The sequence below is a fragment of the Capsicum annuum genome, chromosome 9, assembly GCF_002878395.1.
Source record: "Capsicum annuum cultivar UCD-10X-F1 chromosome 9, UCD10Xv1.1, whole genome shotgun sequence".
Lineage (NCBI taxonomy): Eukaryota > Viridiplantae > Streptophyta > Magnoliopsida > Solanales > Solanaceae > Capsicum > Capsicum annuum.
Window position 1 is genome coordinate 163,871,689 of NC_061119.1, and position 62,111 is coordinate 163,933,799.

Below are 62,111 nucleotides of genomic sequence, written 5' to 3' on the forward strand. Positions count from 1 at the left end.
TGCTTGTTGGCCAAGCTATTCTCTGTGGGATCGATACCCAACCCAGGTTGGGTTCTATATTTGCTAACGACCGCTTTACACTCCCACGAGAGCTGTAGATTGAGCGTTATCAGTGCTTTTATTTTGGTTTCCCAAACACACCCCTACACTCATTTAAAAATTCTAAAACTCACTTGAGACACACTTTAACCAACCCCAATCATGAATCAACTCAAAAATCAATGTCTCGAGGTTGGAAAGACCAAAATAAAAATTATCGAAGTTTAGGGTCTTGAAAATGACTAAGTCCTCTTAGTGAAATTTTCTACCTCCATATTTTAGTCCCCGTATCTCATCTTATCACTTGATCCTACCCCGACAAGTGTAACTGAAGTTGTAGCAAGAGGGAATAATACAACACCTTGAGACTTACTCGGTAAAGGGTTAAATTTATCTTTGAGCTTACCTGGCAGTTTATAAGACTTATCTTGTAGGCCTTGAATATAGAACAACACTACATTGGGTTGATCATGAGAAATTTATGGAGTTAAGAATCCAGGGGGAACACAATCCTAGTGTTCATCTCATATTGATTACAACTCAAAAGCACTCAAGACTTGGTTGCTATTTGAGATTGATAACAAAATTCCCCTAATTACTTATAATACCCCATGATAATCTAAGCTTATTTCATCTCTTAGTGTATGCTAAAGGGTCCAAAGCCTTGAAATTTCACTAAGTGTTAAAGGCTTAGCCATTTCAAGACCCCTAATCTTTGAGGATTTTAGTTTGGCCTTTCTGATCTCAAAATATTGATGTCTAAGTTGATTCATGTTTAGGGAGGTCAAATATATTTCTCAGGGAGGTTTTGAAAGTTTTAGATAAGGTTTGGACCATGTTTGGATGTCCACAACATCAAGGCATCGCGAAAGAGCCACGCCGCGATGGGTAGTTGACCCAGACTTGGGCTCATGCTGCTTTGGCTACTTGACCCAGCCAGGGGTCACGCCGAATTGGTTTCTTGACCTATCCAAGGGTCGCTCCACGTTGGGTGTTCTCCTTCAGCTTTTTAAACCCTCGTCATTAAGGGTATTTTGGTTAATTTCTCTCACCCAAACTCGCCTATAACACAAAATTTAGGGTCCATGGGAGCATTATTTGCCCCTTTATTCACAAATCCTCTCAAAGAAAGTCATCTCTCTCTCAAGAAAAAACCCTAAACCCTCTAATAAAATCAAGGAACTCAAGCTCAAGCCTTAAGAAAATGTTCAAAACTCTTCACAAAATCATCAAGTGATGTATGTGTGATGTTCATCCATGGTTTCCTTTCACCATGGAGTCCAAGAATCCTCTTTTAAATGTTATATTATGAGTTTTTCCATGCTTTAAATGACTTATATCCATGAATTACTTGTTATTTTTTTCTTTAAGTTAAGACTTCAATTATTTTCAAGTGGAATAGATTGTAGTATGTTTTGGATGTTGAAGTTCACATGTCATGTTCATACAATTCAAGGTAAACCCTCAATTTATGGTTTTTGTCATGTAATCATTCTTTCTCATCATGTTTAAAAGCATCCCCATGTTAAAGTCTTAATCTCTAAAGTGTTTGATGAAATTCCAAAGAGAATGATGTTGTAGAATGATTCCCCATTATGGTTTTTTGAAGCTTTTACATGCCTTTATTGATATTTCCATTTAGTGTTGGAGGGTTATAAACACCCAATACTTATCTATTAATATAATTTTAGTATCTTCAAAATAAATGCAGATATACCATGAGCATTATCATCCAATTAATGGTTTGATCAGTTGTTTGTTAGGTTAAGCTTAGTTTAGTTCAGTAATTAATCTCAGTTTAGTTGGGGGTAGGATTTAGCACAGAGAGAATGCAGGGATGGCGTCTTCCCTGTTATTTAGGTAGAGTTGTTAGTAGCAGTTCCTGTATTCCAGAACTACATAGCCAACATAAGATATAAGGAGTCACCCGTCAGTTGGGCTTGACTTTCTGTCAGGGGTCACTCGTTAGTTAGGCTTAATACCTTGGTATTTTAGGACATCAGTTTAGTGGATCCACATAGCCAATGTTAGTACCCATGGTACAGTACTGATACTCTTCTAATTAGGTCGCGTGTTGGACCCTAAATTATCTTATATCAGGGCATGTCAGTTAAATGATACTCCCTACAGTCTCAGTTCAGTATTCAGTCCAGAATTCAGTTTAGGTTTGTTTGACCACAGTATATAGTTTATCAGTTATTTAGATACCAGATTTCAATATTTTAGTTTACATTACTTCAGTATCATGTTATATGCTTGGTCATGCATTCTCAGATTTTACAGCTTTAATATGTATTATGCATCTGTTATCTCATGTTATTCAGTCAGTCAGTATTTCATGCACTTGAACCTATGTATTTTAGCCTAACCTCATCTCATATACCAGTACATTCAAAGTACTGACCACATCTTCACGCTATGATATCTTATATCATAGGTTCGTACACTCAGTTTCTCGACCGTATGTAGACAGTTCAGGTTATCAGCAGTAGCAGTGTGGTGAGTCCTCATATGTCGAGGACCTATTATACTATTACAGCATTTTCGTATTTCCTTTTAGTTAGTTTAGTTTAGAGTTAGTTAGGGCATGTCCTATCAACTCTTTTCACTCAGTGTAGAGGCTTTCATACATATAGTCAGCTAGTTAGATAGTCAATTAGTTTTTATCAGATGTTTTTAGTTATTCAGACATATTTTGATACGTATTTCAGTTTTCAATTTTACATTAACTTATCAGTATGTAAACCATATGGCATTTCCAGTTTACTTCTGCATATGTGTATTTTATTACTTTATTTAGTGCTCACAACAGGTACCTGCTCATGGGTTAGCTTATGGTCACTTATGATCGTAAGCTTTGTTGATGCGATAAGGGGTAGACTTATCTCGTGACATTACTTTCCTATAATATTTGTGGATTATATCAAGGCAAGAAATTATTCACCTTTTCCCTGTGAGATCGACCCCAACCAAGTCGGGTTATTATATTTGCAATCAATTGCATTATACTTCTAATTGAGGTGTAATTTTGGGCGATTGATGCCGTTATCGGGGAAGATGATTGAGTAGTGAATTGAATTGGTGAAGTTCATGGCTAATAATTTTTTCTTTGGCATACCCCGATGTGTGACAAGTACTAGGAGTAGAGGTAATCTCTTGCTCTCATTTCATCCAGAACCAGAGAGAATCTCTCAAACTCTGAGAAAGAAGTTAGGACAAATTTGTGAAGAGGTTGAAGATCCCCACCAACAGATCCAAATGCGGCACTCCCTCGTTCTCTATTAGATCTGGAGAATATTGTAGACTTATAGAAGTAACAACTATTGTACCAAGAACGTAAAGAAGCAGAAGAAGCCAAACTTGCTGCAGAGGCAGCAGTATCTTAGTAACATGGGCTAGCAAGGCCGAGATAGATTGTTGATCATCGATTTCAGAGAGGCAGGGATCCATCTATTCTGGTAAATAAAAACTTAGACCCTTATGAGGAAGATGATGAAGATCTGGGTTATGTTGAGCCTATTGAGTCTGGAGCCATTGTTCCTCCCGCATTATCCCCTAATGTGAAGTTTGATATCACTGGTACTATGATCCAACTGTAGAATCTAAAGGGTGTATTTTCAAGTGCAGCTAAGGTTGATGCAAACATACACCTTACAAATTTTCTCAATATCTGCATAAATTATAATATTCCAGGGGTTAATCAGGAAGCATTGAGGTTGAGATTGTTCCCATTTTCCTTAATAAGTGAAGCTTCACTATGGCTAAGGAAACTTCTAAGAGGATCTATCACTACTTGGCATGAGTTGAAGACACAGTTTCCAAGCAGATTCCTCCCTCCTGCACAGATGTTACAGTTGAAGGATAAAATATACAATTTCAGATAGCTACCTACAGAGTCTATGTATGAGGCTTGGTTTTGATTCAAGAAGAAGCTGAGAATGGTACCAAATGACAAAATTAGAGTATCTAACTTGTCTGAGATCTTCTATTGATCATTGAATGATAGTTTAAGAGATATGATAGATACTATTTTAGGATGAGCGTTTATGTTTCTTCGCTAGGAAGCTACATAGAAAATGCTAGATAATATCATGGTTACCAACAGAGGATGACATACTCGAGATTTGGAATATGGTGATGATACATATGCTATTAGAGAAACAAATACTTATGGAGAAGAAAATAAAATGGTAGCACAAGAGGTGGCACTACTTCGTACAGATATTGGGTTGCTTACAAAATAATTTGCATCAATGAGTGCTAAAAAGGTGAATGTAGTTGTGGCACAGGGGTCTACTTCCAAACCATTCAAGATCAAATTTGAAAAAGAGGTAAAGTATCTTGATCATCGATTGGTAGCTTTCAGAGCCCAGGGGTAAGGGAATCAAGGTTAGAACTATTATAATGATAGATACAAAAATTAGAGTAAAGACAGAGATGGTGATTGGCGGTGTAAGGATGACTATACGGAGAAGAGTGACAAATATATTCCACCAGGTAGAGTCTAGAATGGAGGCACTTTTGGCAAAGATGGAAAAAGGGGAAGAAATTTAAGAGAACTTCTTAAAGGATATCAAAGATAATCTGTCAGGATTAAGCCATAAAGTTGAGTCACATGTTATAGCAAACAAGCAGTTGGAGCAGTAGTTTGGTCAGATATTAGCCATAGTGAATTAGAGAAAACCTGGCACACTTCTAAGAAATACAGTGGTAAATCCCAGAAATGATAGTCAATGCCAAGCTATTACCACTCAGAGTGGTAAAGTTACTTCAGACCCATCTGTACCCACAGTTGATAAGCAGAAGAGTGAGGATGAGCCAATTGATATAGGGAGAAGAAGCAAGAAAAATGGAGGAGAAGAGAAAGTTACGGAGCCTGTACTGAAACCCATTCCAAGACCTTTTTCTCTCTATCCACAAAGATTGAGAAAGAAACAAGAAGAAGGTAAGTATCAGAAATTTTTGTCTATGTTAAGAAAGTTAACTGTCAACATACCACATGTGTAGGTATTGGAGCAGATATTAGGATATGAAAATTTCATGAAGGATTCGATAACTAAGAAAAGGTCAGTCAGTTATAAGCCAGTCAATAATATTCATTATTGCAGTGCTGCAATTACTAGATTTTTGATAGAGAAGAAGGAGGACCCTGGCGCTTTCACAATACCTTGAACTATTGGGTTTTTTAACTTCACTCAAGCATTATGTGACTTGGGGGCTACCATCAACCTCATTTCCTTTTTCATATTCAAACAGTTGGGGTTGGGAGCTCCCAAATCAACAACCATGATCGGACAGTGAAAAAGCTTGTTGGTATCCTTTATGATGTTTTGGTAAAACTGTCTTCTTTTATATTTTCTGCTGATTTTGTTATATTAGATTGTGAAGTGGATTTTTAGGTCTCGATTATTTTGGAAAGACCATTTTTGGCTACAGATAGGATGCTGATTAATCTGGAGAAAGAACATCTGATGTTATGACTCATTGATGAATAGGTAACATTCAACGTATGCAAATCTATGAAGTAGCCTAATGAATTGAGAGTGGTATCTATGATTGGTGTATATGATAAGGAGATAGATTCATTCTATGATGTTTATGCAATTACTCTGTAGGATGATGGTTCTAATATGGTTGTTCGTGTTAAAGAAATGCTAGGTGTCGAAGTTCTTGCAGCTGTGACCACAAATTTTGACTCGGATGGCATCAAAGATTATGAGAAGTTAGCTGATGCATTGCATGGGAATATTTATAATTATGCGCCAAAGAAGCTTCATCAAGATTTAAAGAATTGAACCAATCCACATGCTCGCCTATCCATTGAGGAACTATCGGTGTTAGAGTTGAAGGCTCTCTCATCTCACTTGTGGTATGTATTTTGGGGGCTAACAACACTTTGTTGGTTATTATTGCAGCTGATATAAGATAGGCAAAAGTTGTAGCATTATTTATAGGCAAAAGTTGTAGCATTATTTTCAATATTGCATAGATTCAAGAGGGCCATTAGATGGTCCATTGCAAATATTATGGGTATTCCGCCTAGTTTGTGTACTCACAAAATACAACTTGAACCAGATTGTGTTCCATCTATTAAACATCAGCATCAACTTAATCCCCCTCTATAGGAGGTGGTGAAGAAATAAATAATCACGTGGTTAGATACTGGTGTAGTGTACCCCATTGTTGATAGCAAGTGGGTCAGTCCAGTATAATGCGTTCCGAAGAAATGTGAAATTATTGTGGTACCTAATGAGAAGAATGAGCTAGTGTCTATGAGGCCAATCACTGGATGAAGAGTGTTCATGGATTATATAAAATTGAATGCATTGACTAAGAAGGACCATTTTCTTATGCCATCCATGGATCAGATGTTAGATAAGTTAGCAGGCAGAGGATGGTATTATTTTCCCGATGGGTACTCAGGCTATAATCATATCACTATTGCACCTGAGGACCAAGAGAAGACTACTTTGACATGTCCTTATAAGACCTTTGTATTCAAGAATATGCCATTTGGCTATACAACACTCCAGCCATATTTTAGAGATGTATGATGTCTATTTTCTCTGATATGGTCAAAGATACTATTAAAGTTTTTAGGGATGATTGTTCAGTTGTTGGTGATTCTTTTGATGACTATCTTATTCACTTGGAAAAGGATATACAAAGGTGTGAAGAATGCAACTTGGTGCTTAATTAGGAAAAGTGACATTTAACTGTCAAAGAAGGAATTACGCTTGGGCACAAGATTTCAAAGAGAGGCATCGAGGTTGATCGAGGAAAGATTGACGTGATTGAAAAATTACCTTACCCAATTTCTATGAAGGGAATATGGAGTTTTCTTAGGCATGCAAGTTTTTATAGGCGATTTATCAAGGACTTCTCAAAAATTGCTAGTCCTCTTTGCAAGCTTCTTAAGAAGGAGGTAAAATTTAATTTTGATGATGCATGTAAGAAGGCTTTTGAAAGCCTAAAAGAGAAGTTGGTGTCTGATCGAATCATTGTGTCTCCTGATTGGTTCTCTTCTTTTGATATCATATGTGATTCTAGTGGATTAGCCTTAGGGGTTTTACTAGGCCAACGAAAAAAAAAAATCCTTCATCCCATTTACTATGCTAGTAAGGTACTAAATCCTACTCAAAATAACTACACTGTGATGTAGAAAGAGTTATTGATAGTGGTTTTTGCTATTGAAAATTTTAGATTTTATTTGATTCAGGCAAAGGTGAGATAGTACACACAGATCATGCAGCCCACCGGTACTAAATGGCTAAAAGAGATGCGAAGTCGAGACTTATTTGGTGGGTGTTGTTGTTGCAAGAATTCAACTTTGAATTAAAGGACAGAAAAGGCACATAAAATCAAGCTGCAGATCACTTGTCTAGACTAGAGGAGAAAGCTATGCAGAAGGTTGCTAAGGGATTAGAGAATGATGACAATTTTCCAGATGAACAGATATTGGCAATTTCCTAACATTTAATTCCATGGTTTGCAGATTATCAAAATTACTTAGCAAGTGATCTAGTCCCAATAGATCACAATTCGAGGGGCACCACTTCTCATAATTCAGCATATAAAATCAGCAAATGAAAAAGCTCATGCACTAGGTAAGAAATTTTTTCTAGGATGAACCTTACTTATTTAAGATTTGTGCAGATGAAACATTCGCAAATGCATACCTAAAGTAGAGATGATGAGCATACTTGAAGCTTGTCATTCATCACCAGTTGGAGATCATCGTGGAGGAGCCTGCACATCTCATAAGATCCTACAATGCAGCTACTATTGGCCAACCATATACAAAGATACTCATGACTATGATGCTGCTTGGGATCTAAGTCAGCAACAAGGTACTATTTCTAAAAGACATGAATTATCTATGACCTCTATTTTAGAATTGGAAGTGTTTGATGTCTGGGGAATAGATTTCATAGGACCTTTCGTGAGTTTATGTGGAATGAAGTACATACTTGTGGCTATTGACTATGTTTCAAAATGGGTGGAAACAATTGGCTTCCTAACAATGAAGCAAGTAGAGTCAGCACATTTTTTAGAAAGAACATATTTTCTTGATTTGATATGCCATGTGCTATTATTAGTAATGGAGGGTCACATTTTTGTAATCATCTATTCAAGAGTCTGCTTGAGAAATATGTTGTAAACCACAAGGTGGAAACACCCTATCATCCACAGACTAATGGACAAGTTGAAGTGTCTAATAGAGAAATAAAGTCCATATTGGCAAAGACTGTGGATGCTAACAGGATTGATTGGGCAAGAAAGTTAGATGATGCACTATGGGCTTACCGCACAGCTTACAAGACACTCATAGGTGGTTCACCTTATCAGTTGATGTATGGAAAAGCTTGCCATTTACCAATTGAGCTTGAGCATAAGGCATTATCGGTGTTAAAGAAGCTGAATTTAGAGTGAAAGGATGCAGCAAAATCAAGGTTGAATAACACCAATGAGTTTGATGAATTCCAGCTCTAGGCATATGAAATTTCAATGCTTTACAAGGAGAAGATGAAGTTGCATCATGACTGAAAGATCGATAAAAGATTATTTGAAAAGAGTGACCATACTTTACAATTCAAGATTACATTTGTTTCCAGGTAAGCTAAGGATGAGGTGGCATGGTCCATTCACAATAACAAGAGTTTTTCCCTATGGTGCTTTAGAACTACAGAGAAATAGTGATCGCCTATTAAAGGTAAACAGACAAAGAGTAAAGCACTATATGGAAAATATAGAAGAGGTGAAAGAAGTAGCTGATATTGACCTTGATGAGGTCTGAGTAATCAAGGCAACAATATAGTGCGGCGACATTAAATCAAGCGCTGTTTTGGAGGTAACCCATAGTTTTGTACTTATTTTATTTATAGGGTAATGTGTTTGTTCAATGTGCAGGACTAAGGAATGCAGACAAAATCCAGAGAAGCTGAAAACATACTCATACGGACTTTTTATGAGTTGTACCTATACGGTACGCCTCGTGAGTAGGAGTCGTATTGACCTGGCAGAAAAATTAGAACCGTAATAAATTTTTTGGAATGGATACGATTCTCAGAACAAGTTGTACCCACAAGGTACGATTCGTCACCTTGAGTCGTACCCACTCCAGAAACCCAAGTAAGTTCAAGACTATACGAGTCAAAGAAATAACCCATAAGCCTGGGTACGAGTCGTATCCAAAACTTGTACCCAATCTTACAAGGTCAATTCTCGGGATGAACCAGCCCAAAATGAAATATAAAATAAAAGAAAAGGGCACAATCGGGCACCCGATTAGAAACACTCGCACTCGACATTTTTTTCACCCAAATTCCAAACTCCAATCCACGAAATCAAAGTATTTGCAACTCACTCTAACTACCAATAACCTCGAATCTTTCATTTTCTTTGATTCAAACTCAAATTTGGGGTGAAAAAGAATCTGAAATCAAGAACTCATTTCTTTACCCATCAAGTAAGTTCCCAAACTCATTTGCTTTACTTTACAAGTTGAAAGAAAGTAGACTTGATATTAATAACTTGGATTGAGTAGGATTTATATGATAATTGATTTGTTGTTACCCTAATTTAGGCATTTTTGTTGAAAATGGGAATGTGGGGAAGAACTTGGGTTGGGAAATGGATTTTGATATGTCTATGTATGTTAAATTGCTAGATATAGCTGAAAATTAGTTATGGGTATTTTAGGAAATTGCATTGAAGTCAAACTTTATAGTTGGACTTCTATGTTGCAGTGGATATAAGACTTCTTACGACTCATACCTACCGGTACAAGAGTCGTAATCAGACTCATAACCACTGACAACATAGAAGTTTAACAAGTTCAAAGTTCTAGAATGGATACGACTCAACCATACGAGTCGTATCCAGACCATACAACTCGTACACTTGTTAGTCATACCCATCTAGGAAGAATTAAAATAGAATAAAAGTTTTTGACCATCACAACTATTGTTCACGAGTCATACCCATTCGGTACAACTAGTAAGGCATAGTCGTAAGATGTCCAGTGAACAAAGGTCATGTAATGTCTAAGATACGACTTGGTTATACGAGTCATACCCGGTGGTTATGACCAGTACCCATCACTCATACCCAATCCAGAGAAGGGTAAATTGAACTTTAGTTTTAAATTTTTTCTTTCCTTTTCTTTTCATAGTTACAAATAATAGTGCATTTGTAGGAATCATGCCTCCAAAGAACACGTCCTCATCCAAAACAGTTGCAAAAAAAAGGAACAAACAAGCACCAATTGAAAGTGAGGAAACTAGTGTTTTCAAGTATGAATATCTATCCAAGAGCAATGGAGAAGAGTATGATGGATCCTCAGTAAAGAAAGTTGCTAAAAATGGGAAAGCACCTGCCAAAGCTAAGGGGAAGAAAGTGATTCCCCAAGAGTCAGATTCACCACCACCAAAAAGGCTGGGGAGGAAGAATGCTACTATTTCTTCTCCACATTCACCACAGCCGGCTGATGACGACGATGATAATAAAAAGGAATCTAACTCAGGAGAGGATACATCTAAAGAAGATTAGGGTCTCGAGGTTGATGCTACCCCGATAGACAGACAAAACCTCCCTACTCGTATTGACCACTGCTTCAGTGCCCATCGTTAAATGATGGGGGTACCCCAGCATGAATGAGATGTTTAACATGGGGTTGTTTCATCTACCATAAGATAGAGAGGGTGCTATACTCGGAGAGGAGAATGACTACTATAGGGATGGATGAATTACCTGAGTTTGAAGAATTCTTCAGGAATTATGGATTTGGGTGGATAATGAAAGCACCTGGAAGATACAGTGAAGTTCTAGTTTGTGAGTTATATGCAGCCTACAATGGTGAGCTGCAAAGGCAATACCTACAGGGCCAACTATGGAAGGGTGGTGAGCCTATTACCTCACTTATGATTTGAGGTGTGCAAGTTGATATCTCTCCCCAAACTATTAGGAGATTTTTGTATGGGATAAATTATCAAGATCCGTCTAGAACAACTGATATGGACTATAGGATGGCTGAGATTAGAAAGATCACAAAATAGATGTGGGGCTTCGAAGATAAAATGATGATTTTTAGATAGATTATGGAGCAGATAGCTTTGAATTGTGTCCATACTACTTGGGTTGAAGGAGTTATCGAAGACTCACAGCAGATAAAGAAGGGTACCCTTAACTTTGAGGGTAAAGCTTGGTAGGAACTAGCCCATCATAGGTTGTTTCCAATGATAGAAGATGATGTGCTGAGCCCGATTCGGGCGGCTATGATAGTCGATTTTACAGCTGGTTATGCATTTGATGGTGTTGAGCTCCTGGCTCGAGATAAGAGAGATAGGGCATTTAGGGGACAGAAGGAATTGCTGGCCTAACCTAGCATGATCACTCAGATTTGCCTTACTGTGGGAGTGTTAAAACTACCTACGATTGATAAGATAATTGAGGCTCGAAAGACGTTCAACATCGATTTAACTAGAGATGCGGCCAACCCCTTGGCCTAACTTATGAGAAAGGCAGAAGATTTTAAGGTGGGACTGTTCTCGTAAGATGATTAGATGAATGTTTCTGCTACAGCTGAGGCTATCGAGGTAGGTACACAAATAGAGGGCGCTCACACAGATATAGCGGGTACTTCTAGTGCCCCACCACCCATCCAGTCTGTGCCACCTAGGCCACGAGGTATGCCTTCAAATGTTATGTTAATTTCCCAGGCTTTATGGACCGAGGTAGTGACCCAGGTAGCAACACTTACTGTGAAGGTAAGTCATATAAAAAGTGGAGTAAGAACTTAGATGGACCGACAGTTTGAGACACAGGATAGGTGAGTCCAAGGGTGCCTAGATGCGTTTGAGTCGATAATTACTCGACAGTTGGGTAGTGGGAAGACGCCCAATATAGATGATGTCAGATCCAAAATTACTAAAATCAAAAAAATGGTCACTGAACTGTATAAGTGGTCAGTGATTGTTGATCCAGTTGTAGAGACTGTGATTCCTACGGTCGAGGTACCAAATATTAAGGCAGAACCAGTGGACGTTTAGGTTAAGAAGACCAAAGAAGAAAGAAGAGAGAAGAAGATAAATATGAAAAAAGAGCATGATACTAAGAAGAAAGACAGAGCGGATAGCATGCAGGACGAGCGGGATAGCGAGGCAAGGGTCTGTGAGATGGTTGCTAGAGCTGGTGGATCGAGAGCTCTGATTGTTGTTGTTGAGGGGGCTGATGTTATGCCTCTGTATGCTGATTTAGTCCCAGTTGTTGGGTCAGTAGCTGATGAGAGTGGGACCCAACCTGAGGTCCTACATCCTAATATTGATGTGACGGCGCCTTGAGCGCTAAGGTATGACCCTTATCCTTACTTTATTTATTTATTGCAGTACTGGGGATAGTGTGATGATTTTTAGTTGGGGTGGGGGTTATTCAAAAAAATTTAGGAGTAGTTGACAGATATAGCTAAAACTGAAAGTCTGTTATGGCTTGTAGGTTTGATGCAACCAACTAAGATAGGGATAAGATCAGCGTTCCTATGGCAGCGGATATTTTTTATTTGATTATGATTTTGAGGATTTTGAAAAATTTCAAGTTGTATTGAAAGATTTTTTATTTTGATTGAATATTAAGTTGTGATTGTTGAAACAACACTGATTTTATATGCCGAATTGTGAAAAATAGTGCCCCCTGAAAAATTTTGTTTAAATAATTGCGTAATTTATATGCTTGTGTGAGACTGTTGTGTCTATGATAATGGAATAATGATTAGTGATAGAGCAGTTTGGTACAAAATAGTTGCATAATTGGATAACTAGTACTTAGTAATATAGCACTGTGCAAGTGCATATAAGGTTTACGGAGTTCCCGATTGTGTTGGAATCTAGAACTTACCCAGTTGCTTTTACCTAGGTCTAGGATAGTTAGGTAGAAAATGATCATAGTCCTTGTTGTATGAGTACACTTAAGCCCAAAATGCCCTAACCAAATAAATAAATCCTTTGGATCTAAATATTTGAATGTCTATAGACCATTTTTTCTTGTTACACCTATCACCTTCCCGTTTAACTTACAATGAACCTCTTTTGGTCCTGGTCCTTCTGTGGACACTGTGCACCTCAACTCAGGCAAATCGCCCAAGATGAGGGTGACTATTATAGGTGTGCGTAGGAGGAAAACGAGTATGAAGATAATGGGTAGAATAAAATTAGTTAAAACATGGGCAAGTGTGATGAAAAGAAAAGTGAAATGCATAGAAAAAGGAGAAAAATAAGGAAAATAAGTGATAAAAAAACATACCTGACCTAATTAGAATGTGCTTAAGAAAAAAAGGGAGACATAAGGGTGGAAACAAAGAAAAAGAAAAAGTATATGGACCCCAAGAAAGGTATAGTATTCAGGACGTTTAGTCAGTAAATAAATCTTAAAAAGATATCATACCAGCCCCAAGCCTAGGTTACAAACAAAATAAATTCCATAGTGATCCTTCAATGACTATCTGACAATTTAAGAAAGAGCATAAGGGCAAGCCTATGGTATTCTGTGCACGTCGGTGATACTTCTTTGTGAGTGAGAGAGTCATTAGTTGTATCCCTTAATAGATTGGTTTATCTATATGAAGTGTGAGTGGGATTTCTTTGACTGTGAGCGCACATGAGTTATGCTGCTAGGTTGCTAGATTATGTGACGAATGTAAACTATATATATGCCCAAGTATCTATTGCTACGGTAATGCCATCATCAGATTCTCTCATGTTTCCATGCGTAATAAATTGTCATACGCATCTGAGTTTATAAAAGTAGAGTTAAGAGGGGAACAACAAGATTGAAATTTAATTCAAAATCACTGCTAAGGGTTGCTTGAGATCTTCTTGTTTAAGCATCGGCTCTGTACAAGAACATAGTTACTTGGTTTTATTTGCCTGAGGACATGCAAAAGTCTAAGTTGAGGGTGTTGATGTGGCATGGAAACATGACACTTTCGATGCTTAAAACTGTGAATTTATGCGTGAACTTAGGATATTTTATTGGATATGACGCACTTTGGTGTAAATTGCAGGTAAAACAGGTCTACAACAGTATTTGAACAAAAAGACCTGAAAAAGACCAACTATGATTAGTATATGAGTCAAATCATGAGTCGTAACCAGTCGATACTACTTGTATGTTGAATTGTATGAGTAACAAAACCACAAGTTAAATGAAGAAGCCAAGTATGAGGAAGGTACGACCCAAGTATCTCAGTCAGAAGTAAGGATACGAGTTGTATATGGAAGTCGTAAGCATAACAGAACTTAAGCTACCATCCAAGAGTTTAAGTGTCAAAATTATACGAGTTGGAAGTCTGAGTACGACTCGTTGAGGTATGTCGTATACAAACCACTGTTCAAAGCTGGGAAAAACTAAAGTCCCGGGTAAATACGAGTTGAGGACATAAGTCGTATACTCAGGTACGACACATACAGAGATGTAGTATGCTAAACAGAAAGTTGAAGTTGTGGAAAGACCAGACACTGGAACGGATACAATAAGGCAGGGTATGACTCATATTGAGCCGATATGAGTGAAAATCGAGTTATACCGACTACCGACTTAACTTTACCTTTTCTGTTTTTAATAGGATTTTTATGTTATTTTTAGATACTATAAATACCCTAGGGTTTATATTTTATTAGGTTACACTCTGGAACGTTCTTTTATATGCTTTTACATATTATTACAATACTTTTACAATTGTTCTTGAGATTTTAGGATTTATTCAATTAGAGAATTTTGAGTTTATTCATCTTATTCTTGTGCAATTGATCTTATGTGTTCTTCATTGATAATCATGGTTTCTTACGCAAACATGAGCGGCTAAACTCCTTAGCTAGGGTTGTGGGAACCCGAGTAGATTAGCTACGTAGAGAAAGTGTGAAACCCAATTGTTCTAGGGTTTCTTTATGTATCTTAATTCTTCTTCAAAATAATTAATCTCATAGCAGCTGCAGATGCTTGAGATAGCCTATATTCATATCCATTCAATAACAAAGAAGTTTACGATTAGGAAAAGAAGATTAAGACAGTGATTTGGGATTTATATCTCCATCTTTTAGTCCCCACATCTCATCTTATCACTTGATCCTACCCCGACAAGTGTAACTGAGGCCGTAGTAAGGGGCAACAAGGCAACACCCTGAGACTTACTCGGTAAAGGGTAAAATTTATCTTCGAGCTTACCTGGCAGTTAATAAGACTTACCTTGTAGGCCTTGCATGCCGAACAATAGCACAGATGGGTTAATCACAAGAAATTTATGAAGTTAAGAAGCTAGGAAGAACACAAGCCTAGTGTTCGTCTCATATTGATTACAACTCAAAACCAATCAAGACTTGGTTACTATTTGTGATTGATAATAAAATCCCCCCATTTACTTTCCTGTATTGCTCGTGGATTGCATCAAGGCAAGCAATTGTTCACGTTTTCCCTGTGGGATCGACCCCAACCTAGTTGGGTTATTATATTTGCAATTGACCGCATTATACTTCTAATTGAGGTGTAGTTTTGAGTGACATAAATAGTATTTCATCAACTCACTTTCCCTCGCAGGTATTCTCCTATGGCTTTTTCTGGCGTATAATCATCTTCTCGAATATCTCATCCATATAAATTTGGGCCAGGGGAATTTCTATTGATTTTCCATTCTTGTTTGTTGTGGTGGGAGACTTCAAAGGCCTTCTCAAATTCCAGTGCACCTTTAAAGTCAGTCCAACCGCTATGGGATCTCTGCAATGACACCAAATATTGATCCCTTCTCAAAACTTAACACACATAAACATGAGCAACAACCGTCATTAAATCATAACAGGGTATCGTCACCATCTTCATGGTCCCTCGGCCTTATTAATTCGAACATATCAAATTTAACTGTACAATGTAGGATCTTGTTTGAATGATCAATGTCAAATCGATTAAAAACTGCATTCACAAATTCATTGTACTTTGTGTGTGTTGTCACGATGACCTTATCAGTATACGTGGATCCATCCATCTGCATGCACCTTATTCTTCCTAGCTCATCTACGGATTAATTAGAATAAATAGATGACCAACCTTTTGCAATAAATAACGCATATGTTAAAATCATCAAACAATTATAGACATTTATTACAACAGATAATAAATATGTTGCAACAGATGATTTATCTGTTGGAAATAATCAAACAGATATATATACATTTGTTGCAACAGATTGATAATATGTTGTAAATTATCAAATAGATTAAATATATTTTGCAACATATTACCCATTTGTTGGATTTATTTTAAACGAATTTTCTTTCCGAAATAAAATAAAGATAAAATGTTTTATTTAGATTCATTTTTTTAATTTATATAATTAAAAATTCACCAGTTTTATTTAATTAAGGAATGTAATTATACATAACTTCACTTTTAAATATGGCTGATCTGGATTTGGACAAGGTGATTCTGTGCGACTCCTCGCAGGAACTTCAAAGGCAAATTCATGAACTCCGGTGGGAGTTGGGCGCCATGAGAGCAAGGCTAATGAGGGTCCTGCCGCTGCCGGATGACGATTGGCAGGTTGTCAATAATAATAATAATAATAAAAATTAGGCTATGTTTTTTCTTTTAGAGTATGTATTTTCTTTTATTATATCGGATCTACCTAAGGTAGGCACCTAATGTATGTTTTATTTTTTATTGTATATTTGTATATAATGGATTCAAAAATCTATGTTTGGTCGACTTTGGTTTTTTAATTCTTATTTAATTTTCATTCTGTCTGTTCCTTATTCTCAACATGTCGACGGTTGGAGGTAGGGATTGAGCGTTTGTGGAAACGAATGGTTAATCTATGGCGACAGATGGATCATATGTTGCAACAAACGATTATTAATTAAAAAATAATTATTGTTATTGAAAGGGTAAAAATTCAGGACTTTTCGATTGTTTAATAAAAAAAATAGTTCGTAAATAAATAATAAAAAATAAATAATAAACACAATTTATAAAAGTAAAAAATATTTATTTAATTTTAATAATTGATGTTAATATTAAATAGGCGACAAGTCATGATTTTTCACCATTTTTGTTATAAATTTATTTTCTTAACTTATATAATAAAAAATTCATCAATTTGGATTAATTAAGGTATTTGATGATTATGAAAAAAGAGGTGAACAGTCGTGACTTTTTCCCTAACACATTCAAAACACTTGATGAATTGAATTCTCTATCTGTTGCGACTGATGAATCAGTATTAGAAGAAATCAAAAAAGCTCCTTCAATAGATGGTCCTTCTGTCGTAACACATATTTCATATATTGCACCAGATGGTAAATCTATTATGATAAATAGGTTATATATTGCAACAGATGTACCATCTGTTGCAACAGGTAAATAAAATGGTTATTCTGAAAAATAACGATTATTTAAAAGGTGAGAAGTCTTCGATTATTTAGTTGAGATAAACGATTATTTAATTTTAAGAACTAATTAATATTAAGAAGCTGAAAAGTCATGACTTGTCACAATAATCAAAAAGTCACCAGCTTAATTTAATCAAGTCATTTCTTTTCACAAAAAATAAAAAGTCAGCAGTTTGAATGTAATTAATAAAATGGAGGCGAACAGTCATGCTTTTTTGCATACCACATTCGAATTCAATCCTCTATAAATAGGTCTCTTCTTGCTCTTCACTCTACTCCACTTTATTTATTTCTTGCATTTTGTCTTTCATATTACGTGGGTGTTTGGGTTAGCTTTTAAGTTGGTCAAATAGCTTATAAGTTATTTTTTGCTTAAAAAAGTGTTTGACAAATTTTATAAGTGCTTAAAAAAAGTTAATTTTAACTTTTTTTAAGCCAAAAATAAGAAGCTAGCATTCCTAGCTTTTTTTTAAAAGATTATAAGCTATTAGAGTTGATCAAGTAAATTACATTTATGTCCCTTATAATTATTCCTTATTTCAAATTTACCCTTATAGCCTTTCACCTCCTTGTTGAAGATCATCTTTTGATATCATTATTTGATTAATTTTGGTATCTAGGGTTCTCAATGCCCATTTTCTCTTAAGAAATTTAGACGCATGCTCCTCCTTAGGGAAATCGGATTTCAACATTTCCTGAAACACAATCAAAATATTAATATTTTCAAGATTTACTCTAATATGGCAAACTTAACTCTAGCCATATTAGTACTTCTTTTACATGAAACTATTTATGTATTAATGTAATTATAATGATTAGTAACATATATATTTTTCTTAATGATAAGCTCGGCATATATATTAATACTATCCTCGAAGGTTAAAAGCAACAAGCCCTGTTTAATAAGAAAATGAAGTGTCGTCACAAATTGTACCTTAATAATACGAAATCTTAACATAACCATGAAAAAATAAATAATCTTTTAATATATAACTATTTTTCTCAAACACAAACATTCAACACTTAAACTCTTAAAAAAATAGTTTTTTAGCGCACAAATTAATAGTCATTCATGAAAATATTTTTAATATATATATTAAAATATATATTAATTTTAATTTGAATTATTTTAGTAATAAAAATTAATAATAATCAACTCTATATATTATTAACAGCTATAAGGGTATTTCAGACATTTTAATCAAAAAAAGTGCTTAAAAGCATTATTTACCAAACACATCAATAACTTTTTTCAATTTCAACACTTTTAACCAAACACTTAACTGCTTATTTTTAAAATAAGTTCAGCACTTTTAAAGAACATTTTTTGCAGCCACTTTTTTTCAGCCTATCCAAACGGGCTCTACATCTTCAACTACTTCTCTTCAAAGAGCATATTTCTTTCTCGTTGAGGTAAGTTTTTTGTGTGTGTGTAAATCTTCCAGTTGGTAGTATACGTTGTATTACATTCGGACTCTTTTCTTTACTTTTATATTTATATTTTTTGTCAAATCATACATATTCTAGATATGGCTAATATTGTTTGAGACATTGCTATTCTGCACGACATAGTGCGAGAACTTCACAGGCAGGTTAATGACCTGCAATGAGAGTTGGGCGTCGCAAGAGATTCGCAGACTGGGGAGGGCCCTGCTGCTGTCGGTTGATGGTTGACCGACTGACAATAATAATAATAATAATAATAATAATAATAATAATTAGGTGATATTTTTTGTTTTAGCGTATGTATTTTTATTTTTCTATATCGAATCTACCTACCTAATGTATTTTGTTTTTGTTTAATAAAAAATTTATGTTTGGTCGACTTTGACTTTCTAATTTTCATTTTGTCTATTTCTTATTCTCAACAAACATATCAACGGTTGAACGTAAGGAAAATTTTGAATCCAGTAGAAATAGCAAGATTTTTGAGTTCTTTCAACAGATGGACCATCTGTTGAAATAGATTGGTTATCTGTTGGGTTTATGGCAGGGACTGTATTGTGTTGTTCCAAACAGGTTATCTATATGTTGCAACAGGTGACTAATATAGTTCAAAAGGTGACTCCTCCGTTGCAGCAAATCACTCATTTGTTCGATTCATGTTACGGGCACTATAGAATCATAAACATGAATCCAATATATGAGTCTTCTATTGCAACAGATGACTCAACTATCTCAACAGATGAGTGATCTATTTAAACAGATGACTCTTATGTTAGATTCATGTTCGAGTTCTTTCCATTCTTGAAAAAAACAGTAGTAGCAGTGTACTCAGATGACAAATTCACCTAAAAATTATAATTTTACTTACCAAAGTCACCTATGAAGTAATGCCAAAGTGATGTACAAAACAAAATTTGACCTAAAAAATTGGTCAAGTGGCACCAATTGCGGTAAAAACAACAACAATGGTCAACAAATAGAAAATGAAGATGGTAATTAAGAATAAGATGATGATAATGAAGTAGAAGATGATGAATAAAGCAGTAGCAACAATGAACAACAAAAATCTTGAAGAGAGAGAAAACAACAATGGATGAGAGGAGAGAGAAACACATCTTTTTGTTTCTCTATTTCCTGTTATATTAGGTTAACTTTTTAATCAAAGTATAAATTTAAAAACTTGTGGGCTATTACCAAACTTTTCCAATTTTCTTAATCCATAATAAAGTAATTATCACCTACACTCAATTATTAAAATTTGAGTCACCTACACCTCATTTTGAAACACTTTTTTCACTTAAATAAGTTAACTATATTGTATAAATAAGCTAACCACATTGTGTGTGTATGTGTATATATATATATATATATATATATGGGTAACTTACATAAATGCTAAACATTAAGATGCTAATAACTTTTTATTATATTTTTTAATTACTTAATATATTATTTTTTATTTTTTTTATACATATATTTGGTCTTGATACATATGCATTTTGATACATTTGAAAAAAAAATTGTTAGCTAAATAAGAAAATCACAAAATCTCCTTAAATTGGGGAGTAAATCACGTTTCATCAGTTTTGGAAGCACAATAAACCTAAAAATTAATTAAAAAAATTAAAATATTCATCTCTTCAAATAATACTGAATTGAAAACTGCAATTTTAACACAAATTCTTCATCATTTTTTTCTTCTTCATCTCAATTGCACCTCGAACATGGTAACAAAACTTCAAAATTTTCAATTGATACATATGATAGTTTTCTAAGTTCTAAACACTTTTGATACTTTTATTAGCTGATACTTTTGATACATTGTTGTCCCTAGTTAAGTATTTTTGATAATCTATATTTCATATTGATATTTGTTGCATTTGTTAGATTTGATACATTTCAAGTCTGATATGTGAATTTGATACATTTGTTTGCAGAATTTGATACATTTAGAGCATTATGATAGCATGGTTTCACTGTTATGTGTTTACACAACATAATTTTTTTATACATTTTGATATATGTATTTGATTTATCTGTTTTGTGTTAGTGCATTTTGCCTTGATATATATAATATGTTGTGTCAGTGTATTTGCCCTTGATATATACAGTGTTTTTCCTTGAAACACATCAGAGTATAGTATAATGTTATGTGTCAGGAATAAAATCCACCACTTCACCAATTGAAGAACCAACAATATTCTTATCAATTTGGGTAACACCAAACTAAATAATGGTAAATCATTGGAATCCATAAGAATAGAAAAAAATCAAAAAAAATACACAAAAAGTGTGTTTTGAAACTACGATAAAGTAATCGTTCTTAAAATCAAGTTCAACATCCCACTTACTTCTCGAAAAAATGAAAAAAAGACTTGAGTGTCATTTGCAGTAGATGGATGATGAAGATAAGTGATTAAAACTCAAATTTAGAGAGAAGTTATTGATTTTTATGGGATGAAATATTTAGAAAATGGAAAGGAGAGATTTGAGTTTATGTGATTTTGGGAGTAATAATAAGGGTAAAAATTCAAAAAGTGGTATATTATGAAATATTTTAAAAGTTGTGGGATTTTTAGAAATAATGGTGCTTAAGTTTGATTATTTGTGAAGTTGAACTTTAAAACACGTTTACCCATAAAATTTTGAAAGCAACTTGAAACTAGATTTTGAAATTTGAAAATAACAAAAATGTTATGAAATATAAAACAGAGAAGAAGAAGAATAGAGAGAGAAGAGAGAGCAATTCTTATTTATCTTGAAGAATGAATAACAATAAAGGAAATCCCATTATTTATAGGGAAAAACTAACCTTGGGGTTTATAAATTTTCCATAAATAGACATTCACAATATATGGTAAAGTAGGTATTCACTATGGTAAAGTGAACATTCATTATATATGGTAATACATTTATAACACTCTCCCTTGAATGTCTAATTGATAGACAATACGCATATAGGTTGCCTCATTAAAAACCTTACAAGAAAAATTCAGTGGGATAAAACCTCGTAAGGAAAAAAGAGTACAACGCGCATTAACTCTCCCCTACTGAGAACATCCTTGAACTTTTGCATTCCGATCTTGTGCACCATCTTCTTGAAAGTTTCAGTTCTAAGAGACTTGGTGAATAAATAAGCCACATTGTCACTTGAACGAATCTGTTGCATGTTAATATCACCATTTTTTTGGAGCTTATGTGTATAGAAAAACTTTGGGGAAATGTGCTCCGTTTTATCTCCTTTTGTGGATCCCCTCTTAAGTTGTGCTATGCATGCTGCATTATCTTCATATAAATTCGTGGGTACCTTGTCACATTTCAAACTACATTTTTCTCAAATGATATGTATTGTGGATCACAGCCACACATACTCTCGGCTTGCTTTATGACTAGTTATAATCTCAGCATGGTTCGATGAGGTCGCTACGATAGAATGCTTTGTAGATCTCCAAGATATGGTAGTACCCCCACATATGAACACATAGCATGTTTGAGACCGAATTCTATGCGGGTCAGATAAGTACCCAACATCAGCATAACCAACAAAATCGGGACTGCAATCTTTAGAATAAAATAAACTCATATCGATAGTCCCTTTTAGATATAGTAATATGTGTTTGATTCCATTCCAATATCTTCTAATAGGAGAAGAACTATACCTTTCTAGAAAATTAACCAAAAGGGATAAATTAGGCCTTATAGTATTTGCAAGATACATTAGTGCACCAATTACACTAAGATATGGTAATTCGGGACCAAAGAGTTCCTCATTCTTTTCTTGAGGTTGGAATGAATCCTTATTCACATCAAGTGATCGAACAACCATCGGAGAAGTTAATAGATATGCTCCATCCATTTAAAATATTTTCAAAACCTTTTCTGTGTAAGCACTTGATGGACAAAGATATCATTTTTCAAATGCTCAGTTTGCAAACCAAGGCATAATTTTGTCTTTCCAAGATCTTTTATCTCAAATTCTTTCTTTAGGTAATCAATTGTCTTTTAAAGCTCTATTGGAATTCTAATAAGGTTTATGTCATCGACATAGACAGCAAGTATAACAAACTCCGACGTTATTTTCTTTATAAAAATACATGGACAAATTTCATCATTCGTATAACTTTTTTTAGATAAATATTCACTAAGACAGTTATACCACATGCGTTCAGATTGCTTCAAACCATACAATGATCTTTGCAATCTAATGGAATATATTTCCCAAGGCTTTGAACTACATGTTTTCGGCATTTTAAATCCTTCGAATATTTTCATGTATATCTCGTTATCAAGTGATCCATAGAGATAGACTGTAACAACATCCATCAAATGCATTTCTAGTCTCTCGTGGACAGTGAATTAATAAGATAACGTTATGTTATTGAATCCATAACTGGTGAATATGTCTCTTTATAATCGACACCAGGTCATTGTGAAACCCCTTGTGCAACAAGGCGTGCCTTGTACCTTTATATTTTATTTTTATTATTTCTTTTTCGCACAAAGACCCATTTATAGCCAACGGGTTTAACACCATCAGGTGTTTGAGTTATATGTCCAAAAATTCCACATTTGACAAGTGAATTCAATTCTGATTGAATTACTTCTTGCCATTTTGTCCAATCATTTCTTTGTCGACATTTTATGACAGATTGAGGTTAGAGATCTTCACTATCTGGTATGATTTTTGTTGCAATACTATATGCAAAGACATAATTCACTACTATTTCAGATCGATTCAAATTAGTTCCAACATCACTTGAATTTATGGATAGTTTCTTATTTTCTTGGGTCTCAGGCTCATTGATTCCTTCAAGGATATCAACATTGCTCAAATCTTGAACTTTCATATGAGGATCTTTCGTAGTATCATCTTGACTATTTGTTTTTCTTTTTCTAGGATTTCGATTATTAGAAACCAATGATCTATCATGCTTCAAGTGTGCTTTGGACTCATTAGCTATGACACTAGTGGATGGTCCTTTAGGAATATCGATTCTAATTGGGACATTCTCTGAAGGAATATGTGATTTGATAATCTTTTTCAAATCTGTAAATGCGTCTGGCATTTGATTTGTAATTTTTTGCATATGAATAATCTTTTGTACTTTTTCCTCATAAATAGAAGCATGTGGATCAAGGTGAGATAGTGATGAATTTTTTACAAAATTTCTCTTTTGATATCACTATTTTCTCCTTCTAATTTTGGAAAACTATCTCATCAAATCGATAATCTGTAAATCGAACAGTGAATATATCTTTCGTTAATGGTTCAAGATAGTGAATAATGAAGGGCGATTCAAACCCAATATAAATTCCTAATCTTCTTTGTGGGCCTATTTTAGTGCGATTTGGTGGTGCTATGGGCACATATACAGCGCACCTAAAAATTCTCAGATGAGATATATTAGGCTCTTGACCTAAAATTAATTACAACGAAGAAAATTTATGATAATTAGTTGGTCTAAAACAAACAAGTATTACGGGATGCAAAATTGCATGACCCTAAACAGAAGTGGGCAACTTAATTTTCATAAGCAATGGTCTTGATATCAATTGCAAACATTTAATTAATGACTCAGCAATGTCATTTTGAGTGTGAACATGAGCTACGGGATGTTTCACTCTTATCCCAATCGATAAGCAATAGTCATTAAATGCTTGGAATGAAAATTTTGCAGCATTATCAAGGCAAATAGACTTAATCTGATTATCAGAAAATTGTGCCCTTAATCGTATTATTTGTGTCAATAATTTTGCAAATGCCAAATTGCGAGATGACAATAGGCACACATGAGACCATCTAGAAGAAGCATCTATTAGGACCATAAAGTATCTAAACGACCCACTAGGTGGGTGAATGGGTCCGCAAATATCTCTATGTATGCGTTCCAAGAACACGGGAGACTCAATCCCAATTTTTGTTGGTGATGGCCTCACAATTAGCTTGCCTTGATAACAAGCATTACATGAAAATTCACCATTTGAAAGAACCTTCAAGTTTTTTAATGAATGTCCATTTAAATTTTCTATGATTCGTCTCATTATTATAGATCCAGGATGTCCCAAACGATCATGTCAAAATACAAAAGTATTTGAATTAGTACACTTCTGATTTACTATAGAATGTGCCTTAATTGCATAAAGTTTTGCCCAATACAGGCCAGAAGATAAAGCAGGGAACTTTTCTATAACACATTTTTGTCCAAAGACATTCTTGATGATACCAAGATATTCAAGATTCATCTCATCAATTGTCTTGATATGATAACTATTTTCACAGTTATCTTTAAAACTCAACAAGTTTCTCCAAGACTTAGACCATTTTCACGAAAAATTTTAAAACTCAACAAGTTTTTCCGAGACTTAGGAGAAAATATAGCATTATTTATGTAAGTTTAGCTCCTTAAGCAAGATTATAATGGTTTTTCTGAAGCCTTCAATCAAATTAGCACTACCAGAAATTGTAGTAACATTAATCTTACCCATATTTAGATGAGAGAAATATTTTTTATCTTTGAATATCGTATGTGTAGTGTCAGAATCAATCAAACAAAATATCTACATAATTGGACAACTTATTTTGAGAATTATCAACTGATTTTGAGAATTATCCATATCTTAGCCTTCAAATTTAAGATGGTAGAGTCTCGTGCTGATGACGTGTTATAAAATATAAAACAATGGAGAAGAAGAAGAATAGAGATAGGAGAAATAGTAATTCTTATTTCTCTTGAGGGATGAATAATAATGAAGAAAAACCACTTTATTTATAAGGGAAAACTAACCTTGGAGTTTGTCTTTTTCATAAATAGACATTCACAATATATAATAAAGTAGGTATTCACTATATATGGTAAAGTAAACATTTACTATATATGGTAATACATTTATAAAAAAAAAATTATTTTTTCTTTTTTCAATCTAGATTACTCGTACAAAATTTAGAAACAACTCAAGTTACTTTTAAAAAATTCAAAAATAACTTAATTTTATATTCATGACCAGAAATATCATGAATTTTTAAATATCATTTTTCCTTTTAAAAGAAAAAACTTTTTTCAAATTTTATAATAAAACATGCTCAAACGCCCATTAAATTTTTGATATCAATACATTAGGAGAAAAAAAAAAAGATCATCACCTCTTATACACATCAACGCAACAAAGAAGGCCTCTTCTTTATTCAATCTGTGTTGTCCCTGTCTCTCTTGTCTCTTAGCCTTCTTGATTACTATTTTCTAGTTTACTTTTGTTTTGAATACTACTACAAGCAAAGCTTTTTGTGTTCTCATTATAGTTTTGCTGTTTTATCAAAGTACAAATTGCAGTAATTCATAGAAAGGTACATCAAAAGTAGTGTAGAAAAAAGAGTATGGGTTTAGCTAAAATTAGTTATGCCTTAGCCTTTTTCTAGAGTATTATATTTTCTTGTGATGGAAACTGCAAAGTTGGATGGCATGTACTTTTTGGTGGCAACAACAACAATCGTATCGGATTTTACATAACAGGAAGAATCATTAGTAACACAAAGATTTCACAATCAAAAGCTGGAACATCAAAAGCAGTACAACAACAATTTTCTGAGTCTGGATCCTAAGAGGAAGAAGAATCTTTATCATCATTATCAAAATGTAGAAGAAGAGGAGGAGGAAGAAGGAGAAGAAGAAAACCAAGAATCCCGTTGCCATATAGACCCTCGAGAACATTTTCTTCATTTTCAACAACCAAACGAGCTATTTTCTCATCTTCCCTATCAAGATTTACACACTTTACAACAAGCGCAACCCAAAAAACGCGCTTATTTTCCTCCTTCTACTTCTTCATGCCGAAAGAAAAAAGTGGAACATGCAATGGGAACATCATCAAGATTTGGTTCGAGGAATTCTGGTGGTGGGGAGATTGTGGAAGTACAAGGTGGGCATATTATAAGGTCTATTGGTCGAAAAGACCGGCATAGCAAAGTATGCACAGCCAAAGGACCAAGGGACCGGAGAGTACGCCTTGCTGCCCATACAGCCATTCAATTCTACGATGTTCAAGACCGTCTTGGCTATGACCGTCCGAGTAAAGCTGTAGACTGGCTTATCAAAAAGGCGAAGGCTTCGATAGATGAGCTAGCTGAATTGCCACCATGGAAACCAACTATTGGTCCCACAACAAACAATACTCTTGATCAAGAAAAGGATCTTGGAATACAATGTGAAGAAGCTCAATTTGTTGGTGATAATAATGATGATAATGTTGTTGGTCCATCTAGTAAAAGGGCAATGATAATGTTGCGCAATGAAAGTGATACTAGAGTTTTGCACCAGAACAACAGTGCAAGTTCAAGTGGTGAAAATGCTAATGCAAGTGCAAGTGCAAGTGCAAATGCAAGCTTTTTGCTTCCATCTTTGGATTCTGATGCCATTTCTGACACTATTAAGTCTTTTTTCCCTATGGGTGGTGGTTCAACTGACGGTAATTCTTCAGCTATGCAGTTCCAGACCTTCCAGGAACACAATTTGTTGTCAAGAACTAGTAGCCAGAGCCAAGAATTGAAGCTCTCTTTACAATCTTTTCAAGATCCCATTTTACTCGACTTCCAAAACCTTCAGTCTCAGCATCATAACCGTCACACAGAACAAGCACAAACTCAATTTCAAGCATCAAACTTCTTTACTGGAAGCACCCCACTTATCGGTTTTGGTGCTTCAGGCTGGCCTGAGCATCAGCATCTGCCAGTGGAACTCGGCCGGATGCAAAGATTGGCTGCTGCTCGTGCTGGTGGAAACAACTCCACCGGCATAGCTCTTGGTGGCGGGGCAGTCACTGGAGCAGGTGGTTACTTGTTTAACTCACCACCTGCCCCGCCACTGCTACAGCAGTTGTTCGGCCAAAATCAGTTTTTGTTTCAGAGGGGACCCCTTCAGTCCAGTTACTCACCTTCGATTCGTGCATGGTTAGATCCATCAGCGATCGCTATAACCACAACTGATTCAATTCATCATCACCAATATCATCAAGCTGTGCTGCCTATGTGTTCAGCATCAGTTTCTGGTATTGGATTCGCGTCAGAAGTAAGCGGATTCTCTGGCTTTGACATTCCTGCACGAATCCAAGGTGAAATAGAGGAGCATGATGGTGGTTCCAACAAACCATCGTCTGCTTCCTCTGATTCTCGCCATTGAGTTAGCTCGACAAATGCTCTCCCTTGATTGCCCGACAGGTGAATCACTTCATCATTCAACTCTTTTAAGTTTCAGATCAAATTCCTTTGCATTCGACAGCCGTCCTTGAAATGTAGTTTACTGTTACATTGAGATTGATTTTCAGGAACAAGTACTATACTTCAAGATGGGAATGGAAAAGGACAGGCCGGAGAAAGGGTGATGGTTCATTATCGAGTCTGATTCAGTGGTAATTCACCATGGAAGAAGAATCCTGAGCATAGTTTCAGGTTTTCTTTTAATCAAATTTCAGTGTAATATTCTATATTTGTTGTTTTGTGATCTAGCCTTGTTCATGTATAAGTGTGTTTTTCTAGCTAGCTCAATTGCTAATTTAGGATTGCTGTATTTTTGTTGCCTAGACTTGTCAAGTTGCTGTTGTTTGCTTATCATCTTCAGTTCATTTTCAATTGAATGTTTCCAAATGCTGAGTGCCAATTCTGGCTCTCATCTCTCTGTTGCAATTTCTTGCTAACCTGATTGCTTTGATATGCATTTAAGTTGATGAACGAAGACCATTGCTATGTTGCTCGGCTCTCCAAAAATGTTGCAGCAACCGTGTCGGATCCTTCAAAAATGCCTTATTTTGGAGGGTCCGACATTCATCCATCAAATTATTGAAGAGTTCGAGCAACATATTAGGACAGAGCTTTCTTTTCATTGATTGTTTTTTACAACTTTCATGTTTCAATGGCTTCTTTAAGTTACCTGATCTTTTAACATCCCTATCACTGCATGGATTTTTGGAAGCATTAGAAGTGTAAGTCATTAGTTACCCAAAAAAGTGCAAGTCATTTTCTGTGAACAGGTAAAGTAATTAAGGGTATTAAGGGTGGTTTTAGATGGCTATATTATATCTAGCTTCTATTTTAAATTGCTTATTTAAGTAGATTATTCTCTTATTATCCTACACATTTGTTGTGCAATCAAATTATCAAGAAAGCAGAAATAAGTGGAATGTGAATTCACTAGCTGTTCATTGTGTTGATTCAATAGGAAGACCTTATGAGGTAATTTATCTTCTCATGGAAACAAAGGGTCATTCACTGCACGTGGATAGAAGGTTGTAGTAATCTAGTAGACCAGCTTAGTGTGTCGCCTAATCATCATTGAATAGTCACGTCCTCATGCCACTGCATCCAATTATATGTTTGTTCTTTAGGTGCATTTTAATAAATTATACCATTTATTCTGTGTTTTTTATATAATTATACCTAATTTACGTCAAGTTTAGTAGGTATCGAAGCACCCAAGAATTACACGTGGGTCCGTCCCTGAAACTACCCAAAGTATGGGCAAGTTAATACTGACAGTAGTGATTAGAGTTACTCGATATCGTGTTATTGAGAGGTATCGAGTAAATTAGTTGAGATCGGTACAAGTTGATTCAGATACAATGAGTAGAGTTACTCAGTGTCTATATTGTTAGAATATATTGTTAGAATATAGCATGTATCAGGTAAATTATTAGTCAACATCGTCTCTAGGACCCAGTAAATACAGTTATTTGATATCTAATTCATTGAAAGATATCGATATTAGGAATATTGGTCGAGATAACAATAATAAATAACAATACTTGATTGTTATGTTACAAGGAGATAACAAATATCAAATAAATTAGTTGAGGTCCGCATAAATTGACTTGAACACCGAATATAAGAAGGTAAAACTAAGTCAGACTAGCTAGAGTTGAGAGAATGAGAGAGAGAAAGGATGCAATCAATTTCTTTAAAAAAGATGAAACGTAAGCTGGATAATGTAAAATCTACAGAGGCAGATACCACCAAAAGCATGATACTTGGCAATGAATTATGTGGCCCCTTACACTGCACAGCTCATTACTGTCATGAAAAATCTGTCTAGCTGGATGCCATGCCTTTTTTTTTGGGTTGTTGTTGTTTGTATGTTTACTCCCTTTTAGCGTAAAAAATTCAATTCACTTGAACTTATGGCTTCTATCAAGATAGTGACCATTGCTTAATGTTTGTTGTGTCTTCTTTATTGGTTGACGAGTTACTATTCATTCATAAGGCAATAATGATGTTTATAATTATGTGTTCTTTTATGTTTGTAATGTAGTCCGTTTCAATTTGTATTTCTTATGTTTCTTTAATTTGTTTTTAAAAGAATGTCTTTTTTCGCTTTTGATAACCTTTTAATTGGAACTCTCCACTAAATATATTTAAGGCCTTTACAAGGTAGTGATAAGGTTTGTGTATATTCTATCCTTTTTAAATCTCACTTATGGATTTCACCGGCTATGTTGATGTTGTAGTAGTACTAAACATGTTTAAGATCTTTACAAGGTAATGATAAGGTTTGTGTACACTATATCCTTTTCAGACTTCACTTATGGATTTCACTAGCTATGTTGATGTTGTAGTAGTACTAAACATGTTTAAGACCACAAGATTAAAAGATTTTTGATACATTCTACATGTCTTTAATTTAAGATCCTCAAAATAAAAATCTTTTTTATTTCTTAAAATTTTATATCAAGTCAAAAATAAAAGGACAAATTGAAATGGCCGGAGTAGTTGATAGACTATCAGTTGTTTAACCATCCAACATCCAAAGTTTACTAATCTGAATAATCTAGATTTGTGTTGGGTAGACCGGCTAAGGGGACTAAAAGGCGAATCTATGATTTTTAATTTGACGTGTTCAACATAGTTTTTATTACACATAATTCTGAGATTATGAATTTAAAATTAATTGAGTAGTAGTTTTCTTAAAAGATGGTGATTTTTCACATATATCTGCATTTTGGATCGAAAATGTTGGTTCTGTTGAATCCATTAGCTATGAGCTCCAACTGCCGATGAAAGGCTCCTTCCCAGAAGGTTATTTCTAGTGCTCTTGTTAGGATCGAGAACCCGATTATTGTGGACTTTAGCCAAATAATGTTATAATGAGAATAACAAAGATAATAACAAGTTGATAATAACGGTAAGTAATAAAATTAAAGGAGACACAAATTTAACGTGGTTCGGTCAGTTTGACCTACGTCCACGAGCGGAGAAGAACAATTTCACTATATCAACAAGAGTACAATAAAGAGATTACAAAATTAGAGTAGTCACTCTAATTAATCCAAATATCCCAAGAGAAGAACCTCACAAGATCTCTACAAAACAAAAGGGCTCACAAAAGTGTTTCCCAACACCCACTCTCTAACTTAATACTCTAATAGGAATAGTTTGGGAGAATAAATACAAGAGAGTGAAAGAGAACTCTTGAAAATTGATATGTTACAAATGAGAAAGAAGGCCCCTAGTTATAGAGATGAAAATGAACTTGTTGATGTCATACATGATGAAAATGAAAGATGTAAATTTCAACATTTGCATGTAAATAGAAAAAATTTACAACAAAATCTTTGATAGCCACTTTGTTTGACAAGTAGCAACTTTGTTTGACAAGTAGCAACTTTGTTTGAACAAGTAGCAACTTTGATTGACAAGTAGCAATTTTGTTTGAATAAGTAGCAACTTTGTTTGACAAGTCCAAAAAAATAATATTCCAAAAGTATTTGGTAGGAACTTTCTTTGACAAAGTAAGTGTGAATCAAAGAATAAACAAAATCCACATTAAATCTCCACTTTGGCCTGAGTTTGGTTAATATATTAAACTTGATTCCTCTCCGCAAAAGCCCGTGTGGGCAAAATCATTCTTCACAAACGGCAATCAAGCTCAAGCAAAGCTTGAACTTACTGACCGGAATAGACTTTGTGAACATGTCTGCAGGATTGTCTCTAGTGTTGATCTTCTGAACAGAGACCTTTCCTTCAATAATAGATTCCTGAATAAAATGATACTTGATGTCAATATGCTTCGTCCTCTCATGATACATTTGATCTTTAGTCAAATGGATGGCACTCTGACTATCACAGAAAATGATAATTCCACCTTGGTGTGGACTGAGTTCAACAAATAGACCCTTCAACCATAAGGCTTCTTTGATAGCCTCGGTCACTGTCATATATTCTGCTTCGGTAGTAGATAAAGCTACTACGTGTTGTAATGTAGCTTTCCAACTGATAGCACAACCACCAATGCAAAATATGTAGCCAGTCAGTGATCTTCTTTTGTCAAGATCACCTGCATAATCTGAGTCTACAAAACCAACCAAAGTGTTAGCATTTCTTCCAAATTCCAAATATGCGTTTAAAGTACCACGCAAGTATCTGAGAATCTATTTCACTGCCTGCCAATATGTTTTTTCAAGATAAAGCCATATATCGACTTACCACACTTACTGTTTGTGAAATATCTGGATGTGTACATACCATTGCGTACATAATACTGCCAACTGCACTAGAATACGGTACCTGTGCCATATAGCTTTCTTCTTCCTCTGATTGCAATGATTGAGCAGCTGATAACTTAAAATGAGCAGCAAGAGGAGTACTTACTGGTTTAACTTCTTTCATGCCAAACCTCTCCAAGAACTTCTTCTGGGTAAAAAATAGCCTACGGGCTTCTCGGTCTCTTCTGATCTCCATGCGAAGGATTTTCTTAGCTGCTCCCAAATCTTTCATTTCAAATTCACTTTTCAGCTGACTTTTTAAATTATGAATTTCTGTCAAATCCTTAGCAGCAATGAGCATGCCATCAACATATAATAGCAAGTAAACGAATGAACCATCATTTAACTTTCGAAAGTAAACACAACTATCATACATGCTTCTTGAATAACCATGACCCAACATAAAAGGAATCAAACCTCTTGTACCATTGTTATTGTTTTAATCCATACAAGGATTTCTTTAACAAGCAAACATGATCTTTCTTTCCTTCAATTTTAAATCCTTCAGGTTGATGCATGTATATTTGTTCCTCAAGTTCGCCATGTAAGAAAGCTATCTTAACATCAAGCTGTACTAATTCCAAATAATGCATGGCAACTAAGGCAAGCAAGACACGAATAGAGCTATGTTTAACAACATGTGGGAAATTATCATTAAAATAAACTCGTTGTACCTGACTATAGCCTTTTACAACTAATCGTGCCTTATAACTTGCATTTTCAACCCCTGGAATTTCATCTTTTTTCTTGAAGACCCATTTGCAACCAATAATTCTGCTTCCTGACGGCGGCTTCACAAGAGACCAAGTACCATTCTTATGGAGAGATTCAATTTCTTTATTCATTGCAATCAGCCACTTGGCTAAATTAGCACCAGAAACTGCTTCTAAATAATTTGATGGTTCTCCAATTTCTTCAGTCTCCAGTACAACTGAAAAAGCAAATGCAACATAATCTCCATACATTTCTGGTTTGTCTGGTTTGTGAATTTGTCTTCTTAGTCTATGTGTTGCTATCGAATACTCATTTGGTTTAACTTCAGAAGTCACAAATTCTAGCTCAACTTCTGGAGTTTTAATTTTATACTGTTGATGAGCTTGGCTCAGAAGGTATGCCAAGCTCAACCTCCACATGTTCATATATATCACGCTCTTTGTTTTAGGTACAAGAGCTAGAAGACTCTTTTCTGAAATATAACATGGAGGATTCATCAAAGGTTACATCTCTGCTAATTATAAATTTTGGTGACTTGGGATCAGGGCACCAAAGTCTTATCATTTACATGCATGTATGTAGGACAACCAAAAACTTTTAAGTCAAAATAATTAGTAGGTGTACCTGACCATATTTCCTTCGGAGTCTTGAATTTCAAAGGTGCAGAAGGAGCACGGTTGATAATATCAAAAACTATAGAGATAGCCTCTGCCCAAAAAGCATTTGTCAATCCAGCATTTGAAATCATGCAACGGGCTCTTTCCAAAAGAGTCATGTTCATCCTTTCTGCTACATCATTTGTTGAGGTGTCATCCTCACAGTGCGATGTCGAGCAATTCCTTCATTTTTGCAAAATTCGTTAAACTCGTCATTACAAAATTTCAAGCCATTATTTGTTCTAAGTCGCTTGACCTATTTTCCTATTTGCTTTTCAATCAAAACTTTCCATTGTTTGAAAGTTAAGAAAACATCACTTTGTTTTTCAGGAAATAAATCCAAACCTTCCTTGAATAATCATTAATGAAAGTTAGCATATACCTGGTACCACCTTTAAATGGAGTACGGGAAGGACCCCAAAGATCTAAATGAATGTAGTTCAAAGTACCTTTTGTTCGATGAACTGCTGTAGATTTGAAGCTGACTCTTTTTCGCTTTTCAAACACACAGTGTTCGCAGAACTCTATTTTTTTGATACTTTGTCCACACAGTAGACCTTTTTTGCTGAGGATGGAAAAACCTTTTTCACTCATATGCCTCAATCGCATATGCCATAATTTGGTGATGTCGGGATCAGATTGATTTGAAGTGGAAACTGCAGCAGCACTTGTAACAGTGGATCCCAATAAAGTATACAACATACCTGATCTGTGTGTTTTCATAATCACAAGAGCATCTAGAGAGACTTTTAAAACTCCACTTTCACCTGTGTAGTTGCACCCAAGAGATTCTAGAGTGCCCAATGAAATGAGATTTTTCTTCAAGTCACGAACATATCTAACATCGGTGAGAGTTCTCACCACACCATCGTGCATTCTAATTCGGATTGTACCTTTACCAAAAATTTTACAAGAAATATTGTTGCCAATCAAGACAACTCCACCTCCAACATATTCGAATGTGGTAAATAAATCCCTATTGGGACACATATGATAAAAACAACCCGAATCCAAAATTGACTCATCGTTAGATTTAAAATTATTATTAGTTGCTAAAAATATTATTCCCTTGGACTCATCAGCAGCTACACTTGCTTCGGTGGAGTCAGCATTTTGGTGCTCATTTTGTTTTCCTTACGCTTTTTTTTGTTTTTCAACTTATAGCATTCAGAAATAATATGACTTTTCTTATGACAGTATTTGCACACAACATTTCTATTTTTAGACTTTGACCTTATTTAGACCTCTCACTATTTGATTCTTTCTTATTAGATCTACCTTTTACAAATAATTCTTCCCCATGGGTTGCACTACTTTCCCCAATAATATCTCTATCTATCTGTTTCTTTGTTTTAAGATAGATTTGATTTCTCTGTAAGAGATATTATCCTTTCCATAAACCATAGTATCTCTAATATGCTTAAATGATTGGGATAAGGAAATAAGTAATACGACATCTTGATCTTCATCATTAACTTCAGCATCTATATTACTCAAATCTATAAGAATAGAATCAAAAGCATTAGATGTGAGAGTATAGAGGTACTTCAATCATACGAAATGTGTAAAGCTTTTGTTTTAGGTAAAATGTATTTTCCACTGTCCTCTTCGTATACAAGGTTTTTAGTTTTTCCCACATGCCTTTCGTTGTGGTTTCTGCGGATACTTCACGTAAAATCTCATTTGAGAGATTTAGAATGATACCTGATTTTGCCTTTTTGTCTATGACGGATGACGGTAAACTCTTCATCCGTCATATTTTCTGGCTTCATCTCCTTTCCTTCTAGTGTCATATCTAAGCCATTCTGAATTAGTATAGCTTTCATCTTTAATTGCCACATCCCGAAGTTTGCACTTCGATCAAATTTCTCAACATAAGTTTTTGTTATAGTCATTTTGGCTACTAAAATAACCTGGTTAGATCCAGCTCTGATACCAATTTGCTAGGATCGAGAACCCGGTTATTGCGAAATTTAGCCAAACAATGTTACAATGACAATAACAAAGACAATAACAAGTTGATAATAACTGTAATTCAAAAAAAAATAAAGGAGATACAAATTTAATGTGGTTCGGTCAGTTTGACCTACGTCTACGAGCGGAGAGGAACAATTTCACTATATCAACAAGAGTACAATGGAGAGATTACAAAATTAGAGTAGTCACTCTAATTAACCAAAATATCCCAAGAGAAGAACCTCACAAGATCACTCCAAAAGAAAGGGGAAGAACCTCACAAGATCACTCCAAAAGAAAGGGCTCACAAAAGTGTTTTCCAACCCCGACTCTCTAACTTAATACTCTAATAGGAAGGGAGAATAAATACAAGAGAATGAAAGAGACTCTTGAAAATTGATATGTTACAAATGAGAAAGAAGGCCCCTATTTATAGAGATGAAAATGGACTTGTTAATGTCATCTGTGATGAAAATGGAAGATGTAAATTTCAACATTTGCATGTGAATGGAAGAAATTTACAACAAAATCTTTGGTAGCAACTTTGTTTGACAAGTAGCAACTTTGTTTGACAAGTCCAAAAAAATAATCTTCCAAAAATATTTGGTAGCAACTTTGTTTGACAAAGCAAGTATGAATCAAAGAATAAACAAAGGCACATTACAGCTCTAACTCGAGACCTCTAATTAAGAATTAATGAATCATAACTATTCTATACATGTTTGACTCTGAGGGGAGATAGGAATGAATCTGATTGAACAGATAGGTTGTGCGATGATATGACTCATGACTATATGCTCAAACTCTCGGGCATGAGGTCTTTATTACCTCCTATGGACGGCCAAATGATATTCCTTATGAATCACGATCGTGCTCCCTTGGACTTGATCACGACATTTTGGACTGGTCAGGCTCATGCAATATTAACGTCAAATAGGAAATGCTACATGATTGATCCTACCAGTAATTATATGCTTCAAGTAGCTAAATAGTTTTTCAACTAGAAAGCAACATAAATACTAAAAGTATCGTCTTTTGGAGGACAATTTTTCTCTTCATATAATAAAATATATTTAAAGTACTAAGATTATCATGGTGGAAGTGCTTGGGATGTCATATAAGTATTTGTTAGTATTAGAATAGACAATTGACAAATTTTAATGCTTGTATAGTGGAGTCATCACCAATATAATGTATCATAAAACAGCATAAAACAAAAATAACATAAAACAAAAGTTTCCATCACCAATTGCATCATTGATATACCAATTCTTTCTTATATTTTAAATAGGAAAGTTCCTAACTTGCGTAGAGTCTTCACTTTCGATGTCGCGTTCATGTTGAATTCTTCAAAAATACAGTATATACTGAAATCTTCAAGCCACAACTCCCAATCACACTAAAATATACAAAGCCAAAGAATAGACATGTCAATCAACCAAAAAATATATATTGAAGTAGCAACTAGGATGAGTTGCCAATCAAGTATCAGCCTCTTGGGAAGCTTGATTTTCAGTAGTAGAGATGGACAACTTTCTTCCTCTTGTAGATTCTTTTCCACTTAAAATGGATGGATTTTTAACTGAGACAACTAGCTTCAAAGGTCCCAATAAGCTTGTAGCTTTACTAGTTATCTTGGCCACTTGGTGGGAGTGAGATGTTTTTGAAATAATAGGGTTTGTTTGAACTCTAGTCTCCCATGGTCGAACCGCGATCCAACGTTCCATCCAACTCCAACCCCAGCTCTCCTTGCCAAGATCATAGTATGCTTGTCCGAAATATTGATTCGAATTGGCTCTCCACTGAAATGCAAACTATGTTATTGTTAGGATACGAAGAATAAATCAGATATTAGATAATAATAGGATGACGATTAATGATGATGATAAATGAGAGGAATATACTAAAAAAGATGAATAAATTAACTTGGTTCAATCAATTGACCTACAATTAAATTAGCGAAGGTGATCGGTAATCCATGTTTTTTGAAAAAATTATGAAAGACATACAAAATTGAGGGAAAATACCCTCATAAAATTGATTCTCAAAGAGTTCACACAAGTCAATACTAAAATTTGTGTCTCGCAAGTTACCTCCTGAAACAAACCTCTCTAAATTTGAAAGTCTGCACAGTGGATACTACCAGGTGAAAAAAAATGAATCTTATCAAGAAAGGAAAAAAGGCAAATATGATAGATTTAAATTCCCCAATTAGAAAAAGAAAAAATCAATTTTGGTAAACGTGTTGTTCTTCCTTTAAAAAAATATATCAAATATGATAAAGAAAATCAGAACAGACTACCAATGTATATCTTCGGTTTACTAACCATCCAAAGAAGACCAAATAAAAAAGGGGGGTCATAGCTAACTTGCCTGATGAGAAAATGCATAAGCCATTGCCCTCTCCCTCTTAATTGCAGCTTCTTCTCTTTGTTGTAATTTCTGGAGTATTTCTTCTATGGTTTCAGCACTACTGCTCCATTCCACCTATTTATCAAACCAAAATTAAGTGATTATCTAAGTAGTGTAGCCATAAACGGTGAAGGATGATCTCCTAGTCAATCGGCTGAGCACCCTTTATTAGGAAATTATATTGTATAAATATGTCAAAAAAAAAATTTTATTTATACATATATATTATATCTTGAAAATTTCTTAGCGAAATTTCTGACATGATCACTTAGTATCTCCAAAGCAATTACTCCTTAATGAGATCACTTCATAAGAGTTAACACTCTTTCCGTCAATCTAAATTAGTTTTACATGATTAGGTGGCAGAAGTTATATGCATAGTACAGAGCTTACATAAATTGTAAATTATTACTCTGGCTATAATTTATTACCACTAGCTTTTATATTTATACGTATGTATTTTTCTACTATGTGGAAAAACCACTAGGAGGACGACAAGGGCAATTTCATTAAAAAAAAAATTTCAGCTTAAAATGAATGACAAATAAAACAGCTAACTTTCATAATTTAATAAAGTGCCATCTACCACTCACATCACCATCAAAATCCCTGCACAATTGTGAAAATATGGGCCCTCCTTCTTGCTACCGCATTTATTAAAATACTCACCGTTAACTTTCAATTTCATTTGCTCTCTTTTTATTTTATTTTGCTACTTCTAATTAAAGTAGATTAAGGGGTTATTTAGTAAGTAGATTAAATTATTTTGAAATTATAATCTTAATTTTTAGAATAATATATCATATATGAGGTGGTATAAAATAATTCAATGATTGATAAAATCAGTATGCATTACTGGGTTACTAATGCAGAGATTAGTAATACTGAAATTATTTTTTGTGCAGAGTTTGGTTTGATGTATTGAAAACAATATGTGTTGTTATATTTTTAAAAGATTATTATTTGTTTACAAAAATACCCTCGACATAGTATAACTTTGTGTATTTTCTTTACAAAATTTTATTATTCTTTTTTAAAAATAAAAAAAATAACAATATAACTAACTATTTACTTTGGATTTTTAAGATTTAATCATTCACTTGCAAAAATTATTATTATTTCTTGTTATCTTTTCTTTATTTTTTCATCACTTACTTGTTGTTCCCGCTTTATGGTGTTCTTAAGTTGGAGGGAGATAAGGCTCCATTTTATTTTTTTTTAAGATTCAGACGTCTGAATCTGAATACACATCTGAATGATTAAGATATTGTCTCTAGATCTGAAAACTGAATGATTAAGACTTTTTGTTTTTTAACATCTGAATATGTAAAAAATATTTATTTGTATACATAATAAAATAAAAAATACAATTCAAATAAAAAATTAATTATATATTAAAAAAGTATGTAATTTAATACAACAAAATTATTAGTATTTGATTGAGAAAAAATATTTATGTTTGTTAGTGATAGTGGAGATGGCTTATAATGGTGGTTGCGATAATAATGATTAATGTTAGTGATTAATAATGTTGGTGGTGATAATTGTGATGGTTGGTATTGTAGTGACTGTTATAATGGTGGCGATTAATGGTGGTGGTGGTTATTGTGATGTGACGTTGCTTGATGTTAGTGGTTTTAGGTGTTGATTGTGTTGGTTGAAACATGAATACATGATGATTGACAATGTGTTGGTGCTAGTTAAAGATGTTATTTTTTGTGATGGTGGAGATGGTTGTTAATAGAGATAAATTATAGCGATGATACTAGTTGAAGTGGTGGTAGAGGTGGCGTTACTAGTGACAATGATAGTGATGGCCAAAGAATGTGTAGAGCTTATGATGTATTAGTAGTAGTTAGTGGTAGTGCTAGTTATGATAGATGAGTTGGGTGGTAGGAAAGATTGGCCGATAGTGGTTGCATTGTGTTGTTGTTAACGACAGTGGTGGCGATGAATATAATTAGAATAAAAGAGGTAGTAGGTGTGGTAGCGGTTGACAATTGTAGTTGGTAGCGGTATTTGTTATCGATGATGGTTGTGATGGTGGAGGTGGTGGGTGGAGGTGGGTGGTGGTTGACAATGGTGACGGTGGCAGGGGGTGGTTAGTGGTGGTGACTGTTGATTACAAATAGAGTGGTGAATATATTCCAACACCAGAATATCCGTTAAGACCTATTAAGACTTGGTTCTAGATCTGAATGATTAAGGCCTATTCAAACCTATTAAGAGTTAAAATCTTAATAAAAAACAAATGCACTTAATGGTCTGAAGTCTGAACCATTTAGATTCAAACCTCCATTAAGGGCAAACAAATGAGGCCTAAGTGTAACTTTTGAATGAGACAATAGAATCATTATTAACATAAATTTATGTTCCGTAGAGTGTTAAGCTAAGTCAAAAAATTATTTAATATGCAGTGTTTGGTGTGATGTATTGAAAACAATATGTATTGTTATATTTTAAAAAAATTATTGTTTGTTTACAAAAATACCCTCGTCATATTATAACTTTGTGTATTTTCTTTGCAAAACTTTATTATTCTTTATTAAAAATTAACAATATAACTAATCATTTACTTTGGAATTTTAAGATTTAATCATTCACTTGCAAAAATTATTTTTTTTCTTGTTATCTTTTCTTTATTTGTTCATCGCTTGCTTTTTGCTCCCACTTTTTGGTGTTCTTAAGTTGGAGGAAGATAAATGTAACTTTTGAATGAGACAATACAATTATTATTAACATAAATTTGTGTTTCATAGAGTGTTAAACTAAGTAGAAAAATTATTTTTATTTATGAATATCCTATTTATAAAATTAAAATTTGTATGCAATCATGCAATTTGTTTCGGATTTTGACCAATAAGTATTTTTTAAGTTGATGGAGTAATTTTTTTTATGATTAAAACTATTTGGAGGGATATTATTATTTTGATAAATTAAAAAGAAGTAACTCACATTGAATAAATTGAAAAAGATTTAGAAAAAAAAAATAAAGAAATTTGAGGACATTTTTGTCTTTACACATATTTATCCATGGATTGTAATCTATGGATTACTAATCCCACCAAATTGGGTGTATTAGTTATACACCCTATAATACCATGTAGGGTGTATAACTAATCCATGTATTAGTTATACATTGCTCCAAATTTGCCACCAAATAATGTATTAAATAATTTTATCATTTAATCCATGGATTATGAAAATAATCCAGCTTACCAAACGGCTCCTAAGAGTAAACACTGAAAAAAAAATCCTCAGTTTTAATTAGCGTTTTAACTAGATTAAGCATGCAATGTAAAATAAAATTTTATGATCTTAAACTAAAAATTGTGTAAGTTATTAAATGTCCTTTAAATATTAAAATTACTACATAATTAAGCTCTTATATTTATGAGGATATTCCATTTAGATTCTCAAAATTATAAGTCTTTTTTAAATCAAACAATTAATATATTTTTTTTGTACGTGTTCTCATCATTTATTAGATAGTTAAGTTAACCGAATAAAATTTATCATCTTCTTTAATTATATGCATTCGCGTCAATAAGTCTTAAAATTCATAACATTTCAATTTGAGGTTGACATGTATAATTAAGTATATAAAATATTTTATATGATTAACTTAACTATTCAATAGACGAATGAAAACATAAGTAAACAAAAGTTTTTTCAAAATTCGAATCAAAAGTGTCAAATTGATATACTTTATTAAAAGTTGAGGTTGAGCCTATTTTAGAATGTTAAACATGTTATGTAGAATTTGAAAAAAAAAAAAAAGATATGCAAAAATAAAAAATAATCATTCTTTTAAAAAGAAAAATAATATACTTGAATGGAATGGAATGAAGGGAATAATTTTTAATAAAAATTACATTTAATTTGAAATTCTGTAAATTTAATTTATATATTTAAACTAAAATAAATTTGATTTATTTTCAAACTTAACCTAATAAAAATTTGATAGAGAAAAAGTAAATTTGGTTTAATTTACTTCACAGACAATATAATCATTTAACATTTAAATTTAATCAAATTAAAATTTTATCACTTGAATAAATTGCTTGAATTTCTCAAATTACCAACTAATTCATTATACTACTATGCATTCTCTTACCTCAAAAGGAAAGAGGACAAAATTTCTTTTTATAATAAATTTTATTTATGTAATGTATTGACAAATTTGAATTTTCATAAGCTTTGTGTTCATGCGTAGTTTGTACTTCAGATTTATCATACAAAGATTTTTTATCTAATGCTTTTTATTTTGATTTTGAATTAAAAGAATTGTTTATTGATGTCAGAAAAATTATGTAAATAGTTTTAATTCAATTTTATGTTTGTAATCAGTAAATAAAATTTGGCAAATATTCATGAAAATTTTCATTATTTCTAGCTATAAATTTGCTCTTCATAAATACTCGATCAGAGTGAAATAAAGAGTGTAAAATAGAAGTAAAAGCGAAAAAAGAGATGATATAGTCAATAAGACTAAATTTGATATTAGCTTTATATCATGTTTGGTTGATAATATAAATTTATAGCGTATTCATAAAATATTCCACCTTACACCTCCTACAAATGACACGTAAGAGTATCCACTGAAAAATATATTTCCTCAATTTCAATTTAGTGTTTTAACTAGATCAAGCATGAAGTGTAAAATGAGATTTTATGATCTTATACTAAAAATTGTGTAAGGTATTAAATGTCGTTTAAATTTTAAATATTAATGCATAATTAACCCCTTAAATTTATCAGGGTATTTCATTTACATTCTCAAACTATAATTCTTGTTTCAACCGAATAATTAAATTTTTAATAAGTGTTTTAGTTATACACTTTCTGTTCAATTTAATAATTTTTTTTATATGTGTTCTCATCATCCATTAGGTAATTAAGTTAACCGCATAAAACATATCTTCTTTAATTATACGCATTCGTCTCAATAAATCTTAAAAATCATAATATTTCAATTTGAGGTTGATATGTATAATTAAGGAGACAAAATATTTTATATGATTAACTTAGTTATCTAATAGACGAATAAAAATATGTGTAAATAAAAGTTTTCAAAATTCGAATTAAAAGTGTCAGACTGAATTACTTTATTAGAACTTGAGGTTGGGCCTGTATTTTATGGTGTTAAACATGACATGCAAAATTAAAAAAAAATAATAATAATAAAAATAGTCATTCTTTTAGGAAGAAAAATAATATACTTGAATGGAATAAGGGGAATGATTTCAAATACAAAATTTTATTTAATTTGAAATTCATTCATTTAAATATTAAAATTTAATTTATATATGTAAAATAAAATAAATTTAATTTATTTTCAAACTTAACGTAATTAAAATTTGATAGAGAAAAAGTAAATTTGGATTCAATTTACATCACTGATAATGTAATCATTAAATATTTAAAATTAATCAAATTAAAGTTTTACCACTTAGGTAGATTACTTGAGTTTCTCAAATTACCAACTAATTCATTATACTACTATATATTTATTTATTTATTTATTGTGAAAAAGATAATAATTTCATTAATCATCAAGAGGTCGGGGGTGGGTATACATTCTTTTGTCTCAAAAGGAAGGATGACAGAATTTCTTTTCTAATAAATTTTATTGATATACTATATTGACAAAATTGAATTTCCATAAGTTTTGTGTGCATTTATAGTTTATACTTCAAATTAATCATACACAGTTTTTTTCTAATGTTTTTTATTTTTATTTTGAATTAAAAGAGCTATTTATTGATGTCAGAAAAATTATCAAGTAAATAATTTTAATTCGATTTTATATTTACACCTCAAAATTCTCATAGCAAATTAAAAAAAGTATAAATAACATAAATACCAACCCTTTTAGGAGTAATTATACTCTCTCCTATTTTTTTAACTACTTTACTCTCTCTTCCTATTAATATACATATCATAACTGACATATACATAGCATTATGTGTATATGTTAAAATTTTTGTAATATGTTTAGAGAATTAGGATTTTTTGTAATATTGAAAACATAAGTTGTGTGTTTGTATAATTTTTAGTTAAAAAATTATTTTAAAACCTTTTATATTGGACCCTTATAGCAAATTAAAAAATTATTTCAACATCCTTCATATTGGTCCGTGCTAAACACAAATATACTTATCTAGTATTGTAATAAATGGGACAGAGGGTATGGATGTGCAGTGACAAAACAATAAAATAGGACTGGAAAGTGAAAGGGAGGTTAAATAAGACAAACTTTGAATATGGTGGGACTGGGACATTTGAGATAGCAATATTCAGTAGAATAGTGAGATGCACAGCTTAATTTGGACATCACCATTGTTAAAACAGTTACTAGGTCATGTCCATTTATAAGGGGTTTTAAGATTGGGCGTGTTTGGTTTGAAGACCCGTTATGCTCACATAAGTTATATTGAATATTTCTTTTTATTGAATGTTTGATTTATTATATTTAAAATAATATCAGTAGCATAATTTCTAAGAATAAGTTATTTGTTAATTAAAATATCCTCCACCTTATTTTAAAAAAAATAAATTCTTTGCAAGCTTTAGTTATTCATTCTTAAAAATAAATTTTTTATCTTATTTAGTTTAAATATTTTTGTGTATGCCTTTTCATAATTGTGCATGTGTTTTATTATTTATGTTATTTTATTTAAGCAAACATCACTCTTATATTATAAAATATTAAAGTTATAAATATGTAAACTACAAATTTTTAAGTGACTAAAGACTATTTAATTAAAAATGTGTAATTACATAGCCTTCAACTCAACTAATTTATTTTTATTTAGCACCATATAGCCCTTTCTAAACATTTGATTACAAAACTTGTCTTCATAATATGATAAGCATTTAGCACTTTCAAAAGCAAGATTAATACTTAAATTTCAATTACCTATTATATCATAATCGACATTATCATTATATCATACATCATCAAAACTAGTGGAGTTTAACATTTTACGAGATATCAAAGTATAAATAAACATAAGAATTAGTCAAATAAATTCAACATATAAACATAAACAAAAATTATATTAATATAATGTTATTTTTTAATGAAATAATATATTAACAAAAAAATAACGAATAGTGAAGATTGTGAATGTTTTTCTAGATGGTATAAAAATTATGTGAATATACATGAATATAAAAGTAATGTATAAAAGAGGGTTTAAAGAGTCTATTTTTGTTATTTTATACTCCCTCAATTTCATTTTAAGTGTCGCCATTTGACCGGACACGAAGTTTAAGAAATAAGTAAAGACGATATTTTTTACCAAATTGTCCTTCGTTAAAATAAGGGAGAATACTCACAAAAATACCTGAAATTTGACTGGATTATCAATTGAGCATATTGAACTTTGCGGGGGTCTTATTACACACCTATACTTTTTCAAGTGGAATTAATTTCCCCTCGGACTTTTTTAAAGTGGAATTAATTCCCATCCAAAATGTTATAACCAGTTTTTATGGTAGGAAGTGTAGTACACACGCCGTTTCTTCTCCATTTTATCACTTTTCAACATTTTTTCACCATTACAACCATATTAAAGATTCCACAACTCAAATTCCTCCTAAAAATCAAATTTCAAATAATTCCATTGAATCAATTTCAAATTTCAAGTTCATTATTATCACTTTTCATTATTTTTAAGAAAAATTTTCCCCAAAACACATACTTTCAATTCTCACACTCTCACTGATATACTCACCAGCACATACATACTCTTCAGAACCATAAACACATACTATCAATTCTCACACACTCACTGATATACTCACTAGCACACACATGCAAATAAAAAAAAAATAAAAATGAAGAGAGTGAGGGTGATCGGAGATCGGAGAAATTGAGAGATCGTGAGAGTAGAGTGAAAAATCAAAAGTGAGATTCGAGAAAGTTTCTTCAATAATTTTATTTAAATTTTATTCGAGAAAATTTCTTCAATAATTTTAAGAAATTTTTTTCCCAAATTTTAAATTCAAATTGAAAACTTTCTTCAATAATTTTATTTAAATCGAACTAAATAAATAAAATTTGAAGAAATGGAGTCTTCAGTAATTGACTTCAACAATGAAAATACGTTATAGACTTTCAAAAGACATTGAACAATTGAAAACTTCCTGAAGAAATTTTATTGAAGTCACTTCCGGAATAAAGTTGAAATTAAAGTGTAGTACATTGTTCAATTTCAATTCAACAATGGAGCAACCATTGTTGAAGAGAAGAAAGCAAGAAGAGAGAAGAGAAAGAATGAAACTTTTAAAATTTAGAAAATTAAGGGGCTGTTTGGTAAAAAAAAAAAAAGAGTTTATAACATTTTTAAGATTTTTCACGCGCTCAATGCGCTTGATTAACACGCAATGGGCCAAGTGGCAGATATATGCCATTAAAATACGAAAAAAAAAGTCTGGGGGTAATAGGACCTCCACAAAGTTCAGTATGTTCAACTGGTAATCCGGTCAAACTTCAGGTATTTTTGTGAGTATTCTCCCTTAAAACAATGTACTATTATTATTTTTAATTAAGTGGTCCCTTATAAGTGGGATCAATAAGGATAAAAGTGTAATTGTGTCTTTAAATAGTTACCAAATAAAAAAAGGTGACATTCTTTTTGGGACGGACAAAAAAGAAAATAATGACACATAAAATGAGACGGAAAGAGTACATTTTATTACATTACAAGTTATGCCAACATTACTATTCCGCTCACATGTAGAGATAATTTATCTCAATACTAATTATTAATTCTAAGATAATTTATCTCACACTTTGTAGTCAAATAAGGATAAGAACTACTAAAAACTTATCCCAGAGTTATATTTCATTGTCTATAACACCAAAGGACCCTTAGTCTGTTAGTTTGTTCTTCCTCATGTCCCACCTATAATGTATAAATACATTGTTATTGATATTGGAAAAATATAACTTTTCCATTATAATATGACGACTAGAGTTTGCATATAGACTATATTTTACATCACTTAGAAGATATCTAGGTTGTGGACGAATAAAACTTGCCCTTCGTCAAAATTCTTGACTTGCTGTGTGTTGTGGATGTTGCAGACTTGCTCCCCCAAGGAAAAATCTCTCCTAACTAGTGGTTTTCAAATAAATACTGCAATTTTTAAAAATAAATAAATAAATAAATAAATAAAAAGACAAATTTTGTGTAGATTGAATTAAAATCGAGTTGGTATTTGGTGTATTCTTTGATATTTTGAATTCTTTCATCTTTAATGAAATATTTTAAATTTCAGTAATGGGAATAGAGAGCTTTCCACTAAGGACTGCTCAATAGGATGTATTTAAATTAACCAGCTAATGAATTCCGAATATTGAATATATTACTTTAATTGTACGCGTCTCACATGTGTGCAAACATTTTTAATAAAGTGCAAAAAGTTCAAATCATTTCTCAAAGATCCTTCATATGTTAATATAATAATATAAACATAACATATATTTTACTGTAAGCACATATATATTTTACCACCAGAAATTTTAAGTGGTTAATGGATCATCACTTTTACGTTTGTCATGCAGTACATCTTTTCCTTGATGCTAGATGCTAAGAGAGCCGCATTAATTTGAACCATATTTGTAGTACAATTTTTTTTCTATATTTAAATTTTTTTTTCTTATTTTTAAATTTAAATCTTTGATTACTTACTTAACACTTTTAAAGATATTACATTTTTCTTATTCTAACGTTTTTATGTTTATTTCTAAATTTTACAAATCTTCTAAAAATCTTAGAATTCTTAAACTAATGAAAAGGCATTAGTTGTCATTAATTTTGATGATTTCTAATAAGAAAAGATTTTACTATAAATATTAAATTAATTTTCAACTCTTAAATATTAGAAAATGGTGATAAAGATAATTTTGTCTAAAGGAGAGACTTTTAATAAAGGATTAAAAGTTCAAACAATAATTCTAAAGTCCTTCACACTTTTAATATAGTATAAATATAAATATAAATAAATAATTAAATGGATGTGTCTCGAAAAAATAACATAGCTTAACTGTTATAAATGTATTTACATTATAATGAATTATTATAATGAATGTCTATCAAGAATATAGATAAGATCTATATCTAGTTGATATCTATGAGGATTTGAATTATCTATCTTTTAGAGAGAAACTAGGAGTATTTTCTCTTATATACAGAAGGGTTTGTTCATTGTATTCTTAATCTCTCATATCAAAAAATATCTCAAGAGAAATAAGAATTAATCTCTTTTCTCTCTCTGCTCTTGTTCTTCTTTGCCTTATTTTTCATAACACGTTATCAATATGAGTCTCTAATTTATGAAATAGAATTTAGTTTTCTCTTACATGGCCAAAACGTCACTAATGTATGATTCTTTTGGTAAAGAAAAACATTGATTAGCGTAAGATATTCTCACCCTCAAAATACCATATATCAAGAATGAAATACTTTTCACAAGATAAGTATTAATTATTATTATTATAGTAATATATGTTTTTAAGTTTGAATATGTGGTATTCACGTGCTCTTTATAATTAGTAATATAGATATAGCTTATTTGGAGTTGTTTTTATTTTGACATTGATGAGCTTTTGCAACAAAATTTTGGCACTAAAATAGATTCACAATTTATTTTTGTCCAACTTTATGAATCTGTGCCGTGTTTTATTTCTTTGTTGACTTATACATATAATTAAGTGATGATATCTATATACGATCATAAGTAAGTCCTTTTGTTATTTGACCTATTATATTATTGATTTAAGGTAAGACGATGGATTTAAGTTCTACCGCATCGAAAGGGTATGACATTGTGTTAAAGTCTCAATGCTCTATGATAATAAAATATTGGGTTCAAGTCCCATCGATTTATAATCTAAGACATATTTATATGAATAAGACGTTGGGTTTGAATCTCAATGCACTATATTGATGATATTATGATGGCTAAGACAAAAGAATGTGTATTTGGTGAAAAATCATGAAACCTGTCCCGTTGAATATAATTCATTCCATGAAGTGAATGTGGTAGCAATATATGATAAGTTTGAAAAATGATAACTAACTCCATTCTTGAAGTGAATGTGGTAGCAATATATGATATACTCTGAAAAAATATGTATACCTCGATGTGCTCCTGAAGTAGCAATATTATGAAAGGGGTTATAAGCTATCAAAAATTAATAGACTTAAGGCACAATTATATTACATTCATGGAGAATGAGATTTCTATTGTTTTAAGTACATATGCATTTCCTAAGGTGAATACGATAATATTTAGTAAATTTTATTAATACAAACGTGTTCTTGATTGTGATGGTATCACAACTCACCTCTGAATAAGGCAGAATAACTGAGAAGGGTTATTTTGAAATTTACTTCTAAAGTAGTAAATCTGAAATTTACTAAAGCAAAAGGGCACATGTCATGGTAAATTTAGAGTTTACTTATATAAAAGTTTATAAATTGACATGAACGATTGCTACATTCCGAAAATGTGCATATTGAATATTAGACATATGTTGAAGAAATAGAAGATTCTTCAAGAATTGTTTATGTTGCTTATTCTCATGACAAGTTGGTTGGACCAACTAATGTTGGGATTTGATCCTTCCAAATCTGAAAAGTATAAAAAGTGAATGTGGACCCGTTCACCAGTCATGTGATCTATTAAGATGCATCGATATAAGATGATCACTTGTACGTTTATTGTCAACTTGCAATTTGACATTCTAAAAGTAACTTGCTCAATATAAATTGAGTTAAGAGCATATTTTTTAGATTGTGGAATCAAGACAATTTATCTTGATAATGTTGGTTTGGTATTGAATACCTTCGATAAATAACTAAATCATTGCTAATGAAAACAAAGCTTCGTGGTTTGGTTTGAAATATGATATATTGTATACAAAAGTACTTGTATACATCAAATCAATAAATTATGATTAATTCCCTCTCAAAGTTGGTTCTGAGTCAGGAACCACACGTTGCCCATCTAATAATTTTGATGTGCAGTATATAATTAATGAATATACTATAATGCACAAAGATGGATTCTCTAAAGTAAATTGAGATGTATGGTAGTTTTTCTAACATAAGGGGGAGATTATAAGTAGCTATGAAATATGTTAGAAATTATCACCAGATCCTTATTCAAAAGATAATTCAAGTCAAATGTCGAAAGCATCTCATATTTAAACTGCAAGTGCTCCTATTTTGTGTTCCTAAAGGACAACGTCTATGCATGCGTGAAGCGTGGTAGACCAATTGGTTCCAAATAAAATAATCCTTGAAAAGAATACGGAGCAAATAATCATTAGGAGAAGGCAATGTACTCTTGAAGAGCCTACGACATAACACTTCATGAAATCTTATGAGAGGTTCAGATACCTGAAAACAATGAAGGGACGAGATCTCAAAATATTATTCACATTGTGAACCGATATGAAATGATATATCATTAATATCTTTGATACAATACTGACGCAATATTATGGAATATTATGAGGATATGAATTCTGCGTTTACTTAAGCATGCTGACGTAAAAATATTTATCAAGTGACGTGAAATGATGCATTTTGATAAGTATAAAAATTATTTGAGTTGCAGTCCAGATACTTGAAGATGTCACTCATGAAATGTTGAATATTGTCATTTGACAAAATTTGTATGAAAACTTTTAAAGATTCAAATGTTTGAAGCATATAAAAGTTTCTAGGAAACTTATTTATAATTCTTATATTGTATAAGCTTATAGCTTGAAAATTACTAGAACTCTTGGAGAGTTATCAAAAGTAATAGATTATTTGTTGAAATGAGAAATATACGAATTTGAATTGGTTATGAAGTACCATATCTTAGTGCAATTGGTACACTCATGTGTCTTGCAAATACTACAATGCCTATAACCTTTTTCGATTAATTTGTTAGCAAGGTGTAGTTCTGCTCTTACTGGGAGACATCGGAATGAGATCAAACTCATATACGATACCTAAAGAGACTATCAATATGGGCTTATATTATTCTAAATATTATAGTCCAGATCTTATTTGTCATACTGATATTGGGTACTTATCTGACCAGCATAAAGCTCGATCTCAAACAGACTATATGTTCATATGTGGTGGTACTGCCATATCTTGGAGATATACAAAGTAGTCTATCGTAGCCACTTCATCAAATCATGCTGAGATAATAACTATTCATGAAGCAAGCCGAGAATGTGTGTGGTTGAGGTTCATGATCCATCTCATTTGAGAAAAATATGATTTGAAATATGACAGTACCCATTATTTTATATAAAGACAATGCAACATGGATAACACAACTTAAGGGAGGATACATAAAAGGAGATAGAACGAAACTCATTTCGCCAAAGCTTTTCTATACACATGAGCTACAAAAAGAATAGTGATATTAACGTACAACAGATTCATTCAAGTGGCAATGTGACTGATTTATTCACTAAGTCTCTTCTAACTGCAACTTTTAAAAAGATCGTGCACAAAATCAGGATGCAAAGTTCATTGATGTTCTTGTCAGGGGAGCAAATACGTGTTGTACTCTTTTTTCCTTTCAAGATTTTGTCCCATTGAGTTTTCTTGCAAGGTTTTTAATGAGGCTGATGAAATGCATATTATTAGACATGTGTACTGTTTTTCCTTCACTAGATTTTTTTTCCACTGGATTTTTTCTAGTAAGGTTTTAACGAGGCACATTATCTATCAATTAGACATTCAAGGGAGAGTGTTTAATTTTTTTTTTATATTATAGTGAATGTCTATCAAGAATATAGATAAGATCTATCAAGATCTAGTTGATATTTATGAAGATTTGAAGTATCCATCTTTTAGAGAGAAATTAGGAGTGTTTTCCTCTATAAGTAGAGGGGTTTGTTTATTGTATTCTTAATCTCTCATATCAAGAAATTTCTCAAAGAGAAATAAGAATTACTCTCTCTTCTTTCTCTACTCGTGTTCTTTTCTACTTTATTTTTTATAATATTAAAAAATATCTCCTTAATTATTAATAATAATAATATGAAAAAGGAAAATGTAATACCCCACAAAGTTCTCTCCTAGTCTGAGCCTTAGAGCGTTTTCGAAAAAATAAAAATCTGAGTCTAAAAGTTTCAGAAATATCTTCCCAAGTATGAAACACTTTGAATCGTATTTTATTTCTCTAATTTTAACTTTTTGTCATGTGTTGAATAATCTTTCCATCGACACCAATTTCATCAAAATCCGACATCGGACGAGGGAGTTATGGCCGTTTTACTAAACCGTATCGGAATCACCCAGGTTTGACGGTCGACCTGGCGGACCGCCAAGTCCTTGGTGGACCGTCAAGTGTCCCATCAGGCCAAGACAGAACATCCCATTTCTAGCCCCCGAGTGACGGCCAAAGTGGTGGACCGTAAAAAAATTGATGGACCGTCAGGTCGAAACAGAATGTCCCAGTTTTGGCACTCGAGTGACGAACGACTTGGTGAACCGTCAGTTCCTCTGACGTACCATCAGATCGACCATCACAGACCCTGATCAACAGTTTTCAACTCTTTTCTTTAAAGGGCATTTTGTTTTTTTCCACTCTTTCTCTAACCTCTATAAATACCCACTTAAGGGTTGAAAGCCTCATTTCTTTTCTCTTCTTTCACCCAAAAACTAAGGTTTCCAAAATAAAAATTTCTCTCTTTTTTCACCAAAAATTTAGAGAGAATCAAGAGCAAAAATCAAGAATTCTTCCGAAGGCTTTCAAGAAAGAGTTTCCCCAAGGTATGTAGATGCTGATTCTTGGGTCCCTTTCATCCAAGAAGCTCAAATACCTTTTTCTAAATCTCCAAGATTTATGTTTATGAATTTTTTTAATGATTCTTGTGAGTTGAAATTGATGTTCTTGCTATGATTGAGTTGAGGTTCATGTTTGTCTACAAGATTATCAAGCCTTGGCCTTAATAGGTGGTATTTGTGTGGTAAATGGATTATGTACTTGCTGTTGATGTTGAATGACCTCCAAGATAGGATACTTATATAGTTTGTATGAATCTATGATAATATATGAGTGGGAACACGTAAATTTGGTTGTTCATGATGAGTATTTGGGTTATTATACTTATGCCTAAGTTGTGCATGTGAGGTGTTCGATAAAATGTCTAAGAGACTAGAAATTAAGCATTGTAGTTAAATCATGATCTAATGACTTCTAAGATACGATTATGTGTTACGATTGTTGATGTATTTATGACTTCTGGGTGTAGAATTGGTTGATTTAGCAGAGTATGTCTCCCATAGGTTGATAAAAGCTTAGGAGAAGAATATGGGCCATTATAGTATGTTGAATAGAAAGCCCCAAATTGTGAGCTAGTCTATGCATGCCTAGTGTTTGATAAAATGACCAAGTGAATGAATTATTCCATGCTAGTAGGAAATTCCGAAATAAGTATGAACCTATGCATGTCTAGTGTTTCTTTTTAAGGACCTTAGTGAACGAGTGGAGATGTGATGGTTGTAAATTCCCCATTATGTGCCCTTTGATATATGCTAAGTTTTTAATATATGCCAAGTGATTAGCAAGTAAGCTATGACATGATAGAATGAAGTTTCCCAAGTGGTGTGAAATCCAAATACATGTTAAGACCGATATAGGTATGAAATAGTTGAGGTAAAACCTTGCTGAATGGAGTATGATCTAATAGCATGTTTCCTCTATGTTATTATGTGATTAATATCTCGAGATGCATTAATAATTGTGATGATTCATTAATGATGGTGATGATTAAGGTATGATTGCGATAATACATGAATGATTACGATAATACGTGAATGATTATGATGATGAATGAATGCTTGTGTTGATGCATGAATGATTGTGATGGGTGAATGTATGATCGTGATGATGTGAGAATGATTATGTTTTACTTTTATGTTATCGAGTCCTGGGGGTATTTATACCCGACAATAGAGCTATTGTCTAGAGCCCGTGTCAGTTTCACGATAATTCCAATCGAGCCACGATTCTCAGAACTCAGTGAACTATAGAACTATGTATCTTCAAACAAGTGCGAAAGCTTAATCAGGCTCTGTAATCTCAGTTATCTCTGTAATCTCTATATCGCTAGTAATCTAGCCTCCGTCCTGTAATCAGCTCAGATCTAATAGTATTCAAGTGATTAAATTCTAATCTCAGAAGTAATTTGAATAATCTATTCAAGCTCTGCATCATCAGTCAGATGCTATGGTTCGATACCTTTCCGTCACATACGGAACTAAGTAATCTCAGCATAACTCAGTCAGATCTCTTGAGAAATATAATCAGTATCAGATTCAGCTCAGTTTAAGTTCAGTAAAGAATCAAATAAGTGTCTTTTAGTTGAGAGTAGAAACTAACACCGAGCGAGCTCAAGGATGGGGACTCATATACTAGTAGAGGGTGTAATCCTTAGATACGATCCTTGTGCTCCAAAACTACGTAGCCAGCGTAGGTTGAGACATCACACCTGCTAGATGAGGGTGGATAAGAGACATCATACCTACTAGATAAGGGTAGATGAGGTGGCTTAACCTGTTAGATGAGGGCTCCACCATTCTCGTATGAGGACCTGATAGATGAGGGTCATATAAAGATAAGGTCTTTACCCGTGGCATGGTATTGACACCCTCCCAACCGGGGGTAGAGGTTGGACCTCTAAGAGATAGTAGGGGCATATCGGTTAAGTAACTACTTCCCACAGTCTCAGTTTCAAAATCAGTCTCAGACTTCAAGAAAGAGCTCAGTTCAGTGTACAAAATTTTAGGCTGTTAGATACAGGCTATTAAGTATGATTACTTGCTAATTCAAAGATCCGTTGCTAGATAGGCCGATCTTAAAATAATTTATGAAGAAGTATTATTATCCACAGACTCAAAGACAACCTGTTAGATAGGGTTCCTATTCGTTTCAGAAGCTTCAGATACTCGTAATCTCATTATGTTCAGAGATTTCAGAACTCACTCCTTGATGAAAGTGCATCCATATTTCCCAATTATCAATATCAGATGAGTCAGTAATTCAGTATCTCAGTGTCAATAGTGAGTTCAGTTTGCAGGAAAGTGGTATCTGAGTTCTAGTCTCTAGAGTTGTGATGATTGTGATTATGACCTGTGCATTCATGTATGTGTTCTTGTGCGACGTTTTCATGATTATTCAGTTTACACATTGTGCATATATGAGCCCTTGCATTTAGCCTTATCTCGTCTATGTACTCGGTATATTTTTGTACTGACGCATTTGCGCTATGGTGTTTTATTTGACACCATAGTTTCAGAGGCATAGGATTTAGAGTTTCCTTAGCAGTTCAGTCCTAGTTAGCAGCAGTAGCAGTGAGTCTCCTTCCTTCGAGGACGAATCTCAGTTTACTATTATTGCATCAGATTTTGTTTATATTCTCAGTTGACGGAGTTAGTTGGGAACATGTCCCATCAACTCCATAGTTCAGATAGTTTAGAGGCTTTTCAGACGGATGTTGATGTATTAGTATTCAGTTTCCAGTTTGAGTATGTACAGATGTGTTGAATGTACAAATGTGTTGAACCTTATGGCCAGTTTTCACATTTATTTTAAATATTATGCAGTGTACAGGTACATCTATCAGTAAAGTGTTAGCTTGTGGTCCTTCGGGTCCATAAGCACCGTGTGATGTCACGAGATAGGATCTCGGGGCGTTACAAGAAAGAAGTAGCCCATAAAGATACAAGAGAAACCAGGTAATCGTAATAAGAAACAACCACATAATTTAAAAATAAGCATTGAAAATATAGCCCATAGGCATATCAGTTATTGTAAGGATGTTTTTATTTTGTTTGTTGTTGTACTACTAATACATTACTCATTGGTCTTTCCATGCCTTAAATGGGGTAATATATTTATTAAGTTGTTTGGTTTGTTTGTGCAAATTTGTGAAAGTTAATCTTTGAAATAGGTGTTAAAGTTTTAGTAAAATTTTGAAACATACTTTTGAAAAAAGTGGTAAAACAAATGAAGTTGAACTAATGTTTGTGTAACAACCTTAACTAACTTTCAAATAAAAATTAGAGGTGGAGGAAGTATTAGTTAATTAATGAGATACGGAGGGAGCAGATTGTAAATAATAAAGGACAAAGATTAAAAATAGTTTAATGAAGATTAGACGGCTAGAATGATGTGGGCAAATCATCAAACACATGCTTGAGGAGAGAGAAGAATACGCTGAAAATCTGGTAACTAACAACTTAACCATTTCTTTGCTTCTTTCTTCTCTTCCAATTCCCGTTCCTCTTCTTCTCTTTCATTTTCAGTTTTGAATCTGAGAGCTTCATCCATGTCTATTTTAGCTTGCTTTTTTGTTTAATTTTCGTTATTTTAGCTCAATTGTTTTGTTTTTTCATTTTTCAGTTAATAAAAAATTGTCCCAAAATAAATTCCTTGTGTTCCGAGTTACTATTGGATGAATTTTGTAGTTAGGTCATAACAATTGGTACCAAAGCCATTGTTTCCACAACTGCTGGTGTTTTTCTCATGGCTGAAGGCACTCGTATGCGCCTCATAGACGAAAAGTTAGCTCAGTATGATGAGTTGTTGCTCAAGCTTAACTAACAACTTCTTAACCCATTCCTTGCTTCTTTATTCTCTTCCAATTCTGATTTCTCTTCTTTTCTTTCATTTTCAGATTTGGATCTGTGTGCTTCATCCATGGCTATCCTAGCTTGCTTTTAGTTTAATTTTCATTATTTTAGCTTAATTGAATTGTTTTTCATTTTTCAGTCAATAGAAATTTGTCCCCAAAAATATTCCTTGTGTTTGAGTTACTGTTGGATTGAATTTTGGTAGTTAGTTCATAGCATCTTTGATATAAGTTGTTTTTCATGAAAATATTATCTTTTTATTCTTCTAAAAAAAGTTGTAAAACACAGTATATACTCCCCCCCCCCCCCCACCAAAAGAAAAAGATAATTATTAAGTAGAAGCATGTTTAATAGAGGAACATTTACGTAGTTCCTAAACGACCAAAAAAACTTGCTTGAAATAGTGCTTTAAAAATACTATGCTCTTATGATCTCATAAGTGAAGTTTGACGAGAATGAGGTATACAAGACCTTACCTCTGTGAGCAGTACAGAGGCAATCTCCCATAGACCCTTGTCTTAAGAAAAGTAATTTCAAAAATAGATTTGACAACTATAAGATCAATATATTACACTAAGCAAATAACAGTGTGATTCAACTAGTTTTACTGTTGAAATATACAAAATGTGAACGGTATACTATGAAGATATACAACGTAGAAAACATTTGTAGTGTAATTATTTAAGAAACAAATTTTGTAAATGAGCCAGGTGTGTAAATATTTTTCATCCATATAATCGTGATACCCTTCCCCCCCCCCCCCCCCCCCTCCATCCAATTTAAAAAAAAAAAACTCGATCGATACATCAAACTATTACGCGTATAATTCAAGAATGAATTGATCATATTAGTTCTTTTTTGTTTGATATATTTTTTTGTAATATATTGATTTTTATGTTTTGATCTATAGACTCTTGATCATACGATAATAATTCTTACTGTTACCTCAAGCTCGTGAAGCTTAGCCTCAAGTTTTTGTTGATTTTGAATTTTCTTCTGCTTATTGTGGCCTTGAGTGACCATAATTAGTCGTCTTGCTCTGATCTCTGATTGTATTTTGCTCCAACAATGTATTTGCTTCAAAGTCCCCGATATTTGGTTATTTACACTTAGCCCTTCAATTACACCTTGGAATCTTACTGCACCCCTTACACGTTGTAGAGCTTTTCTTGCCTACACAAGTTAATTGCACATTTAGTCCTCTGTTTATTGATGAATTTTAGTTTTGGTCCTTTTGTATAGGAAATACTCTATGGTACTATTTTTGAACTAATTATCCTCAAAATATGAGGTAAAATGTACATTTTACACAACATATAGGTAATTAAATAATTTAACAATAATTAATAGTGTACTATCTTTAAAAATTCACTAGTATGTGGATTAAATTGTTTATTACCATTAATTGAAGGTCGTGTGTTTAATCATATATCACAAAGATTATCAAAATGGGAGGACCAAATGTTGTTATCCCAAAAAAAAAAATACTTATATTGGGTATTTATACCAATTTGATGAATATGATACGTCTCTTTTGTGTATACATCAATATATGTCTAAATCATCACTGTGAAAAAAAATATATATATTTGGAAACTCTTTAAATGTAAACAACTTAGCATTGATACGAGTTGGTTAACAAAAAAGAAATAAAAGGGCTACTGTAGCTAGTACCCCCTGATTTCTCGAAATTCAATTTTGCTAATTTAAAAATTAAATTTGTTTCGCAGTAATGTACACAATTTATTTCCACAAAATGAAATCAAGTGAGGTCAAGTGTACGCAAGTCCATACCACTTCCACATATGATTAGATTAATATAATATTTTAAAATTATATTTAAGAACTATACTTAGTTGTAACTCTTCTCATATAGATAATGTGAAAAATGCGTCTTAAATTATTGAGCGAAATCTATATAATACGACTCTGAAGAAACAAAACATGAGAATTATTTTGGGACAGAGTGACTACATTGTGAATAGTTACCAAATGAGCTCTGAAGGCAGTCTGAATTTTAATGGCAGCAGTAATCTCAGTTAACTTAGTCCTGCGATTAATCTTTCTTGAAGATGAAGAAGTTCCATTTGAATGAGCACTAGGAACTTCTCCCCGCGGTTCATTAGATGCATTAGTATTTGTACCCTGCAAATTAAATTTCAAATATCAATCAAACTCTTATTTTTATGTAAATTTGTTCAATATATGTACCCATAGTACGAGTCGAAAACACATTTGGTGTGGTCACACTTGACACACAAATCTTGATTTGTTGCTCAATATTGTATGACAACAGGCAAGCATAATTTTCATTAAAGGGCCGGAAACTTCATCCTTTATCATTTATTATACATGTATTAGATATATTTCTTAGAAATAATATGCAAATATACAGTAGGCTGATATTGCTTGAATAATGTATATGTACCGGCCCGTGAATATATGTTATATTTTGTCTTAATTTATGTGACATAAATAAAATTAGATAATTAATAATATTTTTAATATGTTTTAAGTTTTTTTAAATTGTTAGCTATTGTAATCTATAATACTTTTTCGATATTGTAATTTACTATTTTAAGTTATTTGCTATTGTAATTTATAATACTCTTTTGTTCAAACTTTTGTGATATTGATAGTCAATTTGTATTTTAAAAGTAATTTAATTTTTAATTATTGTAATTTATAATATTTTTTTCTATTTCAATTTAAGCAACACCGATATAATTTTGAGAGTCAATCAAATATCACTATTGAAATAGCGAAACCGACACGTCTTGAATGACTCATAATAGCTAAGTAGAAATAATATAGCAAAATTGATATAAAAAATATTTGTAATTTTTTTTAAGTGGGTCTCATATAAGATGTCAAATTAATTTAAAACATCAAGAGTTAATTTATTATTTTATATTATTTTTATCTTTTTTATTAAACTATTATTAATTTTTTAATACTTAGATGACTTATAATAATTACTTAGGGTTGATATAGTAAAATTGCGGTTGAAGCAGCTGAAACAGACATGTCATAAATCTATGTTTTACTTTTTAAAAAAAAATTATTAATTTTTTAATACGTAAATGTCATATAATAATTAATTACGGGTGATATTTTAAGTGGGCCTCATATAATATGTCAAATTAATTTAAAATATCAAGAGTTAATTTATCATTTTATATTTTTTAAGCTTTTTTATTATTAAATATTATTAATTTTTTAATATTTAGATGACTTATAATAATTACTTAGGGGTAATATACTAAAATTAAGTTGAAGCAGTTGAAGCAGATAAGTCATAAATATCTGTTTTATTTTTTCTGAAATTAAATTTTATTAATTTTTTAATACGCAAATATCATATAATAATTAATTAAGGATGATCTAGTAAAATCAAGAAGCAAGCAGATAGCTGAAAGCAGGCATCGCCAGCTACCTGCTTCTAGCCGCCCCACTCACTATAGTAGTAATATAATGAATATCTACTTGTGAAGTGTGGAAGTAAAGAATCAAACCAATAGTCATAGATTCAAATCCACATAATTATAAGTAAAACTGTAATAATAGACCGAAATAATCTTTATAAAATGCATATGCCACTATCAATACGGATATTGCAGGTTATTGAATAGAGAGAAATGTAGGTACCTTGAGTTGTTTGGATTTACGTCGTTTATTCCTCTTTAGCCCAATAATTATCTTCAAGCAAAAACCCATGATGTATTATATTAAATGATCAAAATTCAGAATATAACACAACATTCATACCTGAGAACTTATAATAGAGATCTTTGGTTGTGTTTAATTTTTGGATTCCATCTTTTTGTGGTGAAATTGAAATAAATTAAAAAGGAAGTAGGTGAACTTTTCTTTTCTTTTCTTTTTTAAACATTAAACTTTTAAAAAATAATAAGGTATGGAGTAGAAAGAGATGCAATTACTAGTTTTGTGACTAAAAACTACATGCCAACTAGAAAGAAATATGAGGGTGGCGTGTGATCTTTTTGAAAGTTGAGTAGTCAATTTTTGAGGAGGTTGCCACATTTTCTTCACAATGTAGGTGATTTGCTCTATTCAATTTCAATCAAAATCAATGTCTTACCCTCACACCACCAAAATAGAAGGAAATTTCACTCAACCAATGTTTCACATATTATATGGACATCAAATTTAAGCATTCCCAGATTTAAGATTTTAAATATATAAGTTCTAAATTTTAGGACAATAACCTCAAATAATAGTAACTGCGTTCTAAATTAATTGATGTACATCTTTAATGAAACTTTTATTAGTTATATAAGATTTGGATCAATTTTTTCGGTCAAGAAGAAGGCTACCTCGATCTCTAAAATTAAAACAAAAGAGAAGAGTTATAAAACTTGTAATTTAAAACAAATCATAGATCTTTTAGGGTGTGTTTGTATGAGAGAAAATATTTGTTTTTTCAATTTTTTGTTATGTTCGGTTAGTCAAAATTTTGAAAATGTTATAAATGTATTTACATTATAATGAATGTCTATCAAGATCTATTTTGATATCTATTAGGATTTGAAACATTCGTCTTTTACTCAGACTAAGAGTAAATTTTTCCTATAAATAGAGGAGTTTTGTTCATTGTAATGACAATCATACATACTCAAGAGAAGAAATAAAAATTACTCTCTCTTCTCTCTCTACTCTTGTTCTTTATTCTTTCTTAATTTATAACACGTTATCAGCACGAGACTCTGACAAACAAGGTGAGATTATAAATTTGAAGGTGCTTTATAACACGTTATCAGCACGAGACTCTGACAAACAAGGTGAGATTATAAATATGAAGGATTTCAAGGTTAGTAATTCTTTATGTTATTTTTCTTTTGCTACTATTAATATAATTATTATTGGATTTGGGAAAAAATAATTGATTTGGAACCATTTATATTTTAAATTTATTCCTCAAAAATAATATTATCAAAACGGATGATAATATGTCGGGTTCAAGTCCCATCAATTCATGCCTAAGACGTCTTTATATGGATCAAATATTGAGTTTGAATCTCAATACACCATATTGATGATATTGTGATGGCTAAGGCAAAATAATGGGTGTTTGATGAAAAGTCATGAAATTCGACCCATTGAATATGCTCCATTCCATGAAGTGAATGTGGTAGCAATATATGATAAGTCTGAAATATGACAACTTACTTCATTCTTGAGGTGTATGTGGTAGCAGTGCATAATATGTCTGAAAGAAGACAAGTGATTGAATGCACGAATATACGCTT

The 62,111-nt window shown here is 32.6% G+C and overlaps 2 protein-coding genes across 3 annotated transcripts; one reads left to right on the forward strand and one right to left on the reverse strand.

Moving 5' to 3' along the window:
* Positions 1 to 26,020: 26,020 nt before the first annotated feature.
* On the forward strand, positions 26,021 to 28,561 carry LOC107842427 (transcription factor TCP4). Its single transcript, XM_016686266.2, has 2 exons — positions 26,021 to 28,122; positions 28,230 to 28,561. Exon 1 carries the CDS (start codon positions 26,765 to 26,767, stop codon positions 28,082 to 28,084), a length of 1,320 nt encoding a protein of 439 aa, XP_016541752.1. The 5' UTR covers positions 26,021 to 26,764; the 3' UTR covers positions 28,085 to 28,122; positions 28,230 to 28,561.
* Positions 28,562 to 36,938: 8,377 nt separating this feature from the next.
* On the reverse strand, positions 36,939 to 60,748 carry LOC107842428 (protein IQ-DOMAIN 10). 2 transcript variants are annotated; one of them, XM_016686267.2, is made up of 5 exons: positions 60,490 to 60,748; positions 58,816 to 58,986; positions 57,787 to 58,014; positions 38,135 to 38,248; positions 36,939 to 37,563 (listed from the first exon to the last, which is right to left on the reverse strand). In XM_016686267.2, the coding sequence occupies exons 1-5, from the start codon at positions 60,556 to 60,558 to the stop codon at positions 37,243 to 37,245; spliced, it is 903 nt and encodes a 300-aa protein (XP_016541753.1). In that variant the 5' UTR covers positions 60,559 to 60,748; the 3' UTR covers positions 36,939 to 37,242. The 2 variants fall into 2 exon arrangements, with proteins under 2 accessions (XP_016541753.1, XP_016541754.1); XM_016686268.2 differs by having other exon boundaries at positions 58,831 to 58,986; positions 60,490 to 60,742.
* Between the last annotated feature and the right edge of the window lie 1,363 nt (positions 60,749 to 62,111).

Bases quoted from the DNA above. Each gene is read 5' to 3' on its own strand.
- LOC107842427 (XM_016686266.2), top strand. From the start codon at position 26,765: ATGGGAACATCATCAAGATTTGGTTCGAGGAATTCTGGTGGTGGGGAG.
- LOC107842428 (XM_016686267.2), bottom strand. From the start codon at position 60,558: ATGGGTTTTTGCTTGAAGATAATTATTGGGCTAAAGAGGAATAAACGA. The intron at 58,015-58,815 runs GTAGTCACTCTG...TAACTTGTGTAG, and splicing joins ATTTGGTAACTATTCACAAT to GCAAGAAAAGCTCTACAACG. The intron at 37,564-38,134 runs GCAAGTTAGCTA...TTTGCATTTCAG, and splicing joins CTTATGCATTTTCTCATCAG to TGGAGAGCCAATTCGAATCA.